At 36.0% G+C, this 72089-nt stretch overlaps 7 protein-coding genes across 8 annotated transcripts; 4 read left to right on the top strand and 3 right to left on the bottom strand.

Moving 5' to 3' along the window:
- The first annotated feature begins 23094 nt into the window (after positions 1 to 23094).
- LOC133201881 (uncharacterized) lies at positions 23095 to 25316 on the top strand. Its single transcript, XM_061337676.1, has 2 exons — positions 23095 to 23564; positions 24282 to 25316. Exons 1-2 carry the CDS (start codon positions 23113 to 23115, stop codon positions 25225 to 25227), a joined length of 1398 nt encoding a protein of 465 aa, XP_061193660.1. The 5' UTR covers positions 23095 to 23112; the 3' UTR covers positions 25228 to 25316.
- Positions 25317 to 28949: 3633 nt separating this feature from the next.
- LOC133178181 (uncharacterized) lies at positions 28950 to 33032 on the top strand. The gene is made up of 2 exons (XM_061312930.1): positions 28950 to 32912; positions 33027 to 33032. The coding sequence occupies exons 1-2, from the start codon at positions 28950 to 28952 to the stop codon at positions 33030 to 33032; spliced, it is 3969 nt and encodes a 1322-aa protein (XP_061168914.1).
- A 3499-nt stretch (positions 33033 to 36531) lies between these two features.
- Positions 36532 to 37071, top strand: LOC133178180 (uncharacterized). Its single transcript, XM_061312929.1, has one exon. It carries the CDS (start codon positions 36532 to 36534, stop codon positions 37069 to 37071), a length of 540 nt encoding a protein of 179 aa, XP_061168913.1.
- A 3615-nt stretch (positions 37072 to 40686) lies between these two features.
- On the top strand, positions 40687 to 42093 carry LOC133178179 (uncharacterized protein F54H12.2-like). The gene has a single exon (XM_061312927.1). It carries the CDS (start codon positions 40687 to 40689, stop codon positions 42091 to 42093), a length of 1407 nt encoding a protein of 468 aa, XP_061168911.1.
- Positions 42094 to 53548: 11455 nt separating this feature from the next.
- Positions 53549 to 55872, bottom strand: LOC133201869 (proline-rich proteoglycan 2-like). Its single transcript, XM_061337667.1, has 3 exons — positions 55765 to 55872; positions 55121 to 55202; positions 53549 to 54911 (listed from the first exon to the last, which is right to left on the bottom strand). The coding sequence occupies exons 1-3, from the start codon at positions 55832 to 55834 to the stop codon at positions 53693 to 53695; spliced, it is 1371 nt and encodes a 456-aa protein (XP_061193651.1). The 5' UTR covers positions 55835 to 55872; the 3' UTR covers positions 53549 to 53692.
- A 4692-nt stretch (positions 55873 to 60564) lies between these two features.
- Positions 60565 to 63531, bottom strand: LOC133201858 (uncharacterized). The gene is made up of 2 exons (XM_061337660.1): positions 63454 to 63531; positions 60565 to 62182 (listed from the first exon to the last, which is right to left on the bottom strand). The coding sequence occupies exons 1-2, from the start codon at positions 63524 to 63526 to the stop codon at positions 60750 to 60752; spliced, it is 1506 nt and encodes a 501-aa protein (XP_061193644.1). The 5' UTR covers positions 63527 to 63531; the 3' UTR covers positions 60565 to 60749.
- A 3298-nt stretch (positions 63532 to 66829) lies between these two features.
- Positions 66830 to 71811, bottom strand: LOC133175316 (probable caffeoyl-CoA O-methyltransferase 1). 2 transcript variants are annotated; one of them, XM_061310414.1, is made up of 7 exons: positions 71578 to 71810; positions 68845 to 69001; positions 68498 to 68707; positions 68081 to 68181; positions 67640 to 67798; positions 66933 to 67011; positions 66830 to 66866 (listed from the first exon to the last, which is right to left on the bottom strand). In XM_061310414.1, exons 1-6 carry the CDS (start codon positions 71722 to 71724, stop codon positions 66940 to 66942), a joined length of 846 nt encoding a protein of 281 aa, XP_061166398.1. In that variant the 5' UTR covers positions 71725 to 71810; the 3' UTR covers positions 66830 to 66866; positions 66933 to 66939. The 2 variants fall into 2 exon arrangements, with proteins under 2 accessions (XP_061166398.1, XP_061166405.1); XM_061310421.1 differs by lacking the exon at positions 66830 to 66866 and having other exon boundaries at positions 66923 to 67011; positions 71578 to 71811.
- Between the last annotated feature and the right edge of the window lie 278 nt (positions 71812 to 72089).

The raw sequence follows: 72089 nt of genomic DNA, 5'->3' as shown, positions 1-72089 counted from the left end.
AGAAAAAAGTAGAAATTTATTCCACCAAAAAAAGTATGGACATGATTTTATTTTTTTCTACGAAATGGTTACGCTTCAGTAAACATTGTTGTTATTTATCAGTTAAGACATTTAAATGCCTCATTTTTTATTAAAGTAACATACTTGTATATCAAAAACATCGTAAACAAGTTTTGAAAAGAAAATTTTTTTTTAGGTGATGCGTTAGCAATTTTGTCTAGTGTAGATTGGGCAGCAGGCATAGCCTATGTAAGCCCTCTCCACAGGTACAAGGTTCATTTTTCCTGAAAAAAAAATTACGCACCCTATTATATTAAAGAAGAGAGCCGCATAACCTTTATTCAAAATGTATCCACAATGAATCCTCAGAAAAAATGCATTTACATGGTAATTAAAACATGCTCTTTGACATGCCTAGCGTTTTTATGATATCAAATTGCAGATTTAGAAGTAATCTAACTGCATAATTTTTTTTTTAGAAAAAGTTATTAGTAAACGAGGTAAAAATTTCAGTCGAATGAGTAATGTGGCTAAGTTTTATTTTCTTACTATCAAATAAATGAGTCAACCATTGTTTCATATATGTTCACAATAGATGGATGAATATGATAGAAAATAGATGAGAAAGAGAATTTTCATGGTATGGAAAAATCATAATTGCTCCCTTTTTCCTAAGAAAAATGCAATGCTTTAAGTCACTTATCGACACCTACATCTACCGAACTTATTAGAGACTGGATTAAATTTAAAAAAGAAAAGAAAAAAAAGAAACGAAACTGTGCTATTAAACAATCATTCATCCATTATTTCTAAGTCCCATTTCCCTTTTTATAACAGTTATGAGAACCTTTGGAAACAAGACAACTCCTAAAACTCTTTAAAACGTCTATATCTCAGATCCTGGCGTCATCACCGAAAAGTTATCCAACCAGGTTCAAATAATTATTTATCATACCTAAAATTTGCAAGAATATTGACCAAGCCGTGTACATTTTTTTTCAAAGTGCCTTAATATGCTCGTTATTACGCTTTCCTTAATATTGAGCTCCTTTTAAAATGTGCATTGGAAAATTTTAAATTCTCTCTACATGTAATAATAATATGGTCTAGTCCCTTGAGGAATTTGAAGCTTTTAGGAATAAAACATGTACAACTTACACAATGAGTCCTAATGATGGCACAGGGACAATCTCAAAATTTCATGTTAATTAAGCCTATTTTCACTATTTCGCCGTATCCACAACTGCTTCCAGGCCCATGCTAATGCCTTAAGCTACCACATAAATTGCAGACAGACACTTGTACATACCACTGAACAGCAAGAGATAATGGCTCAACCACCTCGTTTTAAAGCTACAATTCATCCTATGAACCCACCCCGCTTTTCTGGTGAAATACCGGAAGAGTGATTTTTGATCTTAGTTTCGTATTTCTAGTCCATATCCCATAAAAAGTAGTAGTGACACTAAAGTGTCATATATCAATAAAATATACAAGGCCACCAATTCCCTCCAAATGCACACAAAAAATATTCTACCAATAAAATTACCTATAATATACATTTAAACCTTAGGTTCCTCTATTTTTTCAAATTTTTGACCGGCACTTAATCCGAAACTATCCTCTGCCACCTGATATCGCAATTACCTCAGTGATTTAATGGAACTCTTTCGCGGTGGAGGTAAGAAACGTCAATTAGCTGGGGGAGGGGGGGGGGAGGCGCTGATGTGCTGTTGAATACACTACGGTACTTACTACAAGATTGACCACTGTCAATTCTTAGAGGACAGATAAGAAGTCCTGTTGAAATATCTTGCTAAATGTTTGGTCACCACGCAGATAAAATTTAGGATATGTTAGTTCTCTTGAATTACATTTTTGTAGATATTTTCCTCTAAGCCGACTTTTCTAGTAATTTAACAATTTCTTTCTGAAAAACGTTACTTCTGTAAATATAAACTTCCGAATAAGATAATTTACTTTCTGAAGTGCAACCATTGGCAATACCTTTGGCATACTCATTGCTTGAATCAGTGTAAGCAATATGATATGCACCGAATATGACGTGAGATAACTTGACTTTATCACAAAACAGCTGCAGGAAGTTAGATAACCGCCAGGTAATCGTGAGGTAGCCCTCTCCCGAAAATATCACTCTGAGATTAAAAAAAAGGCCCATGGGTAACATCGCTCACCTCGGCACATTGGCTAGGAAGAAGCAGAAAAAAGGGGGGGGGGAACTTAATTTACACTACCGTAGAATGCTTCCATATCAATATTACTAATCATGGCTTTGCTGTTCTTAAGCAGAAGAATTTTAAAGATTTTCCCCCTATGTTTTCCTATGTAAAAGTCTGATCTCTCATTGTAACTCCAACCTACCCACCGTAAATTTGAAAAAAAAATGAATCTACAATACCTGAGGATGCTTCTATAATAATATGACTAATCATGGCTTTGATGTTCTTGAACAGAATATATTTTCAAGATGTTTCCTACATGTATTTATTCTTATGCAAAATTTTGACCCTGTGTTTTGCCCCCCCCCCCCAATCCCTGGGGTCATAATTTCAACAAACTTGATTTTACAATACCTAAGGTTGCTTCTGTATAAATATGACTAATAACGGCTTAGTTGTTCTTGAGAAGATTTTAAAGATTTTCCTATGTAACGTGTATGATCAGGTTCGTATAAAGGATGTACCGGTATATATGTTTTCCTTTTACTCTGCGTTAATGATTGGAATGATTATTAAGACAGCTCTGTCTGAGGGTATGTCACACAGTACTTAAATTTTCCCTTATCTAGAGACGGGAACTAGGTAAGGTACTACTTCCACCATGTTTCTCCCCTAGGTTCCCATTGATAAAGAACCAGGTGTCCCAGTCTTCTTCAGATTTACTACACCCAGAACTTAACATCAATTCCTTAGGATACTTGCCACTGGTGTTTATAACTTTCATATTTTTATTTTGCTCTTATCCTTAATGTTTTCTACTCCTAATAAGACCAAATTCTCTATCCTTAAATGTCCATCACCTACATAATACAATTATACTAATTTAAAGCATTTTGCAGTAGAAAAGAAAAAGCTAGTCCATTCCAAGGGTTGTCAGGTCATTCCACTATCTGAGGTCTTCAATGCGTTTTACTCAAATGACCCGTAACCATTGCACTTATACATTCCTTTGTAAAACTTCTACCCCCTCTTTTGGCCCGCCCTACCCCGGGGGTTACGATATGAACAATCTTGAATCTAGAGTATTTAATGAACTTTCACATAAGTTCATCTTTTCTTGCCCAGTGGTTCTTGAGAAGAAGATTTTTAAAAGATGCCACCAAATTTTCAAGAATTCTTAATTATCTCCCTTTGAAAGAGGCGTGGCACTTACTGTGAACAAACTTAAATCCCCTTTACCCAAGGATAGTTTGTGGCAAGTTTGGTTGAATTTGGCCCAGTGGTTCTTGAGAAGAAGTCGAAAATGTGAAAAGTTTACGGACTACAGACGGACACCGGACACTCTTTGATCGGAAAAGCTCACTTGAGCCTTCGGCTCAGGTGAGCTAAAAAATCGGAGAGGGTTTTTTATTACAGCTAAATAAAAAATATACGTTTCTTGATATTACCCGAAAGTTTGTGAATGCAAAACCCAACAATTCCCATGAAAGGATTGTATAAGTGTGCGTCTAAATGAAGGAATTGCAAAACTCGTACGCATTGTAACTCCAGAATTTATTATCCCAATATATTTAAAAAAAAAAAGAAACAACTTTTGCATCAAAAGATTAACTTCAATACAAGAACGTTTCCTATTTGCACTCTCTATATGCAATATAAAATTCAAAATGATTTTTTCTCCATTTTAAATGCACAATGGATAGAACATTATTTCAATTGGTTATGCCAATCCTACGTGGTTGCAGTCCCCTGTTTGCTTTTCTGCTAAGTGCAGATATTCCTGTTATCATGACAGACTGGCTTTGCCCAGCCTGAACTGTTGCAGAGGAACCTCTGATAATGTTGTGAACATCGAAATCGCTTTCATTCAGTCCACACACATCTTCACATTCGGCCGACGATTGGAAGTTATTGTCGTTTCCACCTCCACAAGCGCTGTAATCAAACCCTACACAGCGACTCGTTGATTGGTCGAAAGCAAAGCGCCGTTCATTTCCGCTTCCGCAAGGGACATTACCAATATTTTTACTTCCGAAACATCCACAGGCATGAAGACACTCGTTTTTATTTGCAAATCTATTAGGGGTTCCACCACAACCTCGATATAAGAAAGGTTGACACCGCTGAGTGAATGGGTCGAAATACCACTGTGTACTTGGGCCAGGGCTGTTTGAATGGCAGTATTCTCCAGAACTAACAAAATGGGTACATCCTGAAATAAATTGATTTTATACCATATTTAGAAATATATTTTTCAGATTTATGGCGTCTTAGAAAATAAGTTAATCGCAATAATTGTTTTAATAACAAGTGAACGTAAAAGTTTTGCATACCAGCATTTGAAAGTTCAAAATTTTTATTATTTTTATTATTTATAAACCGTTCACGTATTTCTTTGATATAAATATCACTTTCATGAACTAGAGTGTTCAAAGGAATGCATGTGCCGCCTGATTTGTAACTTCATTAAAGGTGTAAATAAATCTAAGAGTGGTCAGCTTTTTATTTACTATAAGCACGATAGACCAATAGTTTATGCATTTGCATGCAAAGAAAAAAAAATGGCATCCACAGATAGTATAAGACTATGATAAATCTGACAATCAAAGAAAATATGGTACCATAACCCTCAAATGAGTGTCATTGATTAAATTTAAATTATTAGAAATAACTATTAGTCATTTTATCAATACGTGTTTCCAACAATCCTCGAAAGAGATTTCAGACTGTCTTTACTGAAATTGTCAGTCTACACGATTCACTGTTGAATACCGATCCTTATGTATTTTTATGTTATTTAAATATGTTTTGTGGTAACTGAATAGCATACAGTTTCAAAGTACTTTTTCATTATTTGTTCACACTTGAATCTACACCAACTGAGGATGCTTCCATATTTCTTTGACTAATCATGGCTTAAGAAGATGTTATTCTATATGTTTGATCTTCTATTGTGACCCCGCCTTACCCCGCTCCTGGGGGGGGGGGGGGCATGATTTCAACAAACTTGAATTTACACTACCTGAGGATGCTTCCATATAAATATGACCAATAATGGCTTTGCTGTTCTTAAGAAGAAGATTTTTAAAGCTTCTTCCTATATATTCTTATGTAAAACTTTGTTTGCTAATTGTGACCCCAACCTAGCCCCGGGCGTCTTGATTTGAAAAAAAAAGACTTGACTCTACACTACCTAATGATGCTTCCATATAAATATCACCAATCATGGCTTTACTGTTGTTGAGAAGATTTTAAAACATCTTTCCTTTGTTTTCCTATGTAAAACTTTGATTGCCCATTGTGGTACTACCCTACCTCCAGGGATCCTCATTTGAACAAATTTGAATTTACATTATGTCAGGAAGCTTTCACATTTTCACAAGTTTCACCTTTTCTGGCTCAGTGGTTCTTGAGAAGATTTTTAAATGATCCCATCCATTTTTTTTCTTTTTCTAAATTATCTTCCCTTGGAAGGGGTGTGGACCTTCATTTAAACAAATTTGTATCCCCTTCATCGAAGTGTTCTCTGGGCCAAGTTCGGTTGAAATTGGCTCAGTGGTTCTGGAGAAGAAATTGTTAAATGTTTACGACAACAAAAACAACGACAAAGACGACAGACAAATGTTGATCAGAAAAGCTCACTTGAGCCTTCGGCTCAGGTGAGCTAATAATAAATTGCATTCAAAAAGATTTCTTATAAAATATTTCTTATAAATATTAGTAACCAGTATCTCATTTTCAGCAATTGAGGCAAATTTCAATAAAAGTATGTCCTTTGTAGAAAAAAACTTACCAATCGGCACTCTAGGAAGGGAGACAATTCGTATCATGTCCTTGGTGTCTGCATCATTTTGTGTAGCCATATTTAGATTCAGTTGTCCATGCGTAACGTGTAAAAATTCCAAAAATGCAATGATCAACATTGTTTGATAATTATGGGTTTTAACTCTTTCCTGAGAAAAAAAAAATCATTGACAAATGTGAATATTCGCCGTTTGTTTTACAGCTTTTTAAACAACTAACTGCAAAATTTTGCGTTATATCATTTGTTTCTTTTCTTGGAAGCTAGATGCACTACCGTCTAATTGCTCTTAGATTTATTTTTGAAAATCGTAAATACTTAGCTTGCCCTATAGATTTATTTTTTTTAATCTTAAAAATTTTAATTTAGCTTTTAATTTTTAAGCCGTCGTTAAAGCAAGCCCATGTCAAGAGTGATGAGAGCACAGCATTCGTAAGACAAAATATATGATGACAAGATCTAAATGCAAGAGACGATGGTACGTGTTTTTGCACTTGTTTATATTGGTAAAGTCATTCAAAACATTTTTTTCCTTTCGTTAAGAATTGTAATCCTTTGATATCAGATTAAATCAACATAAGAGAACAAAATTCAAATTTCCGGTAACACGTGACCAAGATAAATAATCAAATTAGACACTTGACGTGTTATGCAACTTGTCAAATCATGTCTTCTGACCCAAATAGCACAGACTTTCGAACAATATATTAAATACTTCAATGCACTTATCCTTTCTTAAGCATCCTGGGTGATGACGGGAAAAAGTTAGAATGAAAAAGATACCAATTTTCCACATATATAAAGCTGTCCCATATAAGAAGCATACCAGTAAGGATTTTGCCATAATTCATATTTCTTTGTGGTTATGAGTAAGTTGCCGTGTCGACTGATTGGACACTTGTCGATGCCTTCGCGTCTTGAAAACAATGTCACAATTCTTGTGTATTTATTTGTAATTTTTGTGTGCTGTTCAGATCATTCTATCATGTTTAAAAAAGGATGAAGATATGTGCAGTAACAAATCCACGTATGAATTTATTCTGCCTCCTCCTGAGAGGATGAAATATCTTTGGCTCTTCATAGCTCCATCACACTCCCCTACTGATTTCTATCAGAAACCAGAATATAAATGAAATGAACATAAAGTGACACACTCAAGAGTATTTCATCAACAATAAAAAATTCAGTTGAAAAAGTTACATGTATGAGCATACTGCATTATAACAACTAAATGAACATAGCTTATGGATCATAACCATCGATCAAGCTGTAATAATTACAAACTCAAGACAGCTCTAAACTAGTTCAACCAGCCTTAGTTGACACATGGGCGAACATAGGATACTTTGGAGTCATTACACCTTCACCTTTCGAATCTTGGAATCTTTGCTGTGATACGCTTCCTCCACCACTCCTAACGGCCACTGACTTCGATGAGATTTTTCATCTTTAACAAGAACAACATCTCCTTCTTAAAATTGTTCACCTCCACTGAACCATTTTGCACCTCTCTGTAACACGTTCAGATATTCTACCCTCCATCTTGACCAGAATTCATCAGCTAAGTGTTGGACTAACTTCCACTGGCTCCGCAGGGCATCCTTATTCCCGAACTTAGGTAATTGGAATGTTGTGTCTGGTCGTTTCTGTATAAGCAACAATGATGGTGAAAGGACAGCTGGTGCCTCAGGATCTGAAGAGACTGGAACAAGTGGTTTCTGTTCACAATAGCGAAGGCTTCCACCCTGAAACTTCACGTGTCAGGTCAAAGGATTTGTTCTCAAGGAGAAGAGCGTCGAACTGACCCAATAATGCGTTCCCATACACCCCCGAAGTGGGATGCATGTGGAGGATTAAACACTCATGATATTTTACTTTCAGTTAGGTAATCCTTAACTAGTCCAGTTTCGACAAACTCTGCATTAATATTGAGTTCTTTTACAGCCCCTATAAAATTTGTCCCTCGATCAGAGCGAATCTGTTGGATAGGACCTCGTAAGGCTATGAATCTCCGCATGCAGTTGATGAATGGGGCTGAACTGATCTCTTTTACAAGTTCCACATGAATTCCTCGAGACACTAGATAGGTAAATAACACACCCATCTCTTTGAATTTGCTGAACCGCCCCGTGTTCTCCTCGTAACCAGGGCTCAAAGACGTCTAAACCAACAAATGTGAATGGTGAGGCTTCTTGCAGTCGATCCTTTGGTAAGTCTGCCATTTGAACCCATCCAAACTTCCCTCGAAGAAGTTTTCTACAAGTAACGCAGCAGGGAATCTCAGATGAAATCATGCGCTTTCCGTTGACAATTCAATAACCAGCAGATCGTAAAACCCCTTCTATCATTTGCCGGCCCTGGTGGTGTATCTTGGAGTAATAATGACCTATTATCAGAACAGCGACATGGTGGCTCTTTGGAATTCTAATGGGATGAGTTGACTGATAGTATCCACCTGGGTTGACTTGCTTGCGACGGATACGTCCACCGACACATAGGAGACCATCATCACCCAAGATGGGATTCAAGGGTAGCAGGGAACTGTTCTTTGGAAGACCACTGCCATTTTTGATGGCCTTGATTTCTGCACCATAAGTTTCTAATTGTGCTTCCTTGATGATGATCTTTTCTGTAGATTCAAGCAAATTGTGATAATCAATGACCTAAGAGGTGCTTGTTTACCTGGTAAACATCTTCAAAGTGATTATAGCTCTCACTAAACTTTTCCATGTTGAGAAACGTGAAAAGCGTCTTGAACCCAATACAGGCTTAAGTATCGTCTTAGCAGTTGATATCTTTTCTTTATTTCTTGATCACTCTCAGAATCAATAAGAGATACATCATGAAGCTTGGCACTTCGTAGAAAGTCAGGTCCTCTTAACCACATTCTGCCTGAGAGATCTGAAGTTGTAAACTTACGAGTGGCGGCATCTGCAGGATTGCCCTCTGTTGGTACATGATTCCACTGTTTTGGTCCACAGAATGATCTGATGCGACTTACTCTGTTGGCTACATAAATATGAAATCTTCTAGTTTCTGCTGATATGTATCCGAGCACCACACGTCTATCAGAGTAAAAGTGAAAGTCATCTTTCTTGAGATTCAGTTGTTCTTTGGCCACTTCAGCCAATACATCCGATCAACAGCAATCACAGCAGCACACAACTCTAAACGTGGTATAGTGTGGCCAGGACTGGGTGCTACCTTTGCTTTTCCAAGCAAGAATCCTACATCAGATGAATCTTCACAAATAGTCTTGATGTACGCCGCAGCAGCGATAGCATCCTTAGAGGCATCACAGAATATGTGGACTTCGACGCTAGGTACCTGGGACAATGAGAGCCTTCCATACAACCTTCGGACCTCAACCTCCTCTAAGTGATGCAACGGTTTCACCCAGTTTTCCCATTGCTCACGCAAGGATTCTGGAAGTGGTTCACCCCAGTCGGTAGGGCCTGGGGGTAATATCATTTCACGAAGTAGTAATTTACCCCTGAGCGTGACAGGTGAGACAAAACCCAGAGGATGGAATAAACTGTTTATTGTTGACCGTACTCCTCCACAAGTGTAGGGCTTTGTTTCTTTTGAAGCTTGAAAGGTGTTCTTGTTAGATTCGATATCCTAAACCACACCAAGAGTCCTCTGCACTGGCATAACCTCCGAACCAAAATTCTTGCTCTTTAAGTCTTTAGCAAGGTTATCATGGTCAAATTGGCTGAGAACTGACTTGGAATTAGACGCTATCTTGTGGAGACGCAACATTCCTCCTTCCCTCAGTGCTTTCGCAGTACAGTTAAGGTGCCAAATGGAAATATCGGCGAATTTTTTAGATAGAAAATACATTCTTTACAAGGATGGGCGCTTCTTTTTATGACTTTACTATTATCGGACAATTGCAATATGGTTGAAAACTACATGTTGAGGACGATTAGATTTCTTATTTAGACTTGTCACGTGATGTGGCAGTCACGTGAATTTAGCAAATATACCTGAAATATTGAGGTCATCTATAAACTCTAATATTGCAAGGGCATAACCAAGTTAAAAACCTAAGTTTAACATATAATTATTTTCAACACTCTTTGTAGTTTGTGAAAAGTGCTGCGAACCTATATAGATTCTACTATCTAATTGCTAAAATTACATTTGTTAGACCATATGTTGAATATTTTGCTGGTCAAGTACATTAAATATAGATATAATTAATTAATTTGCAAGATTTCAACAGGTTCGCAGCACTTTTCAAATATCTTCATACTTCTTGAGTTTATGTGTAAAGGCTTGTCATAATTCATTGAGGGTATGCCCTTGCAATATATCGATTTATGACGACCCTTCTATTACCTTTCAATGAATCTGCATACAAATATACGACAGTATCGCTTGTCTAGGGAATGTTCGGGAAGTATATGAATAAAATCATAAAATAGACATCGCATCTAAGTTAATGGCCTCTTATATATCTACAATTTATATTTCATTTAATTACGAAATACATTTTTCATTGTATAAATATAACTTGATCCGCCTCTCACTGCATACAAACTGCGTCAAATTTTACGATATGACGTCACATTGACAAGTGCCTTGCGATCAGTGAATTGTTTATATATTGCTCTGTGGGATTTAACCAACGACAATAATGCATGCACTAGTTAGTATTGATTTTGTTTAAAGCTATTCAACAGTTTAAAATAGCAAATCATTTCATTTTGTGGTAATTTGAAGAACTTATATTTTTGTGTGATGCCATAATAAGCATTTCCCGTATAAATTAGGCCCCGCCTCCTTACTGCAGCCTTAACTGTGCTGCGTTTTGGATCTACTTCATCAGACTTACTGCTTTCTCCTCAGTGCCACAGCTAGTGAGTGAGCCCATTACCTAAGTAGAAATCGTGAAATACAAAGTTCTTGACATCTGGTTTAGCATCAACGACAGATCGACGTAAACCATATGTGGCCACTGTAGGAGATGGAGAGTTCACAAAAACATGCACTCTCATCCGGAACTCATTTAAGGGTTTTTCAAAGTCGTTCCCCTGATGCAACAAGAAGCGTAAGTAGTTGCGGTCTGGCTCATCAATTCGGAAATTGTGAAACATTTGTTCCACGTCTGCTGTAATGGCAACAGCATTCTGACGGAAACGAAGCAGAATGCCTTGTAAACTGTTTGAGAGGCCTGGTCCCTTCATTAATACATCACTCAGTGATAACCCTTCGTGACGAGCTGAAGATTCAAATACTACTCTTATGGAGATGGGTATTTTAGGGTGGTACACACCGAATATGGGGAGGGACCAACACTCTTGTCCTTGGAGAATGGTCGGTGCCTTCTCAGCATGTCCATGCATGAAAATTTTGTCCATAAATTCCAGTGCGTGCTGACGTTATAGTGGGTCAAGTTGGATACTGGAATCAAACGACTCTGCACGCTTCAAAGCTTGTTCCCTGTTGTTAGCTAGAACCGTTCTATCCTGTTGAAAGGGAAGTGGCGCTGACCAATGCTCATCCTCCTCTTTCTTCATGCCAGATTCCTTCACATGAAGTAAGGCTTTGTCTTCAATAGAGAGTCCTGTTTTTACGTAATGTTCTGTTTTCACAAATGGGTTGTCAGCAATATGGAACCTACTATCACATGGTTCGAATATAGATGGTCTACCATTCAGTAGTATGAATGCCTTATTCGCGTTTATAACATTTGTGTGGTGCAGATTTCCCATACAAACTTGTCAAATAATGACTCAACCAAGAGGGAGCCTTTGGGCTATTGGAAGGTCACTCTCGCCGAGTTTCTGGTCCAAACCATGGTGTGCCGAGACAACTTCTCTTCCTGGCGGTGATTCTAGGGAAAGAAGTGATGCTCTTTCAGACTCCTTTACACCATCTCAGGTGAAACAAAACGCTCTTGGAGCCTCTCCCATATCTTCCTGACAGCTAATGCTAAAATTGTCCGCATTACATGCACGAATGGTGCTGGCTTGTCTGGACGATGCAGGACCCAACCATCTAACTAAGAGGTCCAGTTCTTTGATTGATGTAGTGTCTAACTCGTTCATGATCCCTTTGAAATTTAACTTCCATGCAACATACAGCATCGGGTTATCGTCATACTTGGTAAGTCGTGACAAAAGCAAGTCCCTTTACACCAAGAACTTTGTAAACTCTGTCATCTGGTTAGATGTATTTGTTGACAATGAATCACATGTTGGATCTCCCTCTAGAGAATTTTTCACTCATTTGGAGACGCCACCGCTTGCCGGTGGAGAGCTGCAAATTTTGACCTATACTCGCCACTCAGGGCCATTGAGCAATGAGGGATCTATTTCGTGCCAGCACCTACTGCGACACGGGACCTGGTCTCATCCGAGGGACCGGTCTCCACGTCCCACAATGGGATTCAAACCTATGACGTAAGGATCAACTCCTTACTCCGCGACTCTAGAGCAAACGCTCTAACCACTGCGCCACGCGGGCGACGCATTACAGTAGTTGTTTACTTGATCTACACATGTATCTCTTGAACATATCCTCTGACTTCCTGGGCCACATTAAGAGGAGCATCATTCAGCTGATCTTTTGTGAGCTGTGGGTTAGGAAGATTATTCACGTATTCTTCTGTGCGTGACCGTCTTGTAGAAGACATCTCTGGATCTTCCTTGTCAAGTCTGAATGTTTCTCTCATGGCCTCTATCTCCTTTTCCCGCATCTCGATTTCCAATTCATAATCCATAACTGTTTTATACAGTCCGGGATTTGAATAAATAAAACACTGAAAGCCGCATGACCACCATTTTTATGGACGAATTCCTGTCGCAACTTATAATTTTCGTGTTTTCCTTTCGTAGTGTGTAAGACATTCTTCCCGGTCAAAATGTTTGGATAACAATTCGGCGATAGGCTTCCCAAACGTTTTTCCTGCTCAGACACATAGTGCAACCATCATTTACAACGTTGTTTGAGGTGTCGTTAATGGGTCAAAATCACTGCTGCACTCGCACTGACCCTTCAGTGAATACGGCTTCAAATCCAATGAAAAGTAGTAATACTATTTTTACTTATTTTACAATAAATATGATTTGCTTAATGCCACGTGCAAAATTATGTCAATCCTTAGATACATTGTACATGTATAATTATCGACTCCACAGAAAATCATATCGATATTGCACTTCGTGCCAAGTCGATATGTTTTTCTGTGAAGTTGAAATACACATGTACATGTATCTATGGGTAGATCTCATAAAAGGGTTATATTTGTATATGAATATTTTTTTTGTTCACAAGAGTATTATATAGGGACTATAACAGACTATATGATAAAATAAATTCTCCATATGTTTACTTCTGTATACCTGTTGAAGTAATTTAGTCGGTACCCGTGGCGGAAAATACAACTAAAAAAAAAGATATGTTTTAAAAGATGCTCTTTTTGCACTCCCCAACTCACACACAAAACTAAGGTCAAATTCAAGGTCACAAGTTCATGAAGCCTTATACTGTATAATGAAATGCAAAATTTGGTTTGAAAGAAGGTCACGTAAAGGTCACAACGTTCCTAATTAATTATACTGTATGATGTATAGCAAAGAAGATGGGCGTACATGTATGCAGGAATCGTATACACGAATCACTCATAGTTTAAATGCCCATTGCAAGATAAGCAGAAGATTTGGTCGGCTGCTGGGCAGACAATACGAAAGCTCTGAATGCCTCTGAATACTTATGCATAGAAGACCTAGATTTTAAAAAAAATCTTCTAATGCAATCTTTTACGTGGAAAACTGTAAAGCTAAACAATCTTTTTGTCAACTTCAAACATGGTTTGCAGGGGTGTAGCTGGGGCGTAGCTTTCAAGTATACAACAAATAGGAACATTAACTAATTTTGGTCACTGTTTAAACGGCTTCTACAAACAAAAATATGCCGTTAGTGGAACCTTACTGAACACGACTCGTGAATAGGCATACGCCATCTCCGATATCAGCAGAGGGGTATACCTTCGCATTCGTTACACCTGACTACTTTTTTGTCATGGGTACATGTATCTGCGTGGAATGGACGACACGTATTCGTGCTGGTTATCTTACATTGCCTTTGTTCAACTTTGCAATTGATGTAAGATGTAAGTTTTCTCTTCTGCCGCGGAAGAAGTTTGTCGCTACCGAGAATTTTACAATTACAGTTCTGTCCACACTAGCCATGGTGAAAACTTATTACACTGAACCGAGACCAAGCGAACGACTTACATGTATAGAGGGACCGTACAGCTAACGAAAATTGCAGAGTAATATTACGGACAAACATAGCTGCAGATCTGTAGCTCGCTGGTCTGAAGAAAATTGGGATGGACGACCAGATAGCTACAGTGCCACCCATTGAAAAAAGTGTATATTTATTGAGCGCCAAAAAGTGCGCTGTTCCTCGATTTATTTCTCCGTATATATCAAAATATTACTAACTCTGTTTTCCTTACATATTCTTTTTCTACTTCCACAACAAAACTGTATGAAAAAGTCGTGTAGGAAATGCGTTTGACCGAATTGTCTTGCCACCCAATATGGCAATATAGGTAAACGAAATTTTCGATGGTCTCAATTTATGGACCAGGAGGGTTATTAACAACAGTTTGGGAAACGTTTTATTGCGCAATAAATATACACTTTTTTCGATGGGTGGCACTGTAGCTCTCTGGTCGTCCATCCCAATTTTGTTCAGATGTTGTTTGCAATAGCAGATTTAAAAAAAAAAAAAAAAAAAAAAAAAATCAAGCCCTTTTTATACACGAGTATTCGATGGCAGAATGATATCAAACTTAGTTCATATATGTCCTTGAAGTGCTATCTAACATTCAGAATTTTTATCACTGGCACTAAAACTAAATTTGATATTTTGATATCTATGTTACCATGTGTAACATAAACTTTCACTTTTTTCCCACAACCCCCTTCAAATGATGATAGAGAGGAATCGATGTGGGACACCCGTGGGTTACCGTCGATAGTTATAATTACCACTCAAGTGAAATGGTGTGTGAATGACTGAAATATATTGATCTCCATTTTTTTTTTTACATTCAACGCATGCATTGCTCTAATATCCTCTGTTTTTTTAAAGTGTTTATGGTCATTGGAATTATTCAGACAAACATGATCTGGAATTTGACATTATCACTTGCATATAAAAATATTTTAATAGATATCGAGCATTGATATGTTCGACTCTGGATTTAAGTAGTTCAGGGAATTTCCTGTTCTACTTTCGATTTTGCCATAACTCAAAATGGCAGCATCGGGAGAGCTTGGGTGGGTTGTTTGCTCCGAAATGACTATCAAAAACGATCAATTTCCACGGGTGAAACGACTTCAGCAGAGATTCAAGCCCACACTCGAAAAATTGAAGCAAGACATGTCAAATGCTGCTCACGTGAGTTCTCGGGAGGTAGACAAATTGTTGTTCATCCCACTGCGAAAATCAAAAGTTTATGTTTTCTCGACAAGCAGACAAAGAATCGCTGGATTCTTAAACATATATAATATTCAGACTGAGTCGATATCAGAACATACTGATGCGAAATCGTTACAAAAGTCAATGAGTGAAGACTGTAAAAATGGATTACTGGTTGTTCCGATCGTTTTGATCTCAGAGGAAGACATAAATAGTGACAAAAAACGACAGGTAAGTTTGAGTCAAGTCCTAAAGTTTTAAATTTTAAATATTTTTCCTTAAAACAATTTAAATGCAGGTCAGTGTACATGTAGGATATATCTGTGTACATTTTATCTCTAAAAGTAGTTTTTGTATAAATGCTTTTGAAGATATACATTTTTTTTTAAATTGGTAGGTTAGATTTTAGTCGTTGTAAAATATAATAATGTTGTATTCTTTTTTTTGGGGGGGGGGGGGGGTTGAAGATATTATCTCATTGACAAAGGTATTGGATTTTTTTTTTCAAATGCACTACAGTAACTGTTTTCATACAGTTTTATAGCAACTTTGTTTCTGTAAGAATCGACTTCTTAGCAACAATGTTCATGTATGCATGGGTGATTATGAATCATTTTATTTTTAAATTGTGTATTCTATTGATGAGGTGCGCGATAACGAGGTATTGAAGGTTTAACTATCAATGTCGTATTATTTAAAGTACAAAACGGTATTTTTGTAACTATCTGCTCTACACACAAAGCAGTGCGCACTGACACAAGATAAGGTCAGGATATTTTGCAATGTATGAGATAATTTTAAAAGTTGTCTCAGAGTGGGGTAATGCTGTACAGTCTGTGTCTCTTTCCCCTTAACAAAATAGTGCTAAGATCGGACAGGCATTTAAAATTTTCAGTGATTTTTGAATTTGAAAAAATATATTCTTTGTATTCTATTTAAAATAGACTACCGGTCGCGAAACAGACCACTAATGTTTTATAATAATAACTCTCAAAAAAGTCATTTAGTTTGAAAGTCGTCTTCGTGTTGCATATTTTTATATCAGTGTAAGGTGTCTTAACCCTTCAATAAGGGCGAACCGCTACTGTGAATGAAAACCACTCCATTCATATAGCCACTTAGCAAAAGGCATTGATGAACTTTTTTTTATCTAAGTTTGTCCGTCCTTACCTCGCATCTTTTTACATCTTTTACTTTTTTAGGTCACCTGAGTCACTCAGGTGACCTATTGCTATCTGTTTTTGTCCGTCGTCGTGCGTCGTCCGTCGTGCGTTAACTTTTGAACAGTTTTAACTTCTTCTCTAGAACCGCTCAACCAGTTTCAACCAAATTTGGTATATAGCATCTATGGGTGAAGGGGAACAAAAATTGTGAATTTCATGGTCCCTGCCCCCCCCCCCCCCCGGGGCCTGAGGGGTGGGGCTAAAACCACCAAAAATAATGCAATCTTTAAAAATCTTCTTCTTTACTCCCGGACATGAAGCAGTCAAACTGTTGGCATCATTGTAATAAGCATTGAGCCCTCTACCAAAATTGTGAAATTCATGGCCCCAGGGTCAGGGGTTCTGGCCCCAGGGTGGGGCTATATAGATCATATAGTGAAAGTGCATAAATTCTTTGAAAATCTTCTTCTCTGCTCCTGGGTATTAAATAAAGTTACTAAGTACATAGTTATGATGAGGAAGAGTGCCTCTTCCAAAATTGTGAAATTCATGGCCCCAGGGTCAGGGGTTCTGGTGTTAGGGCGGGGCTGTATTGATTATATAGTGAAAATGCATTAATTCTTTGAAAAGCTTCTTCTCTGCTCCTGGGTATTAAATAAAGGAACTAAGTACATAGTTATGATGAGCAAGAGTGCCTCTTCCAAAATTGTGAAATTCATGGCCCCAGGGCCAGGGGTTCTGGTGTTAGGGCGGGGCTCTATAAATTATATAGTGAAAAAGCATTAGTTCTTTGAATATCTTCTTCTTTGCTCCTGGGTATTTAATAAAGTAACTAAGTACATAGTTATGATGAGGAGGGCCTCTTCCAGAATTGTGAAAGCCATGGCCCCTGGGTCAGGGGTTCTGGTGTTAGGGTGGGGCTCTATTGATTATATAGTGAAAATGCTTTAATTTTTTGAAAATCTTCTTCTCTGCTCCTGGGTATTATTTAAACAAACTAAGTGCATGGTTATGATGCATAAGGATGCCTTTTCAAAAATTGTGAATTTCATGGCCCCAGGGTAAGGGGTTCTGGTGTTAGGGTGGGGCTGTATTGATTATATAGTGAAAATGCATTGATTCTTTGAAAATCTTCTTCTCTGCTACTGGAGACTATTTAAACGAATAGGGATGCCTTTTCAAAAATTGTGAATTTCATGGCCCCAGGGTCAGGGGTTCTGGTGTTAGGGCGGGGCTCTATTGATTATATAGTGAAAATGCATTGATTCTTTGAAAAAACTTCTTCTCTGCTACTGGAGATTATTTAAACAAACTAAGTGCATGATTATGATAGACAAGGGTGCCTCTTCCAAAATTTTTAAATATATGGCCTCAGTTTTTGGGGTTCTTCAGGAGGGGGGGGGGGGGGCTAGGGCAACAATGCTTCATCTATCAGTGTATTTAACTTCTAAATTGTTGTATTATACTCAGGTGACCGTTAAGGCCCTTGGGCCTCTTGTTAACACGTCGCCCGCGTGGCGCAGAGGTTAGAGCGTTCGCTCTAGAGTCGCGGAGTAAGGAGTTGATCCTTACGTCGCAGGTTCGAATCCCACTGTGGGACGTGGAGACCAGTCCTTCGGATGAGACCGTATAAACCGAGGTCCCGTGTCGCAGTAGGTGCTGGCACGAAAAAGATCCCTCACTGCTCAGTGACCCCGAGTGCCGAGTATAGGTCAAATTTGTAGCCCTCCACCGGGAAGTGGTGCGTCCCCATATGAGTGAAAAATTCTCGAGAGGGACGTTAAACAACAAACAAACAAAACTTTTTTTACAGAGCCAGTGGGACGATTTCAACCAAACTTGGCACAATATCCTTAGTTGAAGGGAATTAATGAAGGACCAATTCCTTCTCAGAGTGTAAATACTCAAGAAAAGGCAAAAATAGGGTTGCTCATGTATGAGGGCTATTCATTAAATAATGACACTAAATGTACTCCTTCTAAATTTTACACTTGATTGAATTGGAACATCTCTTACAATGTTTATTTTCTTCCATACCATTGATTTGAAAAGTAGTCACAACCTATTTATAAAGCAATTTTCAAAGAAAGCATCTTTTTTGGGCCCGCCCTAAGGACACCGTTAACATGAAGACAGAAGGAAAGTCCCGAAAGGACATTTTGAACATCAGGTTGTATATCAAATATCGTTTCTAATGAATATAACGGGAGAAGAAATTTTCAAAGAACTCGTGACATTATATGGAAACAGTTTTCGATGGATAAAAAATTCAAACTTGGTAGGGATTCAGCTGCAAATATCAAACAGTAAGGAAATTCTAGATCAGTTATCAATGAGAAATCAGTTGCAGCAGTAAAAACATTATCGACAGAGACGGGAGAGTGACCGTGAACCAGATTGTCAAAGAAGCTGAACATTTCATCGGGTAGCATTTAAAAAAAATTAAAAAAAACGTTTAGGAGTCAGGAAAGTATCTGGGAGGTAGATCCCACACATTTTGAATGATGAGTAAAAAACAAAACAAAAAAGGATTGCAAACTTCTCGAAAACTATTGAAAGTTTATGGAAAATGTGATAAAAGACGTCTACATGAAATTGTTACGGGGAATGAAACTTGGCTACATTTTTATGAACCTGGGAGAAAACTGGGAAACAAAATATAGCTCACTAAACAAAGTAAACGACCAAACAGTAAGACAGCAAGGAAGGTTATGTATGCAATCTTTTTTGAAACGAGTAGTCGCTCAAATTCCAATTAAAAAGGGCAGAAGTGTTAATTACTTAAGTTGTTTACGTGAAAAAGATATTGTTTGAGGTACAAAAGCATATAATAAAAACAGAATACCAAAGACAGGAATGAGGGGGATCAAGTTTTTACATGGTAATGCCCCAGCACACACTGCAAAGTACACACTGTGACACAAGATTTCCTATATGAAAATGTAATACAGCAACTGAATCACCCCCCCCCCCCCTTTACTCACCGGATTTATGCCCATGTGACTTTTTCTTATTCCCTAAATTGAAAAAAATGCAATCTGGACAACGTTTCTATTCCCGTTCTGCATTAGGTTCAGCGGTGTACCAGTGTCTAAAGAGTATAGAGGCGCGATCCTAAGCTAGATAAACGGATTCTAAGATGTGTTGAAGTAAAGGGTGATTATTTTGAAGGGATGTAAATAAAATAGAAAAGAATACTATGTTATTAGTCCCCTACCGGTGAAACCGTCTGTCTGTCTGTCCGTCTAGCTGTCCCTCTGCCTGTCTGTCAGTCTGTACTACTTGGTTTTCCGCACTTTTTTTCTAAACGCTTGCAGATATTGAATTGCTTTTTGGTATGTGAGTGTATAGTGATGAGGTACAGATCAAGTTTGCATTTCGTTCCGCTTCAATGATTTTTGACGGAATTACGACATGTTCAAATTTTCAGGGTTTTCCGCAATTTTTTTTTTAAATGCTTGCAGATATTGAGCTGATTTTTGGTATGTGACTTAACCTTGATGAGATATAGATCAAGTTTGCATTTCGCTCCGCTTCATTGATATTTGACAGAATTATGGCATTTTCAATTTTAAATGGGAACCAGATTACACTTGCCGGTAGGGGACTAGTATTGCTAATGCAATACTCTCAGAATGCTTGTTATTGTATTAAAAAGTCTCGCTATTTAATGAATATCCCTTATATAATCTTCTCAAGAACCAGTGGTCAGAAAAAATGAAACTCTTAGGCACCTGATTCCACCTCCAGTATAGCCGGGGAGGGGAAGGTCCATATTTTATGCCCTTTTCACGGACTTGTATTGTTCAAAGATTTTTTTTTGAGATCGATCACTGTTCGTTATCTTCACCTATTTCATTCAGTGAAATTTTTACCGACATACATTCTGTAGATTTAAGTTTGTTCAAATCATGATAATAAGGGTTCAACGTTTTACAGAGGAATATTTAGTGATATCTTTTTAATTATCTTAATAACAGCAGGACCACTAATCCAACCTTCCTCAGGTCGTGCATATTTAAGGTTGTTGAAAATATGGCACGGGGCTAGGGATGGACCACAATAAGGATTAAATTTTACGAGGGGATATATATGAACAAAAATCATTTAGAATTTCATTTTCAAGAGCAGCATGGTCATGACTGATGGAATCTTAAGACCACTGGGCAGAAAATATGAAACTTTTTTCCAGAAATAATACTGATTCAGTTAAAGGTACTAAACCCGGATAATTTAGACAAGTTCGTGAGTTTTAGAAATATCAAATTCTTGTGTTACATATATCTATACTTTTGCATTGGAGGAAACATCAGATCTAGAAGACTATACATATAAAGGTTGATTATAATCAGTGCGTGTGTGACAAACTATGCCCTGACCCTAATCCAGGGTAATTTGGATAAAGTCATGGCATTTAGAAAAAATAATTTTTTGTCTTGGGATAATTTTGAAGTAGAAAGAAACATCGGAAGATTACTTTAAACATGAAGGTTCCTTGTGATCAGAGGGTATGTAACAACCCTGTACTGTTCTCATTTTGACAGGGTTCGTCTCGCTGGGTGTAGTGTAATTCTTGTCCATAATATATATTTTTGAAATGAAATAACTCTAGAAGATAGCACTTTCCCTCGATTATGATCCTAGGGTACTTCGTGATTATGAAAAAAGGTCTTTTAGACAATTTGATTGTACAAACAAAAGGTTTGTCTTGGTTTAAGGATGACTTTTACTCAGATGACAAGAAATTCCACTGATAAGAATGAAAAAACCACCTATTGTACATTGTACACCTATGATTCTTGTGTTTATTATTCACTTTCAAATAACTACCCCCCCCCCCCCCGGTAGGTCAGTGACCTACTTTTCATGCTAGTGGCCCCTTACTTATTTCTCGGAAAATAGCTCAATTTTTCACACTACGACCAATAATTCTTTATTTCACAAAATATTACAAATAACAAAACTCTTTAGGTAACAAAATATAATAGGATCGGCACAGTTTTACTACATTAAAATAATAAATAAGAGTTTGAGCAATAAACTTTTTAATTTTTCCACTCCGATTTTCCTCTGTCAATTTTCTATTTTTTACCAATTTTAAATTTAATATTACAAAAATCTGAAGGATAACAACTCTGATTTATATATAACCTAAGTTTACTTTCGTTGCCATTATTCTGCTGGTATTAAAATTATATGAGTCAACGGTCAAATTATTGAGATATGCTGTCTGGAATGGTTTTCGTTCATATTTTTGAAAGTCTTCATTCCATGTCATTCTATTATTTGAAAAAATACATGAGCTTTAATACACATAATATTTGCAAAATGATGTTTAAAAACACATAGAATCTTGACTTTGTGAATGATGATTGCAAGAAAAAGAAAAAAGTTTTGTGACAAAAAAATGAAAAATTTTAAATTTAGTCCGAATTTCCTCTGCACCACCATATATTTACATTTGTCTTCGCATATTTTCTTCAAATAATAAAATATTAAATTTTCAAATTGATATTGATTTATAACTTGGTTATTTTGTGCATTTAGGACAATTTTGACGTATGGACTTCATAACTTTTCCTTTCTGGAAACGTCATCCTTAAGGTTATTTGAGTCTTGTTAAAAGACACATTGCTCAAAAGGCAAATATTCTTGTGTCGTTTTTATCTTAATGCTTGGGCATATTTTTCGTACTCAAGGAAAAAGATTGCTCATGACTATTGGTGTTAAACTTTCAAAAAGTACATTTCAACAAGATTTTGGCCATTAAAATTTGCAGCATAACTTTTTAGCAAGATTGCAGCTTTCTCCTTCAGCTATCTTACAGAATGTCCTTTCTTTGCAAGCCCTGCGGGAACCTTATGAATCCTTGACTACAGTTATAGATTTGCATTTATCTTTAAATGGAGTCAGAGGAAACATGTGACATTTTTGTATACCTAATTTAACAGACATGTTGGAACGCAAATAAAGAATTATTAAATGCTTTTTAAATCATTTTTTTTTCTCTCGATACATTGTATTACAAAATAAAGAGGTCGGATTTTTATCTTTTATGTATTTATATCCTCTATTTTAGATCAACGTTATGGATGTAGTTTCTAGCATGCCAGAAAGTTTCAGAAGTTTCTTGACGGGCAATATCCTCACAATAATGATGATCTCTGTCAATACCAAAGAAGACATGCAGAGATGCATAAATAGTGTCATTTCGTTAGAGCCAGGGATATTCAGCCCAGAAGAATGTAAAGGAAGTAGGATTTTTCACCAGAGAGATGAAATGTTTCTGGATATGGCTTCGAGGAAAATCGAACGTTGTATGTTCGACCAGTTACAAATGATTTCAACACTTGATGACCTGCTTGTGCTTTTGGTTCCAGATCAGAATGACACGGAACAAGGCCTCCAAGCTGTGCTGAAAAATGCTAATAAACTTATCACTATAGAGATGGATTTAAACAAATCAGAATTTGATAGTAAAGCGCAAAATGTTCCCAATAGATTAGGTTGGCCAAAGGAGAATATGGAATACATCCAAGCATTCAATTGGCAAGTCATTGAAAAGCTAGGGAATGAAATATTACGTTTTGTGTTTGGGCGTCGGTTTAATAGAAAAGAGTTGGGAAATGTACTCTTGGATCCAAATGCAAAATGCAAATCTGAAGCAATTAAAGCTCATTTATACAGCTACTTTGAGAGCTATATTTTTGGAATGCTATGGGGAATTGCTGGAAACCAGAGATCGCGACTTTTGAATGGGAATATCAACTCGACAATATGGCGGGAGAATAATAAAAGAGCTGTCATCAACGACGTCAGAAGAGGTTCTATTTCAGTTGAAATTCTTAATGAAATTAGAAGATTAGCATCATTTATAGATGTTCTGCACAAATGGAAATTAGAAATAGAAAATATTATGAAAACGAATCCATTGAAAGATGAAATTCCTTTCGAAGCACAAATAAGTCTTTCAAGGTAAGTGCACTTTCTACCATAGACTGTCGATCTAAAGTGACTTATGTCGACTGGGCTAACGAACTTTCTGGCCCTGACTTAATTGACCCTATTTTTGTTCTTCTTTTTTGGTGGAAAAGGGAATTGATGTCACAACTTACTGAATAAACCTACTCTAAACGTATTCTATTATTCTAACTACTTTCACAATATACATACAATACCGTATATACTCGCCTATAAGTCGGTTTTTTGGGAGTTAAACTTTGGTACAAAAACCCTTGCCCGACTTATAGGCGAGTTATAAAAAATATTGGTATCATAGCAGATCAATCCATTTAATGTAAGCTTAAAAAATACAACCGACTTTTAGGCGGACCGACTTATAGGCGAGTATATACGGTACATCAAACAGTGATGTATACAGAATGTTTTTGGACTGCCCCCTCCCGTTCAAAGCGAAATCCTTGGTTTACTCCATATTTGATTTTTTATTGCATTTCCTTTCATGGTATGTGTACTTCTATCTATGTCGGCATGCATTTGTTTTAAATATATAATAATCTGAGCAAATAGATCTCCTTTCTAAATGAGCCTTCATGATGTCATTAAACAAATTAACTGAAAGAAAGAAAAATATTGGCATCTTATCACTGAAAAAATAACACCAAACATCATTATACATTTGTTTGTACACCTGAAATATACTCACTATTTCTCTCTTTTTCTTTTATAAAGAATTCCTGGTGTCAAGGCATTTGGAATTTCAAACAAAACCTTTACAGTCTCCATTGATGAAGAGAAATTTAAAAATAATAACCAGATGGTGAAAGTTGTTAAAGAGGCAGTCGGGAAGCTTTTTCCAGTGGAGAGTTCAACATTAAAGCCATGGAAGCAGCCTATATTTCACGTCAAATGTGGAGAGTCCATTAAAGGAGTACAAACTGGAAAAATAACTATGTTCACTGAGCTGTATGGAAGTGATAAGATATTGGACCATCTGTATTTCCTTACTTGCAAACATGTTGCCTCCGATCCAAAGACAGAAGTGTATATGCATTGCATGCAGTGCAAAACGCACGCATGTACATGTGAAAAATCTGCCCTTGGTGTGAATATGTACCCATTTGGTCCAGAAAAGAAAAATATATTTGGTGCGTACATCGATTTTACTTGTGGGTTAGTAGCGAAGACTATTGCACCAGAGTGTGACAGGAACCTGAGAAATAAATACCACAAACTTATTGAAATTTCTAGTGCATCTGATAGCACTGAAGATCACGTGGGACAAAAGATCCTAAAGTGGACTGATTCTACAGTAAAAATTGGTGAATATGACGGAGTTCAGTATTTGGAGGTGAGAGAAAACGATGGATTTCGACGTGTAGACATCATCAGATCAACCCAGATTTCTTTTGGTGGTCCAGGCGAGAGTGGATGTCTTCTGTACCTTTTGTCTGAGCGCACAGATGCTTCTGATATCATTACTCCAATGTTTGTTTACTGTGGTCAATGGGAGGAAAATAAGTATATGTGCTTTAGATTTCGAGAAGGACTTGACTGTTTGGCCAGCGAATATGTTTTGAATTTTCGCTTATGTTATGAAAATCCAAAAGATAGACCGTCCATGTACATTTCATCTCCACGAAAGAGAAAGAATAACACTCCATTGCGCAACACTTGATGTGTCCCATCAGCTAGAGTACGCCCGTTACTTTTAAATAAGAACTAAGGTACGCTAGCACTGCTTCAATCAGCACTTCAAAAACTGTATCTCATACACTTTTGGTTGCCTGTGACATTCATCCAAAAGAGGTCAGCTGATATATTTTGAATGGTACATGTAGCAGTAACTACTTTATTGGCAGCAAATTGTGTACAAGAAAGAATTTTCTCTTTTTTAGAATAGCTGGAATCGGGAAGAATAAATAAGCTCAGGGAAAGTAAAATCGAAAGAATTAATAAGAGTTCATACATGTGTAAAAGAAAAACTTCCTGAATTGACTATCATATTGTTACAGTGTACTTTGACAACACAAACAGGTGAGTAGCCAGAATGGAAGTGAAGTGTACGCAAAGAATATCATTTTTCCCTCGAGCTCATGTTTTGTATATTACTAATTCACATATAGTAATACATATTTTAAAGCAGTTCTGGCTTCAGATAAGCCCAAAATCTGTATGGGTTCCCTTGCATAAAAGGATCCCTTTGAAAAAAGTAAAATTAGCTAAAAACGATACCACTCAAGTAAAAAAATCATTGTACTTACAACCAGTTTAGTGTTTAAATAATTATGTGATGATTATGGTTAGTAAAATTCATATTCTGTCTACAACATGAGGGATAGATCTTTGATGTAAGTGTAATATTTTAGCTTTTATGACATAATTGTCTGGGGGGTTTCTTTTGACTTGTTGTTCAAGTTGCCTTAAATTGAGATGTGTTTAGAGTTTTGATTATTACATAAGAGTTGATAAAAATAGAACACATTAAAAAAACTTCTAGTTACATTAAGGCAAACATGCATTAAGGCACATACATGTAGGCTTTTGTTCTTTTAAGTAGTTCCATTTCAATGGCTTTAAAATGTGATGTTGAAAACTCTAGGAATATGAAAGGGTCAGCAAGCAATTAGTGATATTTTGTTTAGCCAAGCTGAGAAATTGTTACGTCAATATAATTTTAAATGCATTCGTCAAGTCAGAAATGTGTGTAATGACTGTAAAATCTTCTTTTGTCACATTTCAATTTTGATTTTTAATTTTGTATTTTAATTTTTCACATTTTAAACATTTTTTTTTTTTTTATCTCTGTGTGTTCTTATACACAAAACTGCTTTCTATCATAGAAAGTAATAGGAGTCTTGAGTACCATCTGCATGAAGACAAACATCAAACATAATGTTTTTTCTGTTAACTAAGGATGAAAATGTTCATTGAAAGCCTCTTTGCTTCCTACCTCATTTTGTAGTATTGTCATATCTTCCAAAGGCAATGTCTTCAAAACAAATTTCATGTCAAAAGAGTTGGAACCTAACATCGCCTTCCCCCGAAAAAGGATTTTCAATTTTTATTATTTTTTATCTTGTCAAAGATTTTTCAGGTAATTCGTCAATTATTTTCCAGTCCCCTTGAGAAAACAATACGCGACGTGCCTGCAAAAGTGGTTGAATCAACGTCCCAAAACAGACCACTGTTTGATGATTGATGGTGATCTCCTATTAACCCATGCAGCGTCACCTCATATAATATATAATACATGTATATATATATATATATAGGATCCCCCATGATTTGTGGTTAGATATGATTTTTATCCAACGAGTTGTGTTTTTTTTAACTCACAGCCTTGGCGAGGGGATAAAAAACACACAGCGAGTGGGATAAAAATGATATCCTACCACAAATCATGGAAGATTCTTTTTATCAAATGTTTTATACATTATGATCAATGTTTTACACTGTTTTTATAGATGAATCCACATTATTTTACTTCATCACTTTCACACAAAACTGACTGACGTCACAGCAGTGGGATATGGAAAAATGTCCAATGAGTGATATTCACAGTAGTGTAAAGGGGTAAACATGTGATAAAATATGAAGTAACATATCAGATAATTAAAATAATTCTCATATTTGTGGTTGTGATCCTTAAATTGCCTACTTCATGTAGTTGCAAAAGAGGGTGTTGCAGAAACTCGCGATTATTCCCTAAATCGAGAAGGACATTTAAATACCCACGACGCATGAATAGTTATCTCTAAATATAGATAATGCTACGTAGATGACTTTATTTAACGACAGGTATGTCCAGGTAAGTGCACCTCGCACATCATTTTGAGAGATGTACTGTAGACAGCGTGCGTTAATATTTTTCAGTATATAAAAATGTGTCCAATAATCACGCTGTTGATGCAATATCCAAGAAATTCCATGGAGTCATTTCAATTTAGTTGTTTCAAGTCAAATCAGAGTCACTAATTAACAGAAAAATAATGAAATGAAATGCGTATGAAAAAATTAAATAATTTAAAATGATAATACTTTATTTTTTTAAGACATCGCCACTAAATAACATTAAATATACATGTATGCCTTATTAGTTTTAGATCACAGTATCAAGGAAAACAATTTAATTCTGCATGCATTTAAAATATTACTCATTAACTTTCTGACATTCTCACCCTCTCTCTTTCTCTTTCAAGAGAGATGTTACATTGTACTTCCATTATATAAGAAAAAAAAAGTTATATATATATATATATATATATATATATATATATATATATATATATATATATATATATAAGTAGTAGATTACTCCAGGATAGCCGGGGCTATCCTGGAGTATAGGGGCCGTTATAGCCTGTAAAAAAATGGAAAAAATGTCAAAAATGCAAAATGGGCTGGCCGGGGCTATCCAGGCGTATAGGGGCCTGTATAGCCTGTAAAAAAAAAGTCAAAATAAGAAAGGCTATACAGGATACCGTATCAAAAAATCCAAAATGCGCTGGCCGGGTCAATTAAGTGCACTTTTTTTCTCACCCTTTTTCTTAAACAAAAAAATCCCAAAAAAATTTCAACAAAAACCTTTTATTATTGATCCTATCCAATACAATACAATACAATCCAATATAATACAATATGAAAACAAGATCAGAGAACCGTCCTATACACTAAAATCACATTTCTTTTTGTCACTCTCTCTGTTTTTTTTCCTTTTTATTTATCCTTACGAATCTCAGCCATCACTTCTTCTTTAAACACACCAATTTCTTTTGTTAGGATTTTTCTAAACTCAGAGTTATCCTTCTGAAGTTGTACCATTAAATCAGTTGATTTCTCTTGATCCTGAATCATTTGTCTTATTATACAGGCTATTTCCTTCTGGTTCTCTTTCAGAATTAGAATTATACCACATATATCCTCTAGGATTTTTTTTATCCCTTTTCTTTCCTGTAGTTCAATACCAGCCATTATTGTTGCCAAGTCAAACATATCATTCAGAGTCCTGGAATTTTCTTCTTCCATCTTAAGGTTTGGTTTAAAGTCCCTGACTAAAAAAATAAGACTGATCCTATATACTGTCAGGTCTGGTTTATATACCTTTCTAATCCATTCTATTTTTAGTCTCTACTATTTTTTTTAGTTTAATCTATTTTTAATCTCCACTAATTTTTATGTCTAAAACTATTTTTAGTTCTTTTGTAACTCTAATTATAACACCACGAGATCCTATTCTTAAAACACCTGTGCAGTAGTGTCGTGTGCAAAAAAAAAGTTCCTCCTACTTAAAATCTTGGCACCGATCCAAATCACAGCAACCTGGGCATTGTGACGTCATCTATTGTATAAAAACCGTCTTCTTTTGACTTTCAGCTCATTCTGTTGTTAAAAATAAACATGGATCGTTTCACACGACAACTTAAGAAATGGAAAAAAAGAGAGAAAGAATTAGATAAAATTCTTCATAACAATAGAGATAGAGAATTAGATCTTAGAAAACGAAATGCCTTGTACTTACAAAGAATACAGAAAACCAATCGTCATCAACAAGTACAAGCTTTACGTCATGTAAATAAAGAAGAAGAAGATCAACCAAGTTCTTCATCTCATTTATCACCACCTCATTCACCACCAGGGAAACCGAAACCCATTTCTCAGTATTATAAAGTGAGATTAGATTCCACCAGACATTCCAGAAAATTTAAAGCCAAAGAAAATAAATACAATATCAATTTTGAGGAATTTCCAGAAGAAGAAAACAAAGGATTTGTTCGGCGATTATTTAGAGACATGTTAAAAACGGTCAAATATGAAATGCAGTGTCATCCTAACGATTACTTACGTTTGAACATACGTCATCCTTCTCTGAAATCTGAAATCTGGTACGAGTTTACCCAATGTAAACATTTGAACGAGGAGGTCATTTTAAACAAAATAGAAGCCGTTCAACAATCTAAAAAAGATTTTAAACTGGGAGACGGGTCTATGGAATTCGACATGTTTCATGTGAAATATCCTCAAGGAAGTGGTGGAAATAATACCAAACACCTGATGATCAATAAGGACACTTTCCTTAAAGGAAAAAAATCTATCGTTCAGATCGACAATCCCTGGGATAAGATGTGTTTAGCTAGAGCTATTGTCATCACCCGGTTACACAGTGAAAAACCAGAAAATCCAGAGAGTTTAGCTGAATGGGAAAAAAGATGGAAACGTATGCGGTTAGGAGATGTAAGGAGTAATGATCAGAAAAATCAAGCTAAAGCTCTCATGGAACAAGCCGGGTGTGATATTCATCAATCTTGTGGACCCGAAGAATGGGGGAAATTACAACAAGTGTTATATCCTCAATATCGACTGAAAATATTTCAGATCAAGTCTATGTCTTCTAAATTCTCCTTAGAACCTATCTACAAAGGAAATGGAGAAGGAATTTCTTTAAACATTTTGTTAGAAGATCATCATTACCATGCCATTTTATCCATGCCTGGTATCACAGGATGTCAATATTATTGTGATCATTGTGATGTAGGGTACAGAAACATCACAGACCATCGATCCAAATGTCCTTTTCGATGTGATTTTTGTTTATCTTACCCTCCATGCCCTAAAGACGGGAGCCAGATTTCATGTCCTCATTGCCAGGGATTTTTTAAGAATAGAGGTTGTTATGAAAATCATTTACGACCTTACAGTAAAAATACGACAACAACCATCTGTAATTTAATGGGACGATGTGACCAATGTCAGAAATGGATGCCTAAAAAATTATTATCTCATCACTTATGCGGAGGACGGAAACAATGTAAGATCTGTAAGAAAATCGTACAGAATGATCATCAGTGCTACGTTCAACAGAAACCTCCCAAAAAGAAGAAGGGAAAAGAGACATTACAGATTTACATTTATTTCGATTTCGAATGTACCCAAGAAAACGGCATTCACATCCCTAATCTGTGTGTAGCACATCGGGTCTGTCAACATTGTGGGCATTTACCCATTGAGGATCCTTGTCCTCATTGTCGGCACATGGGACCCCGTCAACATGTGTTTAAAGGATTAAATACCTTAAAAGACTTCATGGACTGGTTATTACAACCCACCACAGGAAATAAGAATGGTACTTTATTACACGACGAGGCCATCATCATTGCTCACAATTTCAAAGGATATGACGGACAGTTCATTTTAAAATACCTGGTGCATTCCGCCTGCCTGAAACCTACCGTCATCCAGAACGGGAGTAAAATCTTATCTATGGAAATCCTTGGATTGAAATTCATCGATTCTTATAATTTTTTACCTTTTGCTCTGTCCAAGATGCCTTCCGCTTTTGGATTCACCGAACTGAAAAAAGGGTATTTCCCCCACTTTTTCAATACAGAACAGAACCAGAATTACGTGGGGCCTTATCCACCTGCGGCATTCTACAATCCAGACGACATGACTATTAGTGGACGACAAGCTTTTTTCCAATGGTACGACCAACAAGCTGGAAAAGTGTTTGATTTCCAGAAGGAATTTTTAGAGTATTGTATTTCCGACGTCGATATTTTACGACTATGTTGTGCTCAGTTTAGAGCCACCCTCAAGAATTTAGTGAATGTAGATCCCTTTCAGGAATCTATCACTTTTGCCAGTGCGGCCAATTTAGCTTACCGTCGAGGATTTATGCCCGAAGATACCATTGCCATCATTCCTAACCTGGGATATCAACCTGCTCGTCAATATTCGGCCAAAGCCTGTCGGTGGTTAACCTTTTTGAGTCAACAGAGTGGATCTCACATCCAGCATGCGAGAAACGGGGGAGAAGTCAAGATCGGAAGTTATACTGTAGACGGATATCAGGAAGATAACCACACCCTGTACGAATTTTACGGATGTTATTGGCACGGATGCCCCACCTGCTTTTCCAATCTACAGACCGAAACTCATCCTCATCAACCCCAATGGACTTACCAACAATTATATGAAGAAACTTTAAGAAGGAAATCAGTCTTAGAGCAAATGGGGTACAATGTCACCTCTATCTGGGAGCACGAATTCGATCAACAAGTGCAAAGAGATGAAGTTTTACAGAATTTTTTATCAGACCTCAACATTTCAGATCCTTTAAACCCCCGAGAGGCTTTGTATGGAGGTCGGACCAATGCTACACGATTATATTGTGAGGAAGGAGAAATGAGATACATAGACGTTTGTTCTCTGTACCCTTACGTGTTAAAACACAGACCTTTTCCTGTAGGGCATCCTCAAATCATTACCGATCAATTCCAAGACGTCAGATCCTATTTTGGACTCATTCATTGTCGGGTCTTACCACCTCGAGGCCTCTATCACCCCGTTTTACCTTATCGCACAGGAGGCAAGTTATTATTTCCCTTATGCCGAACGTGTGCAAAACAACAAGACCCTAAACATCCATGTCGACACAATTCCCGTGAACGCAGTCTCACAGGTACCTGGGTGACCACCGAATTACACAAAGCCTTGGACATGGGGTATACTTTAGAGAAGATATACGAAGTTTGGCATTTTCCAGAAAGCAGCACAGATTTATTCAGACCTTACATCGATACTTTTTTAAAGATCAAACGAGAAGCGTCTGGATTTCCACCGGAGTGTCAGACGGAAGAACAGCAACTCAATTACATTCGTCAAGTGTTAGAAAAAGAAGGGATTAGAATGGATTGGTTAAGTATTGAAAAAAATCCAGTGCGAAGAACCATAGCTAAACTTTTTTTAAATTGTTTGTGGGGAAAATTTGCTCAACGTCTGTTATTACCAAAAACGAAATACTTAACGGAAGAAGAGGAATTACATCAACTCTTACAAGATTCGACCAAAGAGATTAAAGGGATCCAACTCTTAGAAAATAAAGAAAAGCCGGAATTAGATATGATGTTAGTCAATTATCAAGACAAAAATAAATTTGTAGAAGAATGTCCCTTTGGAAACATAATACTGGCCTGTTTCACTACCGCTCATGCCCGATTACACCTCTACGAGACTTTACAACCTTTAGGAGATCGGGTGCTTTATTTCGATACGGATAGTATCATATACCAACATAAGGAAGGACAATTTAATCCGATTCTTGGAAACAGTTTAGGAGAATGGACCGATGAGTTGGACGGGGATCACATTATCAAATTCATGTCTGGAGGTCCCAAAAATTATGCTTACCTTACCTCCAAGGGAAATTCCAGCCTTAAAGTCAAAGGATTAACTCTCAATTATCGGGCTTCTAATATCGTATCCTTAGAGACTTTAGAAAAAATGCTCAAGAAAGAAATAGATGAAGTCACAGTGTCTTATCCTTACAAAATACAGAGGACCCGAGATCATCAAGTCAAGACAGTACCTTTAGAAAAACAATATAGAATTGTTTACGATAAGAGACAGATTTTGAAAGATTATAACACTTTACCTTATGGTTATTAAAAAATGATTTGTTATTGACTATAAATAAAGCAATGAAACTACCTTTGTCTTCATTTGTCATCATGCAACATGAGGAGACACCTCTCCCCTCTTTTCTTTTAAAACATGAATTTACCATGGTGGTAGCAGGACCTTCTAAATCTGGCAAAACGGAATTTGTCAAGAAATTAGTAGAAAATTTACATTGGATTACCCCCCTCCCACAAAAAATTGTGTGGTGTTATCGGGAATGGCAACCTGCTTACACTTCTCTAAGAGATCGAGTGTTTTTCATTCGAAATATTCCCGAAGACGATGAGAAATTAGTGGCTAATTTAAATATACCACACTTACTCATTTTTGACGACATGATGGGAGGAAAAGCCATTGAATCGATCGTGGATTGGTTTACCCGTAAAGCTCATCATCGGAATACCAGTGTGATTTACATCACTCAGAATTTATTTGATAGGGCAGCATCACATCGCACCATTAGTTTGAATGCTCATTATTTAGTCTTGTTTAAAAATCCCCGAGACAAATCTCAAATCAGTGTCTTAAGTCGTCAGTTAGCTCTACCTCATTTGATGTCCGCTTATCAAGAAGCCACCAATGTTCCTCATGGGTATCTCTTGGTGGATTTGAGTCCACACACCCCAGACGAATACAGATTGAGAAGTCGATTGTTTGAATGGTTAACTATACACATGCCTCAAGAGTATAAATAAAAATGTATCATCCTCACCCTTGTCATTTATCATTCAACTCTCATCATGGCACCATCAGCCAAGAGTAAATTAGTGAAAACTTTAAGACGTTTACAGCGGGAAAAAGATCCTGCTAAGCGAGCTCATTTAATTGAATTAGGGCGTAAAGCCTTATTGAATTGGTTTGCTATGGGAGCTCGAAATTTAATGAAAGGAGTCTTACCCATTAATAAACAGACTCAGAGATTTATTGATCATCATCGTCAAGATTTAGGTATCATCGCTGATAAATCAGCTACCGAGGAAGACAGAAAAAAAGCTATTTTAAAACGTGGCGGAGCAGGATTTTTAGGAGGAGTCATCATTCGTCATTTATTTAAATGGAATACCCCTAAAAAACGACGTGCTCGTCGTTTGAAAAGTGTAGTGGTAAGAGTCCAGAACAAAAAGACAAAAAAGAGAGTTTTACCAAATTGGATGGTTCGACTAGGTGGGGGGTCAAACAATAAGAAAAAACCTACTCAAAAGAAGAAGAAGAAGAAAAGAAAAAATCCAAAAACTCCAGGTCCACCTAAAACTCCAGCTCAACGTAAAGCTATGCCTAAAAGTCTAAGAAATGAAAATAATCAGTATTATAAAGAACAAAGACAAAAAACTATTGGAGAGTTATTAAAGAAACAAGCTGAAATGAGAATGGATCGTGCTATGGCACCCATAGGCAGTCAAAGAGCCCCGGATTTATTTCCTCAAGTTAATGTAGGAATTCCTTCTCCTGGAATTAAAGTACCCATACAGACTCCTAAAATAGCCCGCTTTCAACCTTTATCTGCTTCTACACCTAAACTTCCAAAAGGAATGAGATATAAATGCCGATATTGTTCCAAAATCTATGTCACCGAAAAAAATAGAGATAAACATGAGAAAGATAAACATGGCATGTATGCTCCTCCTCCTTAAAAGAGTATAAAAGGAGGACACACTGAGGGACACCTCTTCATTATTTGAAAAGGATGGCTAAGAAGAAGAAGAAGAAGAAGACTTGTTGTTCTACAAGATTAAAATCTCATGGGGCTCTTTTAAGAGTGTTATCTAACCCTCATTATTCTTCACCCTTAAAGACAAGTATTTTAAAACATTGTTCTGGAGATTGTATTCTGAAGATTTGTGAGATTGTGTACAACCTATTAAAAGGAGTGTTACCTCTCAGTTCGGTTCAGAAACGAAAACTAGCTGGAAAGAAACACATCTTAAGGAGACTAATTCAACCTCAATCTATTCAGAAAAGACGAGCTTTGTTAGTCCAGCAAAAAGGAGGCCTCTTCCCTCTTTTACTCGGTCCTTTACTTATAGGAGCAGCATCTCTCCTAGGGGGAAAATGAGTCGTAAAATGGTATTAGTTCCTGAAGTCTTATTGAATGAACTTAAAGGAAAATTACCCAAACCTCCTGAATTTCAAACTACTCTCAGTTTAGGTCAGGAATTAGAGGACATTACAAGACGTGAAGATTTAACCCCAGAAGAAAAAGTCGCTTTATATGGTCAAGAACTTCATCGCTATAGAAATTATTTAGAAAAAGCTAGACAACAACCTACAAAAACTCCATTAGCTCAACCATCAGCTCAACCAGCAGCAGCAGCAGCAGGAGCTCCAGCAGCAGCAGCAGCAGATGGAGCACCCCCAGCAGTAGCACCAGTACCCCCATCCCCTGCAGAAGCAGCAACAGGATCACCAGCAACCCCAGCTGAGATTGACGATGAAATTCTTGAAACCGTCAATAAAAACATGAAAAGAAAAGCTGGATTATTATTAAATCATTTAAAGAAAAACCCTAAAGTGTTAACTTGGAATAAAGAAGGTGAAATTAATTATCGAGGTCAAAAAGTTCCCGATTCTAACATTGTGGATTTAATGGCTGATAGTATGAGATCTCAGTCTCGTAAAAATCATCCGGTTCCTACAGGATTAGAACAATTTGCTCAAGCTTTAAAAGAGACCCGTACTCCTTTGGAATACCTGAGTAATGGAAACCTTATAAAAGCCATGCAGAAACCTGGAAAAATCAGTACTCCTAAAAGTCAAGAAAGAGACGATAGTGGATTTTCTTCCTTTTTAGATACTCCAGTAAGTAGTCCTATAGAAGATCCAGGAACCGTCATTAAAAAACCCATTTCAACCCTGTAGGGACAAGAGTAGGATCCAAATATAGTCCTTTAGCTCGAAAGAAATTAAAAACCAAACTGGAAGAAGAAGAAAAGAAATTAGCAAAAATTGAAGAAAATCGGCTTCCTTTACCTAAGAAGAAATGAAAAAGAAACAAGTGGAAGATATTTTAAAAGAGATTTATTATGATCCTAAAAGAGGGTACGGAGGAATACAAGCTTTGTATCGTCAGGTCAAACCTTTAGGAATTTCCCTGAAAAAGATTCGAGACTGGTTAAAAGAACAAGATACTTATACTTTACATAAACCCATTCAAAGAAAATTCCGCAGACAACAAACTAGAGTGACCGATATAGATGAACAATGGCAATTAGATTTAGCAGATGTGTCCAGTTTAAAGAAATATAATGATGGATATACGTTTTTACTGTGTGCCATTGACGTCTTATCTAAATATGCCTGGGTAGTGCCTTTAAAACAGAAAACAGGAAAAGAAATGATTAGAGGATTACAAGAGATTTTTCAACAAGACGGACGACGTCCCATCCGCATTCAATCTGATCAAGGCAAAGAATTTACCAATAAAGAATTCTTACACACTTTTAAATCCATTCATTTTTTTACTACTCGTAATACGGACACTAAAGCTAGTATCGTGGAACGATTTCAAAGAACCCTCAAAGCACGCATGTGGCGTTATTTCACTCGTCATAAAACCAGACGATATGTAGACGTCTTACCGGATTTAGTATATGCTTACAATCATTCTTATCATCGAAGTATTAAAAGAGCACCAGCTCAAGTGAATGCCTCTAATGTATTAAAAGTCTGGAAAACTTTATATGGGGAAAAATCTCAAACATTCTCTAAAAAACCTCAATTTAAACAAGGAGATCGGGTCCGCATTAGTAAAGCTAAACGCACTTTTGAAAAAGGATATTTACCCAATTGGACTACAGAATTGTTTACCATTTCTAAAAGAGTGCCTGGAAGATATCCTTATGTGTATAAAATCCAAGATGATCATGGTGAGGAATTAGAAGGCACTTTTTACGAGAAAGAATTACAACAGATTAATAAAAAAGATGATGTGTACGAAGTAGAAGAAATTTTGGGGTATAAAAAGCGACGTGTAGGGAAAAAAATCATTCAAGAAGTCAAAGTGCGGTGGAAAGGATATCCTCCTAGTTTCGATTCATGGATTCCCCAAACGGATCTCATTCAATAACGCCTCATTGGAAATTTTGTGGAGAGAATGTGCCTCGAGAAGAAATTGTTTATTTTGCACAATTATTCATCTGTGTATCTCTCATCATTACCAGTGTGGTCATGTTAGCTTTACATGATACTAATCGAGAATATTGGATGGTCTGTGTGAGTTCTTCCGTAGGATACATTATGCCTAGTCCTACGATGATACATCATACCCCTAAGAAGACCACAAATCCAGGGAGTCTAAAAATAGAGACACAATAGAGTATATATAAAAATAGATACAAATCCAGAGAGTCTAAAAATAGAAACACCCTAGAGTATATAAAATGGAACAAGTCCAAAAAAATTGATCATTTCTGATTTCACAGAGAGACAGAGCACATACAAAAAAAAAAATACAATGGAGTATTTAAGCTCAGAGTATTGTTGGAAAATGAAAGGTTCTACTAAGAAAGGAGAATGGATGAAAAACAAACAAGAATGTATTCAAGATTTCAAAGATAAGAATCCAGGAAAACAAAAAGATGCCACCCTGTATAAGAGAATGAAGTTTCCAGACCATCCATGGGTAATAACACATAAGATGGCATTATTAGGGGGTCGAAAGGAACCTAAGTATCAGGAATTCAAATGGAAAGTGAAATATGTCTTGTTTCACAAACAAAAGGGACCAGAAAGGACCTGGATTCAAGGAAAATGGATGGAAAGAGCCAAAGAGTGTATTAAAGATTATCTGAAAGTGCTCTTAAAAGGATACAGTATCATGGACTGTGCTTGTGAAACAGAATATTTGTACATGAGAAGATCTTTTCCCATAGATGAAACAAAAGAAGTGTACAAAAGTTTTGAATGTTTATTAATATGATTGTTTTGTTACGATTGTTGTTATTGTGAATAAAAAAACACACACAAAAAATACAAGTCTTATTTTTTTGATCTGTATCACATTTTTTTTAGTGTGATTAATGACGTCACAATGGATATACTTGAATCGATGCCAAGATTTGTGTATTACCTGTGTATGAATGACTCAGCAAAAAAAAAAAAAGTTTTTGCACACGGCAGTATTGCACAGGTGTTTTCAGAATAAGATCTCGTGCTTAAAAAAATAAATATAGTAACAAAATTCTAAAAATAAAACACAGAAAAAAGGTATATAAAGCTTAGTTTTGAGTACACTGCGCTCAATCATGATTTTTTCGTGGAGACTGGCGTATTTGATTGACGTAGAAAAGTATTACTGTCATTACTGTGATAGGAAAATCAACCATTGGCGTGCATTTACGGTGTATGATTATCCAGGATGGCATCACAGAACTTATCGAATTTGCGAGCATTGTGAAATGACTTTTCCTCACTGGTTTGTGGATGATCCCCCTTCTATGGAGACCTGTGGATGTAGCTGGTGCATTAAATATTTCACATGGAAGTTTGGGGTTGACAATATGGTGCCCCCATGGGTCAAAGTAACAAGAAAAAGAGCTTTAAAGAAATGCCTGACCTGCTGGGAGGAAAATACGGAGGGGAGATGGAAGTGTCAACAATGTCGACAATATCCTTGCTGTGAGAAATGTGTCGAGAAATTTGTCGTGACTTGTTACAGACTTTGTCCCTTATGTAGATATGAAGGAAATAAATCATAAAATGAAATGTGTATAAATTATTATTATTATAAATAGAAAGGTCAGAAGTAAATATCTCTCAGTCTCTTACTAAACATGGCTGAGAACAGTGGTTTTTACATGACATTACCCAGTGATAGCTCCATGCAATCTTTTCCGGGGAATACGACCGCTCAATTTAAAACTTTATTACCACAATCTGTGGATTTAACGGATGGTCAATGGGAAGTAGCATTAACCGAAATGATTTATCCTTGTAGTATAGAAAATATAAGTCAGGATGAATCTTATATCGAAGTGTGTATAGTGGAAAAAGTTCCACCTTTTTTTAAAGGCGTTTCACCATCTGAGAAACTGGATCTCGAGGACCCCGATAAGTACCAGTGGGGACGGTTTCAATTATTGAAAAGTACTCCCATTAATTTTCAACAAACCCAGCTTTTAGTAGATTGGAGTAAAGCTTATTGGTTAATCGGTACTTATGATCCTAAAGAGAAATTGAATTTGTATCGACTTCGATTTAGACCGGGACCTTATCCTAACCCTACAGCTATCCTGGCAGAAATCAATGAAGGTTTAGTACAGACCATGAAAAAAATCTGGAAAAAGTATCACAAATGGACAGAGAAAAAAAACCCCACAGATCAAGGAAGTGATGACGATGATGATGTGTATGGAAATTTAAAACAGAGCTTAAAGACAGTGATACAAGACCTGAAAGAAGAAGAAGAAAAACCCTCAAAAATTGAAATGAAATTTAATTATCGGAAGGATTTCAATCGAGTGAATTATGTCACTCATTTACGTCAAATTCCCATCTTTGTACGTCTTCCCTTAAGTCTGGCTTATAAATTAGGATTTCATGATTCTAAATTAGTCCCGGAAAATTGGACAGAAGACACGACCAAATGGATTAACATCAGTTATCTGGCTCCAGACACTGTAGATTTATATCGAAATTTAAAATCCATGTATGTGTATTGTGATCTGATTCAACCCCAGACCGTAGGATCGAATGCCTTGAAATTATTAAGAGTGGTCCCTTGTCAATTTGAACACAAAGACAATCAATGTAAATGGGAACCCATCCGTGCGGAATATCTCCCTTTGAGTAAAAAACATTTTGATACCATTGAGATACACATCATGACACCTTTAGGAAAACCCATGCCCTTTTTAAGTGGAAAAACTCTAGTCAAACTTCATTTTAGAAAAGTGTACTGAGATGAGTGTACAGCTTTTTTGTTACATCCTATTGGGAGTCATGGTTTGTCTGGTATGCTGTCTATATTGTATTCAGCCCTAAAAAAAGAAGGGGTATAAAAGGAAGTCCTCAGAGTGCAGAAAAGTCAGTTTTTAAGAACAGTGATCACCATGCAGTATCATCCAGGAATATTAAGACAGAGAGGACACGGTTGGACTTATCATAAAGGTTTATTAAGACAAAAAGGACACGGATTTGGTCTTTTAGCTCCGGTGTTAAAATTAGCAGGTCCACTAGTCAGTAATCTATTAGGTGGAATATTAGGAGGGGGTCAACAGCAACCACCCCCACCCCCACCACCACCAGCTTATTATTATCCACCCCCCAAAAACCATCAAAGAGGGGAAGGATTTTTTACGGATTTACTGAAAACGGGAGCTAAACATGCCTTGACCGCTGCTGCTAGAACGGGGTTAGATGTGTTAGAAAATAAGAGATCTTTAAAAGATGCTATCAAAACTCACGGAATACAAGCCCTGAAAAATACGTCGGGAATGGTAAAACAAAAAATGAATCTAGGAGATAGTAAGAAAAAAAGAAAAAAACAGACAGAAAGAGTTCTGTTGGCTAGAGGAGGTCCTAAAAGAAAAAGAAAAAATCAAGGAGGTAATGTACCATTAACAGCCCCAGTGAAGAAGAAAACAAGGTCTTTAGATGTCTTTGACTGAGAGAGACTATAAATAGAGGAGTGTGAGGGAAAAGAGTTTCATTTGTGAAAAATCAATCTTGGTAGACAGACATCATGTTACAACCCGATTCCTGTGCTTGTGGGATGGACAATTTACAATTGTTCCAAGTCCCTCCCACTAATATTGCTTTAGAAGAGTCTAAATGGGAAGAATATTACCCTATTTCTAGTACTTTAGATTCAGAGACAGCTCCGATCGAATTTGAAATTAAAGGACAAGGAGATCAATATTTAGATTTATCTCAAACTTATCTTCAAATGGTATGTCAATTTGTCCAAAATGATGGAAGTGATCTGGGTGGAGATCCTGCTAAAACAGCCCCAGTGAATAATATCTTACATTCCATGTTTACGGAAATTGATGTCAATGTCAATGGAAAAATAATCACTCCAGGCACCGATACTTATCCTTACAAAGCTTATCTGGAGAAATTACTGTCTTATAAACCCAGAACTTTAGCCACACAAATGAAAGCCTGTAGTCTATGGGAAAAAGATACGGCAGGACATATGGATGAAAGGGGGTTAGCAGCTCTGGGAGTGGATGCTAATCAGACATTTAATGTAGCTGTCGATAATACTGTGACCATTAACAAACCCATCATCCCAGCATACCCAGCCAATTCTAAAAACGAAGGATACAAAAAACGTCATGAAGCCATAGATGCTAGTAAGAAAATTACTTTGTTGGATCGTTTACATCTGGATTTGTTTCAACAAGATCGATTTCTACCGAATGGAGTAGACGTCCGTTTGAGATTTAATCGAGCTAGACCTGATTTCTACATGATGACGGCTCAACCCAATACGGGAAAAGTCAAAATATTAAGTATGGTCTTGTGGGTGAGAAAAGTGAAACCTTCCCCTACTTTAATGAATCAGATCAATCAAACTTTGAATACTTACAGAGCCAAATATCCATTAAGAAGAGTGGAAGTCAAAAGTTTTACCATACCTACAGGAACTCAATCTAAGATTACCGATCATCTGTTTCAAGGCCAGATGCCAAAAAGGCTCATTTTAGGGTTTGTGGAGAATGCGGCTTTTAATGGAGATAAAACTAAAAATCCCTTTAATTTTCAAAATTTTGGGATTAAAAAATTAGATGTTAGTATCAATGGAGAGACCATGATGACTCGTTGTTTCGAACCTAATTTTAATGAAGATTTATATCTGAGATCTTATCTGAGTATATATCAAGCTTTGGGAAAATTAGGAGAAGATTGGGCTCCGGACATTACCTTAGAAGAGTATAAAAACGGATACACTTTATGGGGCTGGGATTTCACAAAAGATCAAGAAGCCCAATCGGATAAATTCCATCTCATAGAAACAGGAAATTTAAGAGTAGAAGTCCAATTTACGAACAATACGGCTACTACTTTAAATTGTGTGGTGTATGCAGAATTTGATAACCTCTTAGAAATCAACAAACAGAGAGAAGTGAGCATTGATTATTAATGGATACAGGACAGTTGAGAGAAGTGTTATCTAGAGAATTAAAGAGTTCATTTGGTGGAGTGTATCCTTTAGATTTATTACCAGATCAATTAAAATTTGGAGAAAAAGCCATTGTAGTCAATACAGATCCTCAAGATCAACCTGGAGAACATTGGGTGTGTTTATATGTAAGCAGTCCAGTGGTAGAATATTTTGATTCTTATGGATTTCCTCCCTTACAAAAAGAAATTCAAGACTTTATCCACCGTCATGGTCATCAATGGATTTATAATCCGTATCAAGATTGGAATACGGATGTGTGTGGACAATATTGTGTGTATTATTTACATCAAAGACATATGAAGAAAATCAAAGCCGATGAATGGTTATTTCCCTTTGACCATCCTACAGCTTTACAAAGAGATCATTATGTAGCTCAATGGTTTAAAGACACTTATCATAAAAGACCAACAGGTCATGGACAAATTTGTCAATGTTTCTATCAAAATGTATTGTAAAAAAAAATTGTTATTGTTATTGTTATTATTGTTGTTTGTTTGTTTGTTCTAAAAATAAAAAAAAAAGAAAAAAAATTGCTGCCTAGGTGTTTTTTTTATAGAATCTGAAACTGATGCTCTTATATATATAAAAATAGTAACAAAAGAGTTAAAAATAAACTAACACAAAGAGTTAAAAATAAACTTACAAAAAAAGGTATAAATACAAAGGGACTAAGGTGTATGAAAATCAGTTTGATGAGGATGAGTTTGAGTAAAAAGTCAAAAGATATGGAGGAAGAGAAAATACCATTATTAGAAAAAAGAATGATCATACCTATGGAGGTAAATGATTCCAGTCCTCCTAAAAGAAGAATAGAACTAAAAACTATGGAGGAGGAGGAAGAACCCTGTAATGTTTACTTGCCAGCAAATGAGAAGATTCATGACCCAAAGGACCCATACAGAAGTTACAGAGTAGCCATTAACTGGACATTTGTTTTAAATCAAGTGAACGAAGAAATAGAAGATATAGACATTTTTCTGAACCTTGAAGATGAAATTCAATACTTGATCCTAAAAAAGGAAATTCATCCCTGGACAGGAAAAGTGCATCAAATCAGGGGTTTCGTTCAAATGAAAGAACCTGTAGGAGGACTGGATGTGCATAAACTTAATCTTACAGCAAGATTTGATATGTCCCACAGTACACCAGAATTAGAAAGAATGTTCTACAGGCAAGGTGACAACTATCAAGAATATGGAATTCTGAAAGCTGAGGAGAGAAACAAAGAATTACTGGAGAAATGGGAAACAGCAAAATTGTGCCTGGAGAAATTTTGTAGAAAAGAAAAAGAGAAATGTTCTTTTTGTTCAGCTTAAAAAAAAGTGACATTAAAAAAAATATATTTCAGTGTGTATTATAAAAAAAATTTAAAAAAATAATCTTTGTGTGTGTTAATAAAATGTTGATGTGTAAAATAAAAATTTGAAAAAAATATATTTCTTATTTCTTTTTTTAAAAAATTAATTTTAATTTTTTTAAACAACAGTGACCTATGGGTGTTTTTTATGAGACGTTTCTATTATAACCAACTATGTATCAAAAAGGTATCTATTCGAATCATTGAAGTGGCCCTTAAAAGGGCCGTTGTTGATTTTTTATCAAGGGTTTACTCCCTTACTGCGGCTGCAGCCCAAATCCTCTCCAGGGGTAGGGGTTATATCTGCACAAAGGGCACGGCAAACAGCGATCTATAATCCTGGCCGAACACAGGTAACATGCGGGCCTTTGTCTACATTGGTCACATATGTAGTTATTTTCCTCTTCCTCACACAGGCACAGGCTACAAAAGATGGTGGTGACTGGGGCTTGTAATCCCCAGCTGGGGATACAGCCCTGAAACCTCGTGTGGGTCTGGTGGCTGTGCTGGCTCTGCTGGTTTTCCCGACTATAAACTTCATCCACCGTTGATGGTATAGGTGATGGTGAAGGGGAATCAGGAGAATCGGGAATTGAAAAATTCCTTCCCTCTTCCTGGGGCCTGGGATGGTATATAGGCCTTGGTGGTGGTGGCGGTGGTGGAGGTGGTGAGGCTGGTCTTGGTGGTGGTGGCGAGGGTGATCTATCTCTTCTTCTTCTTCTTCTCCTAGAGTTAGGTCTGTCATAGGGGGTTGCCGATATCCTTCTCGCATGGTTGTTATCACTAATCCGGACCCGCATCATCGGACACCTTAGCAATTCTTGTCCGTCTGAAATCCGTTCTACCGCATAGTAGCAGACCAACTGTATCCCTGGGATAAGGAACAATTCTTCGTGGAAATTTTCCTCAGTCATCGTAACGGCGGCTGAAAATCAGCTAATAACGAATGACAGTTAACAGCTGACGAGCGTTGGTATTTATACACACAGCGCGACCCGAAAAGAAAGCACCCAAAAGCCCGGATGAAACAGAGATCAAAAAATCATGGAGAATTCAAATTTGTGTTATTTTGTGTTTGTGAATATCTCTATTGGATTAAATAACATATTATGGAATGATATATAGTTTCAAACCTTCTAGTGAAAGAAGGAAGGTAAGTTTTGAGAATGATTTCACAGTATTATTCATACATGACATTCCTCCGTTGTTTAGAACAGGCTCATTCATGCCGAAGCGAAGGCCTAACCTTGAGTGACCTGAATACCTAAAATAAAGAGTTTTAAACTTTTAAAAGTGTGACACCAAGAAAACTTAATGTCTATCATAAGATCGAACCTAAGGAAAAGTGTTGAGAGGGTTTTTAAATCAAAAGAATCCTTACAAGTGTAGAAATAAAGTTAGCGTCGGTCTTAACATTAACACAAGGGAGGTCAAAGGTCAGCCATTTTCAGAAAATCACTGTCTAGACTTGTATAGAGCTTATACGATTCTTTTCAATCCTGATCTTTGATGATAAAAATTTTGACATGAATACAATCGGAAACTTATAAAAACAATTTGTATCTACTTTATTTCCAATGGGAATGTCTAGATTTTTATAAAATGACCAAAACAAAAAAACATCTCAGCGTCTAAAAAAGGACACAAGATGGCGTCCTATTTATATAGAAATAATAACAAAAAAAGAACTGATTGTTTTTTTTCATTCTTCTTTTTATTTTTTTAGTTTTAACAATTGTTCCAAGTGTTGAATTCTCCTCTGAAATCTTAATCGATCCGCTACTACAGTCATCCATTCACTTTTCCGATCTTCGGGGGGTAAATCATAAATTTCATTCAAGTCTGTATTAAATGTTACACATTTCTTAGTAGGTCTGATATTTCCAGAGATTTCATTCCGTATTGAATACAGATTTTCTCCATCGTTTCTATTTCTTTCCAAAGTAGAATCACTTTGCTCCCTTGGGGATGACATAGAAAACTGTAGGGTTTTTGTAAATATTGCATCATGTTCATCCCGTACATTTTTTCGGGTAAAATCTTTTTCATTCGTTGACATAGGAAATGAATAATCGCTAATCTCCCCACTGTTGTAGGATGGGATAAAGCCAGGCATTGTAACCACAAGTCCTGAGTGGTTTCTATGATGTTGTCTGCTTTCTGAAACACTTGTTCTGCTTCGGGGGGTAATGGTTGTTCCTGTTGTTCTAGACATTGCATTAAAGTATCATAACTTTTCAACACTAAAGTGTGATAGTGTCTCAACATGATATCAATGATTTTTAAAAAAGAAATGTTTTTTATGACCTTATTTATACTTTTTGGTTTTCTATTTATAGAAATAAAACCAATCAAGGTAAAAATAGGACTTAAGTTTTCTTTTGCACACGGTACTATAGTACACAGGTGTGTTTTAAGACTCTTGAATCGGTGCCAAGATTAGGTACATGACCCCTCTCTGCAGGTGTTTTAAGAATCAGATCTCGTGCTATTATAATTATAGTAACAAAAAGCTAAAAATAGTTTTTCATAAGGTATATAAACTCAGAGTTCAGTTAATTATAGCATTAGTCTTGACACCTGTAGAAAGAATAGACATGGCAGAAGCAATGATGAATCTTAATAATCTTACAGGTCAGAATTATATTCCACCTCAGAGTACAGGACTAGGATATGCCTTACCCACGGCACCTGATACACAAGATCCCATCGGATTGGATTTGGGACTTTATAATATGCCAGAACCCATGACCAAAGAAGATATGAGCATCTTAACCACCACTATGGATGGAATTATTAAAATGCTGACGGATTTAAAAGAATACAACACCAGTGAATTTTGTTTGATAAGGGGCAAATTATCCAGATTAGAAGTTAAAGTGACTAACATCCAGGAGAAAATGAATGGTGGATTTTATCAGAAAAAACAGAGTAGCAGCAGTAGCAGCAGTAGCAGCAGCACAGGAAAAAAGACAAAAGAAACAGATCCATGTTACATTTGTAAAGAGTTGGGACATTGGGCTCCAGACTGTCCCAGAAAAAAACAGGATTTGTGTTACAAATGTGGAAGAATGGGACATTGGGTTAATGAATGCCCAGAAGATGATCAACAATTAGTGAAAGAAGTAGAAAAATTAGAGAAAACTCAAGAGAAGAAAAAACATCAGGAACATCAAATTCCTACCAAAGGCACTAACAAAAGGAAACTTGAGAATACCAATGTAAAGGAGAAACTAAAATTGAAACTCCAGAAAAATAATTGACAGTTTTTGTTGTGAATAATGGATGTGTTTTTTTATGAACCTTGTGATATTCCTGTTAGGACTGTTTCTCTGATGTTTTTTCCTTGTTTTTGTGTGATAATGACGTCATAATGGATATACTTGAATCGATGCCAAGACTGTGTAAGTCCTAGGTATTAGTGACTAAGCAAAAAAAAATCCTTTTTGTACAGTGATAAAAAATTTGTGATTTTCCTGTATAGGACTGTTCTCTAATCTTGTTTTCATATTGTATTGGATTGGATTGAATTGTATTGTATTTGGATTGGATTGGATCAATAATAAAAGGTTTGAAATTTTTTTTGGATTTTTGTTTAAGAAAAAGGGTAAAAAAAAGTGCACTTAATTGACCCGGCCAGCGCATTTTGGATTTTTTGATACGGTATCCTGTATAGCCTTTCTTATTTTGACTTTTTTTTTACAGGCTATAAAGGCCCCTATACGCCTGGATAGCCCCGGCCAGCCCATTTTGCATTTTTGACATTTTTTCCATTTTTTTACAGGCTATAACGGCCCCTATACTCCAGGATAGCCCCGGCTATCCTGGAGTAATCTACTACTTATATATATATATATATATATATATATATATATATATATATATACCAGCCATTCCAGGATTCGAATCCATTCTCAGGTAAAAAAGAATCTTTGCATAGAGTCCACACGCTTTACCACTAGACCAGCTCCGACAGTGAAGTATCATGTGCTATTTTATGTGCACATTTTGCATTTCGGATGGATAATAATTTTTATTCGATTTTTGTGATTTTCAAAAATATGCCTCATTGAAACAAAATCGGAAATGGCAGTTTTGAAGAAAAATCCTGTCTCTTTATGCGTATATCAAAGTCATTCTGTTTCAAGGAGGCAATTTTTCAGAACAATGGGGATTCTCTATTTTGAAAAACAGAAAATTTGACTAATTTTGCTATGTGACTAATTTACACATCATTTAATGGCAAATTGGAAGTCGATATGCAGTTTCAAAATATTGTTCTACATTGTGCTGTATATACCGTTGTATCTGGAAAAAATTTAAGACCGTTTTCTTAAAATTTTCTTAAAACCCCTTGATAGAGGTGTCTGGCATCAGAGAAGGACTAAGTTGGTTAAACATTGAAAATATATTGCACATTTAAAAATCTTTTTTTCTGGAAATCTAATTACAATATGTTTAAATTTATTTTTTAAAGAAATTAGCCCTATATTCAATTGTGAAATTCATGTCCCGATGGTAAGATTTCGGCCCCCGGAGTGCGCTAAGTTAGTCATGTATTGAAAATAAAAGGCGTAATAATGCCTTTTTAAAAGGCTTAATAATGCCTTTTGAAAAGGCGTAATAACGCCTTTTGGAAAGGCGTAATAACGCTTTTTAGAAAGGCGTAATAACGCCTTTGGAAAAGGCGTAATAACGCCCTTTTCCGCGTTATTACGGCTTTTTTCGTGTTATTACGCCTTTTCAAAAGGCATTATAACGCCTTTTAATTTTTTTTTCTCCACAGATTGATCCTAATAGGATTTCGTAATTATGCGATATCTGACCTGTTACAATAATTCAATGAAAGGAGAAGCGTTATCATCATTTCAATTGGTATGCCCACTCGTTTAGGTTGTTGATCTTTGTTATTCTGCTTATAAGATATACCATTCAGGTGTTGTTCAGCTTGAACCCTTGATCATTTATGAACCTCTAAATCGTTCTTGTTCAATCTACATATGTACAGACGATTGAAAATAGAAAATTATTGTCATTTCAATCTCCAAACCCTCTATAATCAAATTCTACCCATTAACTTGTTGATTGATCGAAAGCAAAGGGTCCTTCATTTCCGCAGGGGACGTCACCAATATTTCTATTTCCGAAAGAACTACAGGTTTTGAGATACTTGCTTTTGTTTGCAAATCTCTTTTTAAAGTGTTCCAACACAATCTCGATATAAGAAAGCTTGACACCACTGTGCTTGGGTGTGGGTTGTCTGAAAGGCAGTATTCTCCAGAATTTACAAAATGTGTACATCTTGAAATGAATTGCGCTTTGTGATCGGGACGCCCAGGTTCGATTCTCGTTCGCCGCGCCGCGTTCAACATAGGACGTAAACATAGGTAGTGACTGTTCCCTCGCCAAACGCCCGGCATTAGAAGTGAAAGTCACGGGTCTTTCGGATGAGACCTTTTAAAACCGAGGTCCTGTGTCACGGTAGACGATGGCACGATAAAGAACCCTCACTGCTTAATGGCCCTAAGTGCCTAGTATATGTCTAAATTTGAGCCCTTCACCTGTATATAGTGACTTCTCTATATGAGTGAAAAATTCTCGAATGGAACGTTAAACAACAATCAATCTGAAATGAATTGATATTCTGTCATATTTAAAAACATTAAATGTGTAGGGTTTCAGAATTATGGCGTCTAAGAAGATAAATACGTACTTGTAAGTAGCAGTAATTTTGTTTTTCATGAAAAGTGAACGTAAAAATTTTACATACCCCCCCCCCCCCTTCTCCAATACAAAACTAAGATCAAATTCAAGGTCACAAGTTCATCAAGCTTTATACTGTATAGTGAAGTACAAAATTTGGTTTGAAAGAAGGTCAAGTAAAGGTTACAACGTCCAATAAAGGTAATACTTATTGAAAATTCTTAATATACTGTATGATGTAATGCAATATTTCTTTGCTTAACATGATTTATAAAATCAGTTTATATGTTTAATTTTCAAAGATTTTGTGTGGCATTGATAGACGCTTGTACATACTATAGCTGTTTCTTTGAAGTTTCTAAGTATTTTACAGATTGCAAAAAGCCAAAGACATGTAATTATCACGGTCAGTAAGTTTTGACGAATGTTTTTCGTCTTTCTCCTTCCCTCAAAACTTACTTTAATTTCAGCATAAACACAAGTGACAAATCATCAAATTACATCTCTGATACAAGGTTAAAAGAAATAGATCAGGCCTTACATTAATTAATGACATCTGTGATACAAGGTTAAAAGAAATAGATCAGGCCTTACATTAATTAATGACATCGTGATACAAGGTTAAAAGAAATTAATCAGGCCTTACATTAATGGATTGTAGATTAATCATATTCTTTGTTAGGCAGATGTCGAAATTGACGACTTGGTCAAAAGCAATTGAAAACGTTTACATCACTTCATCTTTCTGGATACTAATCACTTTTCAAGTAAACAAATTACAAGTCAAACTAAGATTAATCTTAAATATACTTGGAATTAATGGATAAACGATTAGTGCGAATATTGTACGTTTTACGAATGTTTATAAGCGATGGTGGTTAGCTGATAATTCAATTATATTTCATTTTAGTATGGAATAATCACTTATTTTACAGTGTTATATACAAGGTAACTTAAATTTCTGACCAAAAAACGGTGTATATTGAGACTTTTCAGCAGTCATAGCAGATTGACCATCCTTCGTTTATATAGATTTGATTAGAATGAATTTAAACAGTTAGAATTGATTTAATTAAATTGCACATAATTATATTAAGCACCTACGCATATTACCTAATTCCAAAGCTGGAGTTAATACTACACATTACGTAGCTATATATAGATACGGCTTCAATTCTGGACTACTATTTCTATTCGATTTCTACGTATATTCTGCTATATTCTCGTAAAAAAATAATAAAAAAAGAAACAAAAGCTGTTTTTAACACTGTTATTTTTATTTTCGTCAACTTTTTTCGACAGTGCGAAGTACTTATACCATATATATACTGCATATCAATGACTCTGCGTGTGACATTTGTACTTAAAAATTCCAAGCAATGTCATAAAATGCCAAATATTTTAACACTATGCATGTGGCATGCAAGCAAATGTATGAAAGTAGATATGTTTTACAATACTATGAGTCGACATTTTTACGTCATTGTAGTGCACGAAGTTCAACCACTGGGACATGATCCAAGCCTGTTTGCACACTCAATCAGCTGTTAAATTTTCTTAACACACTACATGTAGTTTGCGAATACACACTGAAATAATGTCCATTTGCACTTGCACTTGTTTGCAAATTTCTTCGTACAAAAAGGTGCAGGTATTTAATGTCTTTGCACACCTGGTTTTACTAATTGTGTCTCACACACTGGTACGCAAAAACATGCACCTTTATCTTCTGTACATTCACTTACACTGTAAATTCTGTCGGTAGAATTTCCTCTGTGCAGTCGTTTGCAATAGAACCAGTTCTAATTCTCGCATTTTTGTTGTATACAGCTCTAAGTTCCTTTGCAAACTCGTTTACAGTAATCTACAGAGGCAAAGCGATTGTGGTTTCCACCACATCTGCTGTACCAGAACGGGCGACATAATCCACTTTTCTTCTCAAAATAATACCTTATCGTATATTCTTTTCGACTTTTACACCAATTGCCGTGGTTGAGGCTAAGATTACACGCGCATGTGCGCTGACATTTACTTCGGGTTCGGAAAATGTTTTTAGATTTTCGGCAGCCATGATGCATGAAGCTGGAACAGCGTCCTTTCTTCCTGTTGAAGTAATAACGCTTTTTCCCTGGACCACATACTGAGTCGGATTCAGGCTTTAAATCGAGACAGCCTACATGTAAGTTAAGAAGAAAAAAAATCGTAAGACAATTTTTCCCGAGTGGTATCTTTACTTTTGTGTAGAGTACTATTTTTTTAGTTCCCTTGATTCAGATCTACTTTTTCCTGTCCGAATTCGAAACAATGAATTTATCAAATCTTCTTTTAAAAAAATAAGGTACCCTATATGTACTAAAAACATTTTTAAAAAGTTATATGGTAAGGAAGAAACAACAGATTTGGGGAAAAGGAGAAGTGGTATACAGTCAAGTCTTTTAAAGTTGTTAACATTCATAAACTACTCTAGTATTTATTAATACAAAATGAAATATTGAAATAGATTATTCTAAATCAAACAAAAAAATTTCACCTACTAGAAATAATAATAATGAAAAGAAATAGAGAAATAATATCCAAAATGCCTAAAATCTGGTCCTATTCTTATAGAGATTATCACAAATTTGAAAAAAAAAAATCTTTTTCCTGCTTCACCGATGGAAGGAAGGGATCGACGATTATTAAAATATTTAAATGATTTTTTTTTCGAATAAATAAAAATACATACTTTCTGGTAAAGTTTCCACTTGTAAAGTCTGTAAAGTTTGTATCAACGCAACTCGAAGAAAAAGGAATAAACAACAAATCTGTATCCAAATCCTTGCAAAATCCATAACTGCACTACAGTGACACTCAGACTTGCATTCTTATATAATAACAGTTCAGGTAAACTATTCTACCGATAGGATCTTTCATTGAAATACAACTAATTGTAATTAATGTGTAATGCATGAATAATTTATTTACTACGGGGGAAGACAATACTAGTCTCACTTAGCGTATACAATTGTATTTCCTTAAATTATTAAAGTTAGTTTTATGTGGTGGATCTACAGTGCATGTCAGACGAAAAGAAGCTTGGTTTGTTCCTCAAAATCATCTTCAAGAAAGGAAACTACATTTTTAATTTCAAATTTAAAATACCCCCTTTCAAAAGATACAATATATTTATCATAGTCCCCCAATTGCAGGGCAAATGTTACAAATATATCGTTAATTTGAAAGTTCCTCATTTTAGTTAGACTACTGTTGCTTTAGCCGTCATTTGTTCCATTTGTTTGTTGTTTTTTTTCTAAAAAGAAATAACTTCCACTTATTGCAACTATAGAGGAATATGCCTTTCCCTTCAGTCAATGTAAAAGAAGATTTGATGGCGACAGTATATGCATCTAAGAAAAAAAAATAGTATGTTTAAGAAAAAAAAGGAAACGTTCTGGCTCAAACAGGCAGTTTTCAGATTTTGTTCGGAAATCATTTCTGGTTTGGAAATCGATTATTGTTAATTTTTGCTTTCAAAAACTTTACTCACGCTTTCTAGCGTTATATTGCACTTATTACAAGGGCATTTGTATAATTCAAAAGAATTCAATTATTTATTGCCTTTGATTTTCTAACATAAAAAAGAAATAACAAATGGTTTATCAACAAACTCGCAACGCCCTCTTCCAAAGCTTGTCCACGTACTTGTAATAATGAAAATTCTTTTGCCATCTAATGGCAAAATATGAATAATGTTTTTAATAAAGATCTGGAAAACGTTGTTTCTAGCAAATATAATAGAATTAAACACTGACGATTTTTATTTTTTTTTTCTTTATTTTATTGTTACAACAATCAACAACGTAACAGAACTTTTGCTTAAATCTGTGCTTCATATATTTCTTTCAAAATATTTATAAAACTGCCCTTGTGCTGTACTTTTGTACATATACATGTATCTATTTCTGGTAATGAAGAACGTCAAATAAAGATAATCATTAGCCTCAATTAATCGATAATTTATTATGCACAAATAAAACTGGTGAAACATATTCCCCTCCATTGAATGTGCACATTTTTGTGAATAAAGTTAATGCTTTGTTAAAATATCGAAGTAAAAATAATAGAAACATACTTTAAGTAGTTTGTAGTTAAGGAAGAATAAACTTCTGCAAAGAGAGATAACTTTTACATTATTATTTTTTTTAATTGTCAAAGTGTTATTAATCACTGTGTTCCCTTTATAACAAATTCTTCAACAATTATTTGTTACGTATTTTGCCATGTTGGTACATCTGTATTAAGATTTTCATTTTGCGTGAATTTACTTTAACCAACATTCTTTGTGAGATTTTTGACATTATATTATTACCAATTCAAAAAATAAGATTCTCATGGGAAGACCTTGGTTTTCCCTTCGAATGCTATACATTAACAGTATCAAATTTAACACAAAGTTCACAGTTTTGAGATCACTTTCATTGAAAGCAATTAACATCACAATTATGCACTGCAATGAGATTAGTAGTAAAAAAATGAAAATGGATTATTCCAACCAATCGTGGTTGACGGATAATTAGGGAATGGTGAAGTACCAGGGGGTGTTTGAGTTACTGCGTTAGGTTGTGCATTTGGAGACATATTTGGTTCTGAGTTAGGTTGACGCGGCGGTTGAGTGTTTGGTTGACGTGGTGGTTGAGAGTTTGGTTGACGTGGTGGTTGAGAGTTTGGTTGACGTTGGGGATTTTTGGGTTGTTGGGAGTTGGGCTGACTTGGAGGATAGTTTGGTTGACGAGGTGGCTGGAAGTTTGAGTTGGGACCATTTGGTTGTCGTTGTCCGCCGTTAGGAAAATTTGTATTAGAGTTGGGACTGTTTGGTTGCCATTGTCCGCCGTTTGGAGGAGATTGAAAGTTAGAATTCGAGTTAGGACCATTTTGTCGTTGTTGTCCAGTATTAGGCTGCCTATTTCTTGCCCAGGGAGGTGGTGGACCATTTCGCCGAGGAGGAGGAGGTCTACTTTGTCCATTGCCTTGGGGGCGCCATGGCCTTTGAGGTCCAGGTGGGGGTCGTTGTCCATTTGGTGGAGGATGCCATCCACCGTTTGGTGAACCCCATTGTCCACTGGAATGTGGAGGACCGCCTCTTGGTTGTGGTGGCCAGTTACCATTATGGGGTCCATTTTGAGGTGGCGGATTATTTCGTCTCTGGGGTGGAGGAGGGGGTCGTCGATTGGGTGGTCGCTTGCCTTTAGCAGCATTGCTTTTCGGTCGCCTGCCATTGCCACCTTTGCCTTTCGATGGAGGTTTTTTCCTACCCATTTTGGCAGGCTTATTCGGTCTCCCTGGTGCCGGACCATGATTACCAGGACCGCCAGGAAACATTCCTCCTGCAGGTGTCCCTGGATGCGCCATACCACTACCAAAAGATCCCGGTGGAAGTGCAAAAGGCATCTCATTAAAGGAGGGGAAATCGAAGCCTATTATCGACTCTATCTCTCTGGGATTACACGCAGCTTGACATTCGCCCTGAGTCATAAAATTATTGCCGTTCCCTCCACAGCCAGTATAGGGCTTTTGAACGCAAACCTCCCCAACTGCCATCCACCGCATGACCTCTTGCTCACAATTTGGTCCACCTACTTGTGACCCCTCTGATATTGGTTGTCTACAAACACAGTCTTTTTTGCACTGTGTCATCGTTGGAAATCCTGAGAAGGCACATCCTAATTTGTACACGCATCTGGAATGAGAAAAAGTATGTCTTCAATTGTTCTCTTGACCTGTTCTTTATTTATCAATGAAATTTGTTCATAATTGCGATTTGACGTAAACGACCCATTTGAATTCGAAAATCGTGGATTTATATCCCATGAATTTTACTGGGAATTTAAGCATTTGCCAGTATTAATCAGCAGAATTTCATATATCAAGTTTACATTTTGAACTTACTGTCCTGTGCGCTGGTCGAAGAAATATTTATAGGTGTCCATTCCCATACAATACTGAGCAGTCTGCGGGTCTGTGGAACATACTGAAAGAAGCAAATTGTATAATGTCGATATCATTTAATACTCTGTTCTAGAAAACACCTTAATCTGATCGATCGATATTAAATGATATTATTTAGCAAAGGATGACTTGAAGTGAGTGAGTTTTTGAATTTTTCGTGTTATAATCGGTTACATAATGCGATATTGTTGAATGGAATTGTTTAAATAACATACTTAGCATTTTGTAAAAACAACCAAAACTTTTGCATCTTTGGCTGACACCTAAGATTCCAACTGAAGGTTTTTCTTGGAGTGACAGTTTAGAACTTCTACCCTTAATGATTTAACATGATTGTATGTATGTAATGTTCTATACACATCAGTCTCTTTTAATATACTACATTCACAAGCTGTAGGTAGCAAGTACTAGTGTTGTAATACTTGTCAACTATTGTGTTTATGTGCCGTATTTATCGTCGTCTATAAAGATATCTTTAGCAGTAATTAATGTCATCCTGTTGCAATGGTTACAATAAATATATTAACCACATTTATTTTATTAACTACACATATTATATAAACCACATTCTTGACAATACTCACATCTGTCCATTCTCTGGGATTCTGCATAGATAACCAGGCTAAACAGAATATATGCTGCATGCTCCCACATCTGCCTCAGGAAAATACAAAGATAAAATTATGATTTGGTCAATCAGGAACAATCATGATCAGCTAGAGGTTAGATCAGCTGAAGAAGAGATTTACAGCAGCAACTTTGCCATCTGAACGGCTGGTTTATTATCTTTTTTAATTGTCGAGTCTATCAAACAGTTTAACTACCATTGGGTATGAATATACCGGTATAGTTGAATAAGATATTGCAACAGAATGAATTTTACTTTTTGTTGCAAAATTTTACGCGCGTTTTGGGTTCAAATTCAAATTATTATGTTCTTCAAGAGTATGTGCAGAAGGCAGAGAAAATTCAGATTAATATGAATTTGACATTGGATCTGACCTTGAACCATACAAGGCGTTACAGTAGCATTACACTGAGCACGTGACCACAGATCATGTGACCTTCAAATCAAGTGGACAGTGTAATAGCTATTCTAAAGAGACTGGCAATTCCTATCTCATTGCAATTTTAAGTAAGAAATTTCTTAACTTGTTGCTATAGGTCCCCAGTAAGCGGGTAATTATACTGTGTTATGTTTTGGTGTTGGGAAAATAAAAAAAACTTTACATATCTATAAATTTAACGACATAGTCTGTATTTTTATTGAATGGGTGGGTAAACTTGTGGAGGAAAGTATACAATGCTATTGAAAACAATAAAACCTTTGTAACTATTTTCAGTAGAGTTACTCAGTTCAATAAAAAGTTAAAAGACATGAGCACAGGACCAAACCACAGAGAACGCATGCATTGCAAATCAAAAATAAAAGTCTTTGTATGATATGCAGAAAATAGGCCATTTGATATATCGATGTCAAATATCTCCATGTTCTCCGAATATTGACAGTTTATAGGAGTTGGTGGAAGGACAGGCGTGCATATAAATAGAACTATAAGATTCGACATCATTGGTCTTTGTTTCAAACTTCACACTGTTTATTGCAATTACTACTACATTGTATCAAGCAGGGGGCAATTTTAAGAGTTTTTTTTTTAAATCTCATACATAATCAGAGAAAAGTTGAAAGTATTTGAATCCCCAATTTGTGGTTGTCTCCCTTACTTCCAAAATGGCCACTGCGGATCTGAATAAATCTTTTTTTTAAATAGCTGTTGTCTATTGTGGTTGGTATAGGACATAATTCATTAATTTATCGCCGCTAAATAAATATTCGTGTACCAGCCACCGTAGTTTTTCAGTAGTATAGTTTTGGTAAACAGAAGTCCCCCAGTTAATTTTGATCAAAGAGTACAGGGAATTCGGAATGGTTTGAATGATAAAATGTCGATAATGTGTCAAGATGTTGATCCTTTTCTTGTGGTAGTGGAATATCTATGTGCATAAATTGGCATTGGTTTGACCTACGACCACCTTTGCACATTAAAAAAAATCTTATTGACTTTAAAGTGATCACATTTATATTTTCTAGATGTGAAAAGAGAAGTAGAGCAATATATCTGATTTAGCACAGTGGCCCAACAAAGAAACGTCATTCTGGCAAAACGAAATGATTTGTTAATTCTGTATGCTTGTCATCAGGGTCTATTGTACGATTTATGCACACATACGCTCAATTTTTTTTTTATAAGTCCCTCTGAAAAATGTACATTCATATTCATATAACAAAGCAATTTCAATGATTTTAGCCAGTAGTTGATCATCACAATGTATGGACGAGATGAGAGTTGCGCTTATTCGGGTTTGTGTTGGTGATGCATAAAGTGCACGGACTTTCAAGATGATGCTCCATTTTTAGGAATACCATAGCACTGCCTCTAAGAAACGAAACTTTACTTCTGTTTTTGTAGCCTTCTTTGATACTTCTCTATGTAACATACAAGGTCATCATAATTTCTGACCCTTTCAATACAAAACCTACGTGTTTGAATGCATTTCACACATATAGAATTGGATAATATATAAACCATGTACCATTAAAGCTAAATAAATTAGATTCTTAAACGAGGAAAATTTAACTTACCGCTTTGCCCATATTGTATTTTCTGTTGGCGTTAACCACCTTGGACCCTTTCGTACTGACCGGTGAGTTTCTGGTAGTCAGTAGTAGCCACTGTGCGAAGCGCCATTGACAGTTTTATTAACCAGCTTTGGCATACTTACATAGACTTATATTTTTTATATGAGAATGGCTGCATAAAAGTTTCCGGACACATACCAGTTTGTATAATCGCTGATATAATAGACATCTTTAAATATGATGGAGTTTGGCGATTAAAATGTCACACATATATATTTATATGTGCATTATTACGCGCTGGATTTAGAAAGAATATTTATCCATTTTCATATATAAATGCTTTTGTTTGTTTTTTTTTTTAAATCATTATTCATATCTTTTATGTATTTTTAAAGATTTGTAGTAAAAGTGTTCCTTATCCTTTTCACATTTCTATCAATAAAGATTGAATAATGCATTGATATTAACGCAAATAAATAATTATATTCCTTATTTTTCTACAAAGCACAAATAAAAAAAACGTCAATGCAGAATCGAATCTTTACTTTTAAGTTTTAATTATCAGAAGAAAAAAAAATCCAGTACTATATTTGAATCTGGATGTACAAGACACTGGAAATTCAGCAAAATTTTAAGAAATTCTTTGGTGTAATTTATGAAGTATGAAATCAAGAGCATACGCGTGTCTTTCGACAGTTGACAATTTTCAAATGCCAAATGAGTACGTGTCTAATTATGAATGTTGTAATGAGCAGTTTTACCTTCCCAGATAAACAAATTTTCAAATGATAAATGATTCTACATCACATTTTGAAAAATTAATGTTTTAGCATGTTCACACGTAGGTCATTTTTTTCCGAATAATTAACAGCAATAAATTGATATGTGGGTCATTGACGAGCACGCAGTCGATTATTATCTACATAATGTGACCACATTGTTATAAGTCAGTTACGTTGAGTTCCTGTGTACAAGTATACTGAACAAGAGCCCCATGGGCCACAACGCTCACCTGAGTAACTTTGGCCTTGCTTTTTTTTTCACTTGATTTCCCCCCCCCTTTTGAAGTACTTATTGTGGCCCCGCCCTACCCCCAGGAGTCATGATTTGAACAATTTAGAATCTACACTACCCCAAGAATGCTTCAACATATTAAGTTTCAGCTTTTCTGGCCAGTGGTTCTTGAGAAAAAAATGTTTATAGATTTTTACTGTATATTTCAATGTAAAAGTTGGATTCCCTATTGTGGCCCCGCCCTACCCACGGGGGTCATGATTTGAACAATTTAGAATCTACACTACCCAAGGATGCTTCCATATAGGTTTCAGCTTTTCTGGCCCAGTGGTTCTTGAGAAGAAGATTTTTAAAGATTTTTACTACATATTTCAATGTAAAACTTGGATTCCCCATTGTGGCCCCGCCCTACCCCCGGGGGCCATGATTTGAACAATTTAGAATCTAAACTACCCCAGGATGCTTTCACATAAGTTTCAGCTTTTCTGGCCCAGTGGTTCTTGAGAAGAAGATTTTTTAATGACCCCACCCAATTTTTGTATTTTCTTGATTATCTCCCCTTTGAAGGGGACTTGGCCCTTCATTTTTACAATTTAAACTTCCCTTTACCCAAGGATGCTTTGTACCAAGTTTGGTTAAAATTGGACCAGTGGTTCTTGAGAAGAAGTTGAAAATGTGAAAAGTTTACAGACGGACGGATGGACGACGGACAATGGGTGATCAGAAAAGCTCACTTGAGCTTTCAGCTCAGCTGAGCTAAAAATTAAAGCCAGGTACTTAGTATCGAGCCCCCCCTTTTTTTCTTCAAACAATGTTTTTCTGTTTATTTAGTATATGAAACAATTAATTGAAAGGCCAGATGCATAAAATATCTTTCTTGTAAAAGTTGGAACCTAAACCTCCCTCCTCCTTCCCCTTACACACACACCCACACACAGGAAATAGGTTTTTGAGTTTTGACAAAGTTCTTTTTTTTTATTTTGGGCTTGTCAAATGATTTTACTGGGTAATTTGCCAATTATTTTTCTTGCCCCCTCCCCCTCCCCTTTCTAAAACAATATTAAGTGCCTGAAACAGTGACAAAAATTACGTACATTGTAATGAATTCAATTTATTGAAATGTGCACTTTGAACGCCGGGGGGCATGGGCGCCCCGGTCACCCAACTTTTTTTCTGAGTATAGTATTTTTCATAGTAAATTTTCAATTTTCATGTAAATGCTGGTTGCCCCTCTACCTGTACCAAAAAGTAAGATTATTGAGGGGGGGGGGGGGTCCCGCTTCCCCCACTTTTGGGTTAGTTGAGGTTGTCGTTTTTTTTCTCTCCCCCCCTTTTTTTTGCTTTCAGATTTTTTGGGAGGTCCCCCTTACTTTTAAAAACGTTGCTACGGGGTCTGCCCATTACGTAGTTTTTAAACGCATTTTAATAAAAATCGAAATTGATAATTATTGCATAAAATTTTATAGAATTTTGAATAAAAACATGGTAATTATATCAATAACCTGTGACTTTAGTCAGATTTTATTCGAAAGTTGATTGTAAGCGAACAAGTTATAATGATGACCTTTAGATATATAAGATATATAAAAAAAAATAATAAGTCATTCAGAAATACCCAGTAAAGTATAAAATTTCATCCCATAAAAACTATTTGAAAGCAGAATCGCAAAAATAATCATGTTTTATGGATCAAACATCCATCATTTATATTTAAAAGAAAGACAATAAGGATAACGGGGTAACACACATTTAATGCATATCATGTGGATTTCAACTTTTATTTGAATTTTGTTGAATAATCGCGTACTCTCAAAGTGCACATCGCATGTACATGTACATGTACAATGACTCTTATTTAATCGAAGATATCACAAGAATTAAAATTAAATCCCCCTTCAAGAGCATTCACATTATTTATTTCTTTCCTGCCATCGGGTGCCATGGATTACTATTGGCTGAGACGAAATTTTCTCTTCCTCTGTTAGATCCGCCTCCTATCAAACCTTGACCTGTTCCTCCTCCACCCATTGATCCACCACTTCTGCCTCCCATCATGTTCATCAATTTGCCAATAGCAGCACTCCCTCCTACAACATCTTCCACTGGTAAAGTTAAGGACGTTTGGCTTTTTGGGAAAGGAGCTGAGTTACTTTTTGATTGCATACTGGCTCTTGACATGAAACCGCCGCCCGTGGGTTGCCCGCTCATCATGCCCTGTCCTTGGGATAATGCGTTTGTCATACCCCCAACGAAACCAGATCCCATACCCACGGGGTGACGCGCGCCTGAATGTGCAGATTCAAACGAACTACCTGAGGGATGGTCATCTCCCATTCCTCCTGCGGAATGACCAGAGATTTTCAATGATGATCCACCAAGGCCTGATAGGCCATTTCCGCCGGAAGTTCCGAGCATGGATGATATACGCCCACTTCCGCCTGCTGGAACTGAACGACTTCCACTAAGAACAAGTTTGGATCCGCCCATGGGGTTTCCTCCACTCTGACTTAAACTACCTCCAGATGTTCCAAATGAAAATGCTCCACCAGATGTTCTAGCTGACCCCATGGGAATTGAAGTCTTTCCACTCATTACCAACTTGGACCCACCCACTGGTACGCTTTCCGAGAAACTTCCTCCAGATGATATGAACTGTCCACCAGCTGATCCACCTGGCATCGAACTACTACCTGACAATACCATTCTGGACCCTCCGACTGGTATTGTCTGGCTATTCGATGATAAACCTGTGATTTTAAGTCTTTGAGGAAAATTATTCTTTGTGTCTTGCTTTGCAACGAAATGCCAATGCTCTTTCTTATGGAGGTCAGGTGTTATGAATCGTATAATCTGGTTTGCTTGTTGGGTCCCTCTCATGACATTACTGCGATCCCCATGGATCCAAAGGGATTTGGATCCGGTGAACTTATTTCCGTATTTTTGCGGATTGTAAAAATTATTTGTTTCAAAGTGGATTTCACTTCCGCTACCCCAGTTACTGCCTCGTGGTTTTACCATTCCAGGTGCGGATCCAACACATGTGGAGCGACACTCCTCATAAGTTTGAAAATTGTTGCTGTTTCCCTGACAACCGCCATAAGTAAATTTTTCGCAGCAACCAGTGGTAGGGTTATAGAACCATTTTTCCATTGCTGATCGACAAGGACCCGCCTCCGGTGGAATATGACAAACACAGTGCCGATTGCACGATTCTTCCGTCCGGAAACGATTTTCGTTACCTCCACATCCGGAGAACATGAAGCTATCACATCGACCAGAAACAGGATTATAAAAGAAATTCTTAATCTGCGCAGAGCAGGGTCCTCGTTGCTTTGGAAGTAAACATACTGCAATAGAAGTATATTCATGTATTACTGTAAAAAACTTGAAACATGGCATTAATTTTTTTGTTTCGGGGATCGGGGATTTTTATTTATTAATATATGAAGTTTGAGTACTTTACTTAATTTTCTTTTGTTTTTGTTTGTGTTTGTTTGTTTTTGTTTGTTTGTTTGTTTGTTTTTTACATCTTTGGAGTTTGAAAGGACTCATGGAAAGGAGATACATGATGAAATAGGAGTGATTTGGCATGATAATTTTACATGCACGAAAACGTCTAATGTAAAGTACTTGGTATCTACAATATGTAGACAAAGAATAATAATATGATATTTTGAAGTATAATAAATCAAACATTAACCATTGACTTTATATAATTCCATACGGTGTCACAAAAAGTCACACGGTACACAAAAACAGGCCGTAAATGCTCCCCCTTTTTTGGGGGGAATTTTTTTTATCGAAACTTTGAAACGTTTATTTTACTCGAGGGCTCGCACGAGGACATGCTACAAATTTTGAACAAGAATATATTAATAAGAACAAACATATGTACAAGAAATTTCAAGGGTTGGAAGATAATATAATGTTTGTATTTCCTTGTTTAAAAATTGTTAATCACAATTTTGTTTTATATACTTAATCCAGTAATAACATATTGATCATGACTATTCATGAGATCCGAAAAACTACAATAATATTTCTGTTTTTGCATAAATCATGGGGTAAAAAATCATACCTTTCTTGTTTAAAGTTATCACAATTGAACAAATAATGGTACTAATCACATAGTTCTATATTACTAACTACACCATGTAAGATTACAAATTCTTTCACTTCTTTCTATGCTATAAAATCTACCAGTTTTAATTGGGAGTCTGACTATCACATCTAAATTTGCAAAATTTATAAGTGAAATCAACAGGTAACACCCAGAAATATTTTCCAAATTCAGTCTTTATATCAACTCTATAATTAAAACATTTTGGTCCATAATGTATTTGAATTTTAATACAGTAATTCTTCACATTAATAGTCCTTCTGTCAAATCCACATGTAGCTAGACGAGTTATCTCTCTTGTTACGACCTGACATGCTACTTGAGCACGTACATCAAAGAACAGTTATCACGCCGTAGTAAAACATTATTATACTAAATTCAGTTGAATATTTGATTTTTGATTCGTTTATCATGTTTCGACGGTTAACCACATACAATTCGAAACAAAATCCCGAAGAAATAGGGAAAGAGAGAGAGAGAGGGGGGGGGGGGTAGTACCTGGGGGCGGTGTCCAGTTGTCTGCACAGTATGCCAGAGTGAAAATGGCTAGGAAACACAACACTCCATGCATTTTGTTTGGGGATCTGGAAAGAAAAGCACAGCGTATGAAAATTATTGTTGTATTTCCTTGCAAAAGATGGCAAGTCGGAGAATAGTTTAATCCGAACATTGAAATGGCCCCTCTTCGGATATTTGACCAAAATTTAGATACATAGATACATTTTGAGTAATATTTTAAAAGCGTACAAAAGTCATGTATTTGTTGATCATTTTGCACCATATCAATTTTTTTTTTTAGAATAATCAAAGAATAATTTTTTGAGTTTTCAACAAAAAGGGGGAGGGTAAGAAGCACACTAAAACCATTAAAATGAGAATCGGAAATTTCTTTTATTGACAATAATGCTGTACTTAGAAAATCCTTTAATATTAACTGTTATTTCAATGGCACCAATGAAATCTTATTCAAGGCTTTCCCAAAGTAATTTTATGTTTTAAGCCATCCACTTCGAAGAATATTATTTTGAAGATAAACAGAAAAGATAAAAGCAAATCTTTATTTTTTTTTCTGTTCCTATTAGTTTTCACTCAAAAAAAAATATAGTTAAGTAATAAACCTATGTGAGTACATGTTACTCAAATTTTGATTCATGTAATGAAAAGGAGAAGAAAAAGACCAGTAAATTAATCTAACAAAACCTAACAGTTGTTAAAAAATGTAAAACATAAAGATCCCTAGGGGAAAAAAGGAAAAAAAGGGGGGTGTGTGGCAGATGCTTAGGAGAAGTAAGGATCCCCTGTCGGTCACACCTGCCATGAGCCCTCCGAATTGATAAGGTAAACCGAATATAATCCGTAGTCAAATTAGTATTAAAACAATGGCCTAACAACTGGTACGAAACATGTCAGTCAAAATACGATAAAAACGATAGGTTATATTCACAAACAAGAATAACGACCATAGATTAAAACTGGCAAAATGCTGACATTTAACGTTTTGTAAACGAATAAACACTCGAGACATTTATCTGAAAATTTTGTTTGTTTAGATGCCTTTTCCCTCTCTCATGGGTTTTGACATTTTAGGTGATGTTAAACGTAGAATTAATTTCAGATAGCCTGATATCTGTGATTTTAAAAAAAAAATATATTATTTACACTTATTTCTAAAATATGTTTTCACATCATAATTAGTCATTCAAAGCCTTTTATTTTAATTCTAATTTTAACAAATGAATATTTATTTATCAGTTACTTATTTAATAATTTCAAAAGGAATCCAATATATATATAATATTAAAGCAACATATAATTTGAAAATTATATTATTCATAAAAAAATATCAAAGTCTTACCGATCGTATGTCCTTTTAATGAATATTACTTACTGTAACAACAAAAGATACACAGAGTTCATTTGAAGTGTAGCAGCCACTAATCACCCGATGCCCCCGAGGTCCGCCATTTATAATAGAAATACATACAGGAAAGAACGTGAGCGTAAAATTAAAAAAAAAAAATCAAAATATCATTTTTTTTACCCTAATTGCAAATGTAGGATTTGTATTTAGTTCATTTTAGATTGTAAGTAAGTTTTTCCATTTGGAAAATTTTTGTATAAAGCTTTAAAAAATATAACTTTTATACCAAATGAAGTGTAACCTTTGACCTATTGTTACTCATTAAAGATGGCGTCTTAGCCGGAAGGACTTCACGCCAGCTCACGCATTCTCCTGCCAGAATCCGCTGCAGTAATTAATTAACACGATGATAAAATGAAACGATTCTTTCATTTTGACCCAATCCCTATTACTTCTTGGCGTTGGCCCCTCGGGTTTTCCTTGTTTCCAAATTTATCTTTGCTTATCATTTTATGTAAACAACGTATCTCTCTTTCTCTCTCTTTTGTAAAAAAAAGATGATCGACTGAAGAACTTCGATAAAAGAACGAATAGAGATTAGTCTGTTTCGATTAAAGCTTGCCATCTTACCGTAAACCAGGATAGACTTTTTAAATAACCCCATAGAATACATGTGTATGTACCGGTAGTTCGACCTGTGCCCTTATAATTGGTACAAGTCATATTTCTTTGAAAGATGACCCAGTATGAATATTGTCTTCCAGCTCCATCCATAGGAACTATAGGATGAGACCAATAATTACGAATTTGCGTTATTGATTATTTTTGTGGATATCCATTTGTCAACTTTTAAGCTCGAGAAGTTTTTCGAGTTGGAATGGAAGTTGTCTTTATTGGTCATCACAGTTGACCTTGAACTTGATAAGTGAAGTTTATTTATCTACCGATGAACAGTCAGGAACCTTCATGTATCATGCATGATTCTGTGACCTTAAAATTTCATACATAGATATATATAATTTCGATTACCCCACTGCACATATGGCGCCTTAGACCTGGAGTGGTTGATATACATGTATCTCCATCGTACTTCTATGTTTAAATACTGGTGATTAAATGTACACGTTATCAGACTGTAAACGCCGCGTGTCTGCCCGTTATGTGTATGGTTTGTTGTTAAGATGCTTTAACCTTAAGGCATTATTTCATTTGTTAATTACGTGTACATGTAGTAAGAATGTTAATATTCATATTTTTAAAATAATCGTGTAACGATTCTTAAGGAATTCGAATCGAACATTTATTTGGTATCAGTGTTTTGGGGTCAATTTATTTTTTTTTCAAATTGGCGGACAAATTTATATAGAATGTCTATCTGATTTGTACTACAATATTCTTTGATCTGTTGATAAAGATTGTTTAATTTTTCATCATAAGTACTTTCGTTGAATGTTCGCGGGCATATGTGTTCCCTGTAGTGTTATAATTACCAATTGTTTATCAAGTCTAGTATGAAGTTATAAAACTTTTCCGTATTCTAGTTTCGTTTAAGATGATAAATGGATTTCAGCTCTCTATGTTAACATTTTTTACACTGAATTTTAAGTTTCCCTGTGGCGTTAAAAAAAACCCACAGACATACTCAGTATCTAAACATAGAACACAACGAGAAAAACAAATAATTCAATAGGCAATTGAATTAAGAAAATTGTAGTAATTTTTTTTGTTACTAACGTACTTGTAATTTAAGGACCCCATTGGAAATAAGCTTGTTTAAAAAGGCTTTTATGGGCTATCCTTAGGTAATACCTATCACCTGTATGTCATGTAACTAATATAATAATACATGTATATGCTAAATTAGATCTTTATTAAGTAGCATAGTGCTGAGATAATGTCTGTTGTTTTTTTTTTCTATTAGTAGGCTAATCTGTAATGTTTTAATTGTGTGTTAATTGTCATGACATTCTGTGATAATTTTACCTGAATAAAATGAAATGAAAAAAAAAAGACTGAAAATTTTTTTCCGCAGGGTTTTTATTATTTTAAGGTAGCTGTCAAGGAAGCCAATCCCCTGTGTCCTCTGTTCGGCAGGTTTTTTTTTTATTATTTTAAGGTAGCTGTCAAGGAAGCCAGTCCCCCGTGTCCTCTGTTCTTCTGATGAGATAAATACCGTCTCGAACAGGAAGCATCACCTTGAAAACAAAAAAATATTCATACACGTGTACATTCAGGGTTCAAAATTAAGTGGAAATACTCGCTAAATGCGACAATAAAATACCTTTTAGCGAGTGTGTCATACTAAATACTGGCAAAATTTATCGGTAAGTTCCAGTTTGGGGTTTTTTACCAGTCCATATTAAAAGTGTTTGAATGACTGCTAGTGCACATTTTGGAGTTTAATTAAACTAGAGGCCCCTATTCATCTGAGTCACCTTGACCTTAATGTTCTTCAGAGAAAAAATGTCTTAAAGATTCTATTACCTCTTTATTTCCATATTTTAGTCACACCCTGTATCCCCAGGATACACAACCTAGCTGTCAATGTTTCCATATTGATATGTTTTAATATGGCCATATTTACTTTTGATGGTTCCTACATTTTCCATGTAAAAATTTGATTCCTTATTGTGGCCCCCACCCTACCCTCAGGGACCACCATTTGAATAAACTTAATTTAGAAGGATGCTTGCATAGCAACACTAATCATTGCCCTGCTGTTCATGAGAAGATCTTTAATGCATTTTTTCCAATATTTTCAGACATGTAAAAAATTTAACCCCCCTCCATTCTAGCCCGACCCATAATTATATACCCTGTTACCTTATGAACTCGATCGTCCTGTAGAACCACTTCATTAAACTCTGATATTGCCCACGAGTTTGATTCATATTTTTCCCCCGAGTATGGATCGCCGCTTTTTAAAACGTTATCAACAATAAGAGTTCCACCGGAAGCCAGCAAATCCTTTTCAAAAATGGTCTGTAAAATATGAATAACACTCAAAATAAAGTAGAAATAGTAGCGTATTAATGAGGTGCCGACTCTCCGATTTAATTTTAATTAATAAAATAAAAATATTTTTTATATTCATATTTATTGATGAATCTTTTTTAGAGGTTACTTTGTGTTAATATAATCGTCTTAAATAAGAAACTAGACGGTGTAGTTAATTACATTTAAGTGAATATAAAAAATATGATTTATATGTCAGAACTTCTCATCAAGGTTTAAACAACATTAACAAATTAATCAACAACTGACCTTGTAGTACGAAACATATCCATCTTTGTTGGCATCCATGAAAATAATGTCAAACTTCATTTTATTCGCCGCTAACTTTCCCATACTTTCTAGAGCAGGCCCTTATGCAATTAAAATTGAGAGGGAATTGCAAAATGCTTAACATATACATGTATACTCATTGACAGATTTTGCAAATTATATGGTTAAAAGATGATCTTATTGCATGCACTATATTTGCTATTTTCTGTGTTTATGGATGAAAAATTCTCGAATGGGACGTTAAACAACACACAATCAATCAATCAGGGTTTATATTAAGGGTATATATATCAGATTTATCTCTGCATGGAGAAAGGAAACTACATGTACAAATAGAAGATAGCAAGTCCCCTTTGTCGTACATGTGGTTTTGTAAGAACATCTTTTGTTACCGACCTACAATTATTTCTACTTTATGCCCTGCTGGTGATTTGTCAAGAAAAGACCTGGCCAGATCTCCGATGCCTTTGTCAATCTCTAGAGAGACCACTTTACCATCCTTCGGAAGCGCCTCCGCCATGCCCAGTGACGCACATCCGGTAAAAAGGCCGATTTCTAAAGCCATGCGGGCCTTGCTCGCACTGGTTATGGATTTTATGAGCTGGACTAGAATGTAGAAAATTTAGTGTACTGCAGAAAATTTAATTATCTAAAAAAAAAAAAGAATTTTAAACGATACAGTTCAGGACAAAAAGTGTACTACACGAAACATAATAAATATTACACGTAACAATTTATATTACCCTCCTTGTTTCCGGAAAGCATCCTAGGACTTGCCACATAAGAAATCTCTCCCTTTTTGTGGGCGTCCTTCCATGGGTAACATAGTGTTTCATTGATCAAGGTATCCAGAGCTTGACTGGGCTGAGTGGTTTGACCTTCGCAGTACGTGTGTCTTTGCTACAAAATAAAGCTGAATATGCTGGTCTCTATTGATAGACTAGTACATAAATCAGTCAAACAGTGGTTGATCTGTTTTTTTTAATATCTATTCAGCGTTTACAATTGGAATAAAGTTAGCTTTTGTTTTAGCTCACCTGAGCCGAAGGCTTGAGATGGAAGTATCCTCATGTAGTGTACATTAAAATTTGTTCCAATCATGACTCTCCCCCGGAGTAGGGAGGGGATACAATGGGCAATCAAAGTTTTACAAATGAATGCAATGCACAGGAAAAATCTTTTTCTCAAGAACAGCAAAACCCTGAGTAGTCAGATAAAACCAGAGACCTCAGAATGGAAAACTCGGAAGTCTCTAGTTTGATCCTACATTTAAATTTATAACCCCAACCGGAAGTTTTGTATCCCGTCTAGAGTCTTAGAATGTATCGGGGTAATTTTTGAGGAATAAATGAATGGTTTACAATAAAGAGGCTCGACCAGAGACGTCTGAAACGATTAAAGTCTCGAGAAGCGAACATTGTCAGTTTAAAATAGGTTAATGATGGATATATTAACAAAATACGAACTTAAGCGGCCGGGGTGCCTGAAATTGAGTCAGGAACCTTGTGGAAAGAAAAAGTAGGGGGTGACCCCATATACGAAACAAGTGCCTGTGTTCCGACACTTGGGTTGACCTGTTTGCGGAAGTAATACATTTTTAAAACTTTTGATTTTATTCATTTTTTTTCGCGGAATCGGGAAAAATGTATATGCGAAACAGTTACTTGTTTTTTTGCGGGAAGGTAAAACGTGATGCGCCGACCCATATCTGACAGCTGAGGTTTTTAATTTTAAACAATAAAATGTTTTACTAGTATTTGGTTTTTAGTATGGGAGTCAATGTTACAACCGTTGCAGAAAATGCGGGTTATGTATAAGGTGTTTCGAGTTAATTTGTGTTTTATATGTACTTTGTGTTTTATTTTGTGTTTTATGTAATTTGTGTTTTATATGTACTTTCCACCCGATGCTTAAAGAATAAAGATTTAATTTCAATATGAAAAGGAATTTGTTTTTGTTTTCCATCAGATATAGCAACCCCGGCGTAGAAAGCCGAGTGGCATGCTACAGAGCTAAATTTCTGCGCGGATCTAGGGGGGGGGGGGGTCCGGACCTCCTTCCCCCCTTGGAATTTGCAAAGTTATTAAAAGTATATACTGAAGCAAATAAAAAAAAGAAGACTTTTGAACCCGAACCCCCCCCTCCCCAAATCATGGACCCCACCACCACCACCACGAAATATATGTTTTTCACGTTTAGGAAATGGATTTTACGGGTTTTTTGCTTGTCAAATTTTTAGGGAAGGGAATTTAGGTTTTTTAAAAAATTTTTAATATTATTATTATTTATTTTATTTTTTTGCTTGTAAAGAAATTTTTGGGTTGGAATTTTTTTTTGACTGGGGTGGAACCCCCCTCCCGGGAAAAAAATTCTTGGATCCGTGCCTGAATTTCCCCAGAAATTCACACGGTACAACAGCGCATGTGAAAAGATTGATTAACGACCGTGGTTTTCATAATAAAGGAGATGATATTCAGCGGATGTCGAAGATTTTTTTTAGTGTTACGCAACGTAAATATTAAAACTTTGTCGTCTCTGTTTTGTGGTTACAAGTTACGGAAATGGGATAATGGATGAATTGAGGATAAACACAATAAATAATGGGATACCTTCCATTAAATTAAAAAGCAATGATAAAATTGTATATCGTAGATGATTTTGTTTATGTACATGAAATCGATAATCTGGCACGGAAAACTGAACAAATGATATCACTCAGACTAAAACTTTCAAATACATATACATGACTGAACAATTAAATTTCTTGTCAGTCATTCAGGTTTAGTTCACCACAGATTTGAAAAATAGCCTACTTTTCCGCCATGTACTATATGCGTTTTTGATTTGCATTCCATGAATGATCATGCATAAACATCTTTTGAGACAGTCCTAATACATTTAATGTATCTACATAGCACTCTCTGTAAATAACTTGAGACCCGATTTTGTTCGATGCACAAATTTCCGTCAGGTCGCCACCGCTTGCCGGTGGAGGGCTACAAATTTTACACATGTACCTATACTCGGCACTTAGGGCCATTGAGCAGTGAAGGATCTTTTTCGTGTCATCACCTTCTACGACATGGGGCCTCGGTTTATATGCCGGTCTCATCCGAAGGACAGGTCTCCACGTCCCACAGTGGGATTCGAACCCGCGACGTAGGGATCAACTCCTCACTCCGAGACTCAAGAGCAGACGCTCTATCAAGTGTGCCACGCGGTCGACTTCTGTCTAGTAAAATTTTACTGATTTAAAGTACAGACGCGCATACTGGAATGATTTGATATTTAATCCGACGCACCTTAAATTTTAATCCCCCCCCCCCCCCCAAAAAAAAGATTCAATATTCCTGTATATACACGTATACATTTAAGATTGAAAGGGTGAAATACCCGAACAGTTCACCATACGACCGATATTTTGCCCAATCGTGTAAACATTGTAAACATTGCAGTTGTTATCTTTTGTTACTTACTTGATACAGTTCAATTGCTCTGTTAATTTCCGACAGTAGTTCCGGAGAGACATTCTCTTTCTGGGCGATTTCTTTTGCTTTCAACAAATGACGGTAAGCAGGGTCATAATTGTGGTTTAGAATATCTTCATCCGGCTTCGCTGACATGCTGAAGATAATATAATATCTGTCACAAACCGTCTGCTATATTTTTAGAATATCAAGAGCACATAACTCATAAATATACACAGTCCAGTCTGATAAATACCCCGGTCTCTCGAGATCTACATGTATTAATCCACACTTCAGATTCCTGTGATTTTGATATAAGAGCTACATCTCGTTCACTGACGTGACGATTTAAAAAAAATATGACACAACAGATTTAAAACTTTAAATAGCCCTATCTGCAAACAAGCAACTAGAAATGACAAAATATTTATAGTTATAATTAACTTGACGTGTTTCTTGTTTCAATGAAAACAAGATTCCGGGGCCAGAGTTCGATAATAATTTAAAGTTAATTAATGTAA

The sequence above is a fragment of the Saccostrea echinata genome, unplaced genomic scaffold (genome assembly GCF_033153115.1).
Source record: "Saccostrea echinata isolate AGI-Se365-2 ecotype Australia unplaced genomic scaffold, CSIRO_AGI_Sech_v1 ptg000002l, whole genome shotgun sequence".
In the NCBI taxonomy this organism is placed as follows: Eukaryota; Metazoa; Mollusca; class Bivalvia; order Ostreida; family Ostreidae; genus Saccostrea; species Saccostrea echinata.
The sequence above is the reverse complement of the archived record's forward strand: the minus strand, read 5'-3'. Positions and strand labels throughout refer to the sequence as shown.

Excerpts from the sequence above, each read along its gene's own strand:
- LOC133201881 (XM_061337676.1), top strand. The coding sequence starts at position 23,113 with ATGGAATACATCCAAGCATTCAATTGGCAAGTCATTGAAAAGCTAGGG. Across the intron at positions 23,565-24,281 it reads GCACAAATAAGTCTTTCAAG|AATTCCTGGTGTCAAGGCAT; the intron begins GTAAGTGCACTT and ends TCTTTTATAAAG.
- LOC133178181 (XM_061312930.1), top strand. The coding sequence starts at position 28,950 with ATGGATCGTTTCACACGACAACTTAAGAAATGGAAAAAAAGAGAGAAA.
- LOC133178180 (XM_061312929.1), top strand. The coding sequence starts at position 36,532 with ATGTGGCGTTATTTCACTCGTCATAAAACCAGACGATATGTAGACGTC.
- LOC133178179 (XM_061312927.1), top strand. The coding sequence starts at position 40,687 with ATGTTACAACCCGATTCCTGTGCTTGTGGGATGGACAATTTACAATTG.
- LOC133201869 (XM_061337667.1), bottom strand. The coding sequence starts at position 55,834 with ATGTGGGAGCATGCAGCATATATTCTGTTTAGCCTGGTTATCTATGCA. Across the intron at positions 55,203-55,764 it reads ATCCCAGAGAATGGACAGAT|TATGTTCCACAGACCCGCAG; the intron begins GTGAGTATTGTC and ends TGCTTCTTTCAG. Across the intron at positions 54,912-55,120 it reads TTCGACCAGCGCACAGGACA|ATGCGTGTACAAATTAGGAT; the intron begins GTAAGTTCAAAA and ends TTCTCATTCCAG.
- LOC133201858 (XM_061337660.1), bottom strand. The coding sequence starts at position 63,526 with ATGCATGGAGTGTTGTGTTTCCTAGCCATTTTCACTCTGGCATACTGT. Across the intron at positions 62,183-63,453 it reads CAACTGGACACCGCCCCCAG|TATGTTTACTTCCAAAGCAA; the intron begins GTACTACCCCCC and ends CTTCTATTGCAG.
- LOC133175316 (XM_061310421.1), bottom strand. The coding sequence starts at position 71,724 with ATGTCAGCGAAGCCGGATGAAGATATTCTAAACCACAATTATGACCCT. Across the intron at positions 67,799-68,080 it reads GATATGTTTCGTACTACAAG|ACCATTTTTGAAAAGGATTT; the intron begins GTCAGTTGTTGA and ends CATATTTTACAG. Across the intron at positions 67,012-67,639 it reads AGGACGATCGAGTTCATAAG|GTGATGCTTCCTGTTCGAGA; the intron begins GTAACAGGGTAT and ends TTTGTTTTCAAG.